Raw genomic sequence first — 72,089 nt, 5'->3', positions numbered from 1 at the left:
CCAGGTGGCGGTACACACTGATGACACACCAGGTGGCGGTACACACTGATGACACACCAGGTGGCGGTACACACTGATGACATAAGAACATAACATATGAATGGAGGAAACTGCAGCGGGCCTATCGGCCCATACTGGGCAGTCCCTCTTACACCCAACCCCTATCGTTCATATATCCATCCAGCCTATATTTGAAGCTACCCAGCGTGTTCGAATTAATGATGATGTTTGGTAACTTGTTCCACTCATCCTCTACTCTATTTCCAAACCAGTGTTTACCTATCTCGCGCCTAAATCTAAATTTGACTATATTAAAATCATTGCTACGAGTTCGCTCCTGGTTGGGTAGTTTAAATACCTTTCTTATATCACCTTTCTTTAACCCTGACCTCCATTTATACACCTCGATCATATCGCCCCTAACTCTACGTCTCTCGATGGAGTGCAAATTAAGATGCTTTAATCTGTCTCTGTAATCAAGGTTCCGAATGCCCGGGATTAGTCTTGTCATCGTGTTCTGTATGTTTTCTAAGGATTCTATATCGATTCTGTAGTACGGTGACCAAAACAGAACCGCATAATCCAAGTACGTTTAAGACAGAGATAAGAAAAGCAAAGAGGAATAATGAACTGAAGGTAGCAAGGGAGGTGAAGTCAAACCCCAAGGGATTCTTCCAAATGTATCAAAGTAAAACACGAGGCAAGATTGGACCAATACAGTCAGACACCGGCGAACTAACTAATTATGACTGAGAAATGGGCAATAATCTGAACAAATATTTTTCAAGTTTTCACCACCGAAAATTTAAACATGATACCCGACGCACCGACTATATACAGAGATAGTGAAGAAAATACATTAAGCGAGATAGTAGTGACTAGTAACGACGTCAGTAAACAAATAGACAAACTAAAGCCTATTAAGTCACTAGGTCCAAATGAGATATTTGCCAGAGAATTAAAGGAATGCAAGGAAGAGCTTAGTATGCCCTTAGCAAAATTCTTTAGCATATCAATAATAACAGGTGTAGTACCAGAATCCTGGAGGACAGCGAATGTGATACCGATTTTCAAGAAGTGACATAGATCACTATCCTCTAACTACCGCCCAATCAGTTTAACATCAATTGTAAGCAAATTGCTGGAAGCAATCATTTCAAACTATGCGAAATCACCTGGAGAAGCGCAAGTTGATCAATGATTCCCAACATGGCTTCACAAGTGGGCGTTCATGTTTGACAAATCTATTAACATTCTTTTCAACTGTTTTCGAATCAGTGGATGGCGAACACGTTTATGATGTGGTATACCTCGACTTTAGCAAAGCCTTCGATAGAGTCCCCCACGAAAGACTAATACGAAAAGTGGAGGATCGTGCAATTGTAGGGGATATTCTCAAATGGATTAGGGCGTGGTTACAGGACAGGAAACAGCGAGTAAGCATTAACGGCACCAAATCCGACTTGGGTAACGTCATTAGTGGAGTACCCCAAAGCTCAGTACTTGGATCATTACTATTTATTATATACATAAACGACATAGATATAGGCGTAGACAGCAACATAAGTGAATTTGTTGAGGACACTAAAATAGGGCGCGTAATTAAAATCTGACGAGGACTCCGCAAAACTACAGGAAGATCTAAAAAAAAAAAATCGCAAGGTCTGAAAAATGGCAGATGAAGTTTGATGTGGACAAATGTAAAGTACTTAGTCAAGGAGATGTAAACAGAGAAACCAGATATCAGATGAACAATGTTGTTATAGAGAAATCCGACTGTGAGAAAGACTCTGGAGAAATAATGATAAGTAGGAATCTTAAACCAAGACAACAATGTGTAATTGCTCGAAACAGGCGAACAAAATACTTAGATTCATATAAAGGAGTGTTAGTTACAAGACTAGCGAGGTTATCCTAAAACTATATCTTGCTCTTGTGAGACCTCGCTCGGATTACGCAGTTCAGTTCTGGTCACCGTACTACAGAATGGATATTGAATCCCTAGAAAGCATTCAGAGGAGAATGACAAGACTAATCCCGGGCATTAGGAAGCTGAGTACGCATTGTTGTCTTGGATGACACACTAGGTGGTGGTACACACTGATGAATAAATTAGCTGAGCTACAGAAAGCGGTGAGGCTGAGTGATGAGGAATGTGGCCAACGGAAAAACGTTGTATGGTCTATGTTGTGTGGCCCTCGCTCATGCATTCATGTGGGGTAATGTGGCCAACCCTCAGGTGGGGTAATGTGGCCAACACTCATGTGGGGATAATGTGGCCAACAGCCATGTGGGGTTAATGTGGCCAACACTCATGTGGGGGTAATTAAACATTTAATAGGGCCTTTGGAACAGATAGTAGTTGGAAAGTGACAGAATTTGGTTAGAGTTTAAGAGAATTTAATTTTTGAGATTTTATTTTGAAAGACGGGATGAAGTGCCGATATAGTTTAGGTAATACAGTGAAGCTTCTATTTAACGGATTATATCAAGGGTCCGTTAGATATGAAACCTCCATCTAACGAACTATAAAGATGTGAAAGTCTGTTATATCGAGGTTCTGTTAGATGTGAAACCCCCATTTAACATATTAACATAAAGAGAAGGGTCCGTTTTATGGAGGTTTAAACTGTAGATTACGGATATAAATAATTCCCTGTAGTTCAGTGTTATATTTACCAAGTTACCTAAAGAGTGTAGGATTTTAATCTATAGCTCGAGGTAATTCACTCAACACCAAGGAACTATAGTTGTACATAGGGTATAGCTCCGGTGATCAGGGCGACAATACGATATCTCACCCATGACTTTCTTTTATCAATAAGCACAGTAACAAGTGGATCCCATTCACCTGCTGGCCCTGTAGTGGCAGTTGGATATAACACGATAAATATTAGGTATTTTATGATTTGGTGTAGAAAGAGGTCTGGGATGAACAACTGAAACTCAACACACAAAACCCCAGGTGATTTAATCAACAAGAGGAAAGACGCGAGAGGACGTTGGGTACAAGTTATTGACGTCGGACAAGAGTTGAATAATGAAAAGAAAACAAGAATTTTTGAGAAAGAAACAGATGTACAGTGAAAGGACAACATCTACTAACTGGCTATCATTAGTGACGGACGGACACTCAAATACAGCCCACAATATCTTGGGAAATGTAGCCAATCCCAGAAAAGGTGTTGAGGCAGCAAAAGATGCTACGGAAAGGAGAGATATTTACCCAGGAAGACACCAGGTTTACGAAGAGAAATCACAGACCTCTTCAGTGTAGGGAGAGTGAGGAAAAAGTCCTTTATCAGCCGCTGAGGGAGGGGTCTCACTCCTGCCTGAGAGAGACAGGTGTGTATTCCTATCAGCAGCTGAGAGAAGGGGAAACACATACTCTCTCAACGAGCTGAGAGGAGAGGTCCTCCCTTACAGGATGGCAATAGATGCAGGAGCACCAGGACATAGCGGGCAGTACCCAGGTCGACGTGTGTTTACATAAAATGATTTAAGGCGTGCGAGGGGTAGTGTCCTGCCCTGGCTGTTGGACCTCCCGTATGAGCTCAGGTGCAGGTGATGGCCGTCTTCCCTCGAGGGGTTACTAGGTCAAACTGGCTCTTGGTCCTATCAGGCCCCAACCTAAACTAAACTAACTCAACCATTAGGACTGGGACCCGGTTTTAAAAGGCCCCAGTTCTAATATGTTGTAAACTATCCAATCCTAGAGCCTGGTGCAAATCGGCCCTAATCCTAATGGACTCTAATCCTAATAAAATCCATTTGACCTGCAACCCACTCGAGGTCTGTGACCTGGGCGAGATTCGTCCATCACAAACCACTAGCAAGGAGGATCTAGTTACTAACAAATAGGAGGTGATAAACTGTGGTCAACAGGCAGCTACTAGCAAAAAGGGTAGGTTTACTCGCTTGCAACACCGAGTATATAATTAGAGAAAAACAAATGTGGAAGTTATTCCCGTCAAAGAGAATCCATTTACTTAGAAATACGATCCGCTCAGGAAAACACACACTTGAGATAACTTGCTGGACACGTACAGGAATTAACTCCGGGAGTCTAACTATGCGGCATGAAACACTGGTTATCATTAAGATACATAACAACTCGTAATTGCATTTTCGTTTCTTGGGAGCTGTTACGATCCCCACCGATGGAGTGTCTTCTATTGACATCACTCAACTGGAGATATTAAACCAAAGAGTGAAGGCTTCTCTGCTCATCACCCACACTACAGAAATATTCAAGAGGTCATGACAGTCTCCATCTTAAACTCGGCAATTGATTATCCGTGAACGTTCTTTGTAAACAAGGTCCAACACGCTCAGAGGTATATCACAGCAGGTGGCTCTGGAGTGAGGAGGGGGGGGGGGGCCGGAGAAGGGGTATCGGGTACTGTGTTAAATGGTTATCGTGAGTGAAATATTGCTTGTTGTTAGATACAAGAGTCTTAACAGCTGAGGTCACTTAACGTATATGGTGGAGGAGCACGAATGACTCTTAAACGAGTTATTTTTCTCTCTGTGGTAATCTAGGTCACTGGCACCAGCTCCTGTACCTACACTTGATGACGATCTTTGATTGTTTTCTCAGCAGTTGTGTTTGTTGCAGTGTTTCTGAGGACGTGAGGATATCAAAGTGCTACACAGAAACACTCAGATTATTAAGATATTATCGTTAACGTGAATCTATGACAGCTTTCTCAAGACACGAATGTTCCTTGTTGACAAATATCTATACCTCTTCCTGTACAACAAAAACGTAACAAGAAACAAAATAACTTTCCTCTCTTTAAAAAGTCTCGTTCTAGAAAATGCCTTCTCGCCCTCATCATCTTTTGTTTATAAAAATAATTTCGACATTCCTTGAAGTCACTTATGAGTCAGTATTTTCTCTAAATTAGCTCAACGAGGCGTCCCACCCTCACTCTCTTGTTGACACAGTTCACACCAGGAATGTTCATGATTTACGGTAATCTTTTACGAAAACAGCGTATCAGAGCACCCGGGAGGTTCGTAGGACGCGGTGCCGTGTTTTGTGTCCAGGATATGAGCAGCGAATTACTGAGTCAAGTGTGTAAGCAGCGACTTTTGAATTAGAGTTTGTGAGTAGCAAATTTTCACGTCGAATGTGTGAGCAGTGTGAGCGACGGATTTCTGGGGTGGCGTGAGTGAGGTTGGAGGTATTTGAGTGGGGGTTCTCGGGCAGCCTCATGTGTGTACAATGTTTGTTTACTTTGGGTTGGGCCACAGAGCCATTGAGTGTGTTAAATCAATGCACCTCCCGCCCAGTGACACTAAGATATCTCTCTCTCTCTCTCTCTCTCTCTCTCTCTCTCTCTCTCTCTCTGTTTCTCTCTGCTTCCTGTTACTTCTTCCCTTCCTATTATTTCTTATTGTTGTTATTTTTTCTTCTTTTTGTTCGTCCTTCTTCTACTAAAGTTTAAATACACACACACACACACACACACACACACACACACACACACACACACACACACACACACACACACACACACACACACACACACACACACACACACACACACACACAGAGGTAGCAGTAAATGTCAAGGGATTAACTCAGTCGTGGGAACGCTGCGGCGAGCGAGCTTGGCGGCGATCCTGGTCGCCTCCACACCTCCACTCTCCCGGTGATTGGTCAAATGGCCCCACTTCTCAAGTGTCACGATCTAATCTAACCTAATCTAACCTAATCTAACCTAACTGTACCGTACAGTACTATACTATACTATAAACACACCGCCATAATCAAACTCAATACCTACGTGTTTTCAACTTTCCAATATATATTTTTTTTATTCTCAATTTCTAGGACAAGTGTTGTTAGTATCGCTCACCCAGGAAGAATAGAAAGATAAAGAGAACCTCTCACAATAGTTTCTTAACATAATGAGACTGTCTAGTATGTCTCTCGCCTCAGAGGAAGGAACCAGTAAGAGTTTTGCTGCACGTGCTGGGGACCATGAGCCTCCACCCTTCAGCGTAAACTAACAGCAACATATCAAGAGTCTATAGCCATGAACAGTGTCATCAAATCAGCCACGGGAAATCAAGTTCGTGTTTCTTGACAGTGTACAGGAAGACAGTGTACAGGAAGACAGTGTACAGGAAGTACTTCAACTGCTAAACCAAATCACTACCAAACAATCTAAGCCAGACGCCTGATCTGTGTGCCATGACTGGGAAGGGACACAAATATTGCCCATTTCTGTTATAATTTCAAGTTGAATTCCCCATAAGACGTCCCACAAAAGACAGTTGTAACATCTAAAGAGGAGTTGGTAGCCGAGGTGCGGTGTGTCATCCTAAACACTCTGGAACGTGATGCAGGAGAGAGCAAGTTTACACACAACGATATTAGACTTTACCGGAGGAGTCACTTAGTCCAAGAACCTCTCCTATCATAGTAACAGAACCTCATGCTGACTGGGTGGTAACCTTTCATCTTGTCCTATGTAAAAAAAAAAGTTCAACAAAGATTACATCACCTCAGAACAACACAACATACCCAATGACGCCAACACCAGCTATGCAGACCCGGCGGGGAAAAGAGTGAATGTAAAAAAAAAAAAAAAATAAATATATAAATAAAAGTTAAAGAGAAGACGTATATGGAAGGGATGGTGAATATATATATACGACGATAAGGAGGGGTGGAAAATTGCATAGTCATTAGGTAAGACAAGAGGATGGAGAGAGAGAGAGAGAGAGAGAGAGAGAGAGAGAGAGAGAGAGAGAGAGAGAGAGAGGAGGGCAGTGTACAGTATAGCAGCGGGTGTGGGCTAACACAAGAGTATCGTTCATGGTGGTAGTGGCTGCCTGCAAGACGATCCCACTGTTTGTTTACACTACATTATTGCACCTGGGGGACGCGAAAGCAAGCGCCAAGCATGATCTTAAATCCTCAGCTTATCCTAAGATATTTTCTCTGCTGAAGAATTATCAATGACCACAAACGATCGAGCCGAGATGGATGATAGATTTTCCTCCACGAGCAGTTAACAAGTCCGTCCTCATCACCAGTGTGTTACACGGTCATCATCGTCCTCTGAGCGGCCGAGTAAAGAGGTTTTTATGACAGATTCGTCCCGACCATTTGAGGGTTCGGTTACGTTTTATTAAGGTTCTTCTTCAGATGACCTGTGCGGGCGTGGTACTGGAGGCAGGAGGGCGTGGTGTTGGGGGGAGGAGGGCGTGGTGTTGGGGGCAGGAGGGTGTGGTGTTGGGGGCAGGAGGGCGATGTTGGGGGAGAGAAGGGCGTGGGTGTTGGGGGCAGGAGGGCGTGGTGTTGGGGGCAGGAGGGCGTGGTGTTGGGGGCAGTGGAGGGCGGTGTTGGGGGGCTGGAGGGCGTGGTGTTGGGGCAGGAGGGCGTGGTGTTGGGGGCAGGAGGGCGTGGTGTTGGGGGCAGGAGGGCGTGGTGTTGGGGGCAGGAGGGCGTGGTGTTGGGGGCAGGAGGGCGTGGTGCTGGGGGACGGAGAACGTGGTGCTGGCAGCGTGGGGCAGCATGGACATGGGGTGCACAATAAACTAGCCACTATCATACCACAAGATGGACATGGGGTGCACAATAAACTAGCCACTATCATACCACAAGATGGACATGGGGTGCACAGTAAACTAGTCCCAATAAAGTCGAAGGAATGTTTTTGTAACAAAGAAAAGGTACATTAATAATATTTGAAAAATTGTATTACTAATGAATTAATTTGGTAAGGATGAAAATTTTTAAAGCAATCAAACCTAACCTTCCCTCATCTAAGCTAAGCTAACCTAACCTAACCTACTCTAATGTAACCTGCCCTGACCTACCCTAACCTAACCTACCCTAACCCCCGTGTCCAGATCAAGGTCACCAGTCTTGTATCAGTTCTTTCTCCAGTCTGTCCGAGATTAAAGAAACACCAGTTGACTGGATGAAGTATGTAGAGTGATATTATATGGCAGGTGAAGTTAATTAGCTGGTGGAGAGAGAGAGAGAGAGAGAGAGAACAATGCCTGGAAACAAGGCTAACGAGGTACTTTGGTTCAAATCAAGGAGTGTTAGTTATAAAACCAACGAGGTTATCCTTAAACTATATCTTGGGTATGTGAGATCGAACTTGGATTATTATCGATTCCTTAGAAAGCAATCAGAGGAGGATGACAAGACTAATCCTGGCCATTAGGAACCTTGATTACAGAGACAGATTAAAGCATCTGAATTTACACTCCCTCGAAAGACGTAGAGTGAGGGGCGATATGATCGAGGTGCATAAATGGAAGTCAGGGCTAAACAAAGGTGACATAACAAAGGTACTCAAACTATCCAACCAGGAACGAACTCGTAGCAATGGTTTTAAACAAGACAAATTTAGATTTAGGCGCGCGATAGGTAAACATTGGTTTGGAAATAGAGTGAAACAAGTTATCGAGCATTACCATTAACTCAAACACGCTGCAGTTTCTTCCATTCTTATGTTCTTATTAGAGGAAAAAATATATGAGAGAGAGATATAACAATAAAAAAAGATAGATAATGGAGAGAAAATTGACAGAAAGAAAGTTGAAAGATAGAGAAAGAAAACAAGAAAGCAAGCTGACAAAATACACCCCATCGATAAGTTTTCTCACTCTGCCAGTCAACCACCCAGAACCCACAAATCCATTACCCCGAAGTTGTTTAAATCCTGATCTTTAGTTTTGTCACCAGCGACATGTTACGTCAGGTCACTTTTAGTTCTTGTGCGATGACACTGACTTTCGTAATCACAAGACACTGTTACACTGCAAGATTCACTGTACTAAGATCATGATGTGTGTGTGTGTGTGTGGGGGGGGGGGTATATTTTTGTAACATACCTGTATTGTACCTGTATATCTTACTATCATTATTTTTTTTATCGTTACTGCTGTTATCGTTACTGTTGTTATCGTTACTGTTGTTATCGTTACTGTTGTTATCGTTGCTGCTGTTATTGTTACTGTTGTTATCGTTACTGTTGTTATCGTTACTGTTTTTATCGTTACTGTTATTATCGTTACTGTTATTATCGTTGCTGCTGTTATCGTTACTGTTGTTGTCGTTACTGTTGTTATCGTTACTGCTGTTGATGTCATTATTAACCTTCCTAGTAGAAGCACAAGAATTAGTAGTAGTAGTAGTAGTAGTAGTAGTAAGTTATTTATTTTTAAGGTAATAAAATGGCGGCGTAGTAGTAATAGTAGTATCACTATTACTATTATCATTATCACCATTATTAACATCATTACATTATACATCTTCCTCCGCGTGGTATCTATTGGTCATGAGGGATGGTCAGCTGTGAGGAAGATCTGATCATTAGCTAGGAGACGGAGGATGGTAGGGCACGACCCCCCGCTTCTTGCTTGTTTATACTCTGCGGCCGGCACCTGCTGCACCACAACTACCACCCTTGTGACACTCTGCTCGCTCCCTCCCTCCCTCTCCCCAGCTGTGCGTCTTATTCAGTGCGTCTTCAACAGTGCGTTAATGCGTCGTGAGCGTCGCATCTTAAAAGGGTGTGTCTTGATGGGTGTGCGATATGAGCCAACGTTGCGTCTTGATGCGTGTCTCGTGAAGGATTCGTTAAGGCTAAGTGCGTCTTCAAGGGTGTGACATGCTAGGTGCGACTTCAAGGGTGTGACATGCTAGGTGCATCATCAAGGGTGTGTCATATTAGGTGCGTCTTCAAGGGTGTGACATGCTAGGTGCGACTTCAAGGGTGTGACATGCTAGGTGCATCATCAAGGGTGTGTCATGCTAGGTGCATCATCAAGGGTGTGTCGTGCTAGGTGCGTCTTCAAGGTGTGTGTCATGCTAGGTGCATCATCAAGGGTGTGTCATACCCGGTGCGTTTTCAAGGGTGTGTCATGTTAGGTGCATTTTCAAGGGAGCGCCATGCTAGGTGCACCTACAAGGGCATGTCAATGTGTCATGCTAGGTGCGTCTACAAGGGTGTGTCAATGTGTCATGCGTCTTCAAGGGTGCGTCATACTCGGTGCGTCTTCCTGCTGAGTGCGTCTTGATCAGTGCATCATACTCGGTGCGTCTTAATGATGAGTGCGTCTTGATCAGTGCGTCTGGCTCCACGATGTGTCATTATCCCTTGAGCCGCGGGACACACAGGTAGCAGCCAGGTCTCTCATACAGTTGACTGGTTGATGTGATGTGACTCCTCATACTCTCTGTGTCTTTACTTATCCTTCTCGTGGTCTTACTGTGCCTTGTATCTCAACGTGGGCGCCATCTATGTGTCACCACCTGTGTGTCGCCATCTATGTGTCACCACCTGTGTGTCGCCATCTGTGTGTCGTCATCTGTATGTCGTTATATATGTGTCACTGTCATCTGTGTGTCATCCACCTCGCCACGTGTGTCGCCATCGTGTGTCGCCATGTGTCACCACCTGTGTGTCGCCATCTATGTGTCACCACCTGTGTGTCGCCATCTGTGTGTCGTCATCTGTATGTCGTTATATATGTGTCACTGTTTCATCATCTATGCGTCGCCATATATGTGTCACCATTAGTGTATGTTCACCATCTATGTGCCGCCAGATATGTGTTACCATAAACGCGTCGCCATGGGTTTCACCATCAATGTATCACCAACATTATGTGTCAGTGTGATGTTGACGGTAATAGTAGAAGTTAATCTTACTTTAGATACATTCTTACATGTACAATTAAGAGCTCCCAGTACTATAGGAAGATCCCCCGGTTGTCTATAAGCCGAACTCCTTGTTGGTAATACTCACCTGACCAGCTACACATCCTCACTACCTGGGACTCCATGTTACACGCATCTTGTTGCCAGAGATCCGAACAATTTGAGAATATTCGTTTTTGTGATCCCAACGCCGTGTTCCTCCAAGCTCTCTACCATGTTTAACTTATCGGTTATACCTGGTTCACTGGTCTAGGTCGTTGTGTTACCCAGGATACTGATCATGATGTTGTATTCGCAGATCAGCTCACAAAAATCAGGTACAACACAGACAGACAGACAGACAGACAGACAGACAGGCAGACAGAAAGACAGACAGATAGAAAATAAAATCAAACACAATTTTTAGGATCTGATCAAAAACATGAAGTCAACTTTAATCTGGCTACCAATAAGGAACCTCAGGTGATATCAAAGACTGGGTGTGAAGGAGGTAGTATACGAAGGACACACACACACACACACACACACACACACACACACACACACACACATACACACACAAGCAGTAGAAAACATAACGAGTAACATTGTCGGTGAAGGGAAGATAAACAACTATAGTTTAACTCTGAGCGGGACAAATGGGTTCCGGCGGCCATAATGAATGATCATAATACTGTACTCAAGATTCCCGGTACTGTACTCAAGGTTCCCGGTACTGTACTCAAGGTTCCCGGTACTGTACTCAATATTCCCGGTACTGTACTCAATATTCCTGGTACTGTACTCAAGGTTCCTGGTACTGTACTCAAGGTTCCCGGTACTGTACTCAAGATTCCCAGTACTGTACTCAAGGTTCCCGGTACTGTACAAGGTTCCCGGTACTGTACTCAATATTCCCGGTACTGTACTCAATATTCCTGGTACTGTACTCAAGGTTCCTGGTACTGTACTCAAGGTTCCCGGTACTGTACTCAAGATTCCCAGTACTGTACTCAAGGTTCCCGGTACTGTACTCAAGGTTCCTGGTACTGTACTCAAGGTTCCTGGTACTGTACTCAAGGTTCCTGGTACTGTACTCAAGGTTCCTGGTACTGTACTCAATATTCCTAGTACTGTACTCAAGGTTCCTGGTACTGTACTCAATATTCCTGGTTTTCTTACTCAATATTCCTGAGGCGCATACTCCAAGGTTCCTGTTACTGTACTCAAGATTCCCCGGTACTGTACTCAAGTTTAGTACTGTACTCAAGGTTCCTGGTACTGTACTCGGGTTCTAATTGCTGTACTCAAGGTTCCCGGTACTGTACTCAAGGCTCCCGATACTGTACTCACGGTTCCCTGTACTGTACTCGCGGTTCAAGAGAGCCAATGTCGAACAGGGGGAGTTGTTTGTGGGGCGGCTCTTGGTCGGAGTGTGGGGTGGCTCAGGCCAGAGTGTGGTGGCTCCTGGTCAGTGTGGGGCGGCTCTGGTCAGTGTGGGGCGGCTCCTGGTCAGTGTGGGGCAGCTCCTGAGAGTCGGTGTGGGGCGGCTTCTGGTCAATGGGGTGGCTCAGGCCAGAGTACGGTGGCTCCTGGTCAGTGTGGGGCGGCTCCTGGTCAGTGTGGGGCGGCTCCTGGTCAGTGTGGGGCGGCTCCTGGTCAGTGTGGGGCGGCTCCTGTTCAGTGTGGGGCGGCTCCTGGTCATTGTGTTTGGACAAAGGAGAATAAATCGTGGTGAAGTTTACCTCCGAGATTATTATAAGGTATTGGCCAGTAGGGTTAAGACCGAGATAAGAAAAGCAAAGAGGAATAATGAACTGAAAGTAGCAAGACAGGCGACGTTAAACCCCAAGGGATTCTATCAAATGTATCAAACTAAAAAACTAGAGAAGTTTGGATGTAGGGGGGTGCCCAGTAAATAATAATAATAATAATAATAATAATAATAATAATAATAATAATAATAATAATAATAATAATAATAATAATAATAATAATAATAATAATAATAATAATGAAAATAAATAATAATAATAATAATAATAATAATAATAATAATAATAATAATAATAATAATAATAATAATAATAATAATAATAATAATAATAATAATAATAATACAGAAATACGAAATGAAAAAAAGATCAGGAGTGAGAAACAATTGAGACCCTGCAATTGTGTGTAAATGAAGCAGAAAGTTAGATCAGCAACCTGGGACTTGGTCACATATGGCAGCAGGGTCTACCATTAGACAACACATTATACTTCCAATATCTTCCCAGGCGGTAGTACCTCCCTGTTTGGTAGCAGCCTACTACACCAGGAGGGATGAGCAATAATCTAAACAGATATTTTTCAACAGTTTTCACCGCCGAGAATTTAAACATGATACCCGACGCACCGACTATATACAGAGATAGTGAAGAAAATAAAATAAGCGAGATAGTAATGACTAGTAACGACGTCAGTAAACAAATAGACAAGCTAAAGCCTAATAAGTCACTAGGTCCCGATGAGATATTTGCCAGAGAATTAAATTAATGGAAGGAAAAGCTTAGTATGCCCTTAGCAACATTCTTTACCATGTCATTAAAAACAGGTGTAGTACCAGAATCCTGGAGGACAGCGAATGCGATACCGATTTTCAAGAAGGGAGATAGATCACTATCCTCTAACTACATAAATTATAGGCAAATTACTGAAAGCAATCATTTCAAACTCTATTCGAAATCACCTCGAGATGCACAAGTTGATCAATGATTCCCAACATGGCTTCACAAGTGGGCGTTCATGTCTGACAAATCTATAAACATTCTTTTCAACTGGTTCCAAATCAGTGGATGAAGGACACGATTATGATGTGATATACCTCGGCTATATCAAAGCCTTCGACAGAGTCCCCCACGAAAGACTAATACGAAAAGTGGAGGCTCGTGGAACTGGAGGAGATATTCTAAAATGGATGAGGGCGTGGTTACAGGACAGGAAACAGCGAATAAACATTAACGGCACTAAATCCGATTGGGGTAACATCACTCGTGAAGTACCCCAAGGCTCAGTATTTGGACCATTGCTATTTGTTATATACATAAACAACACAGATATGGGAGTAGTCAGCAACATAAGTAAATTTGCTGACGACACTAAAATAGGGCGTGTAATTAAATCTGACGAGGACTCCGCAAAGCTACAGGAATATCTAACCAAATTTTTCGCATGGTCTGAAAATGGCAGATGAAATTTAATGTGGACAAATGTAAAGTACTTAGTCAAGGAGATGTAAACAGAGAAACCAGATATCAGATGAACAATGTTGTTATAGAGAAATCTGACTGTGAGAAAGACTCTGGAGAAATAATGATAAGTAGGAATCTTAAACCAAGGCAACAATGTGTATTTACTCGTAACAAGGCTAACAAAGTACTTGGGTTCATACAAAGAAGTGTTAGTTACAAGACTGGCGAAGTTATCCTAAAACTATATCTTGCGCTTGTGAAACCTCACTTGGATTTTGCGGTTCAGTTCTGGTCACCGTACTACAGAGGAGGATGACAAGACTAATCCTGGGCACTGAGAACCTTGAGTGCAGAGACAGATTAAAGCATCTTAATTTACACTCCCTCGAGAAACGTAGAGTGAGGGGCGATATGATCGAGGTGTTATAAATGGAAGTCAGGGTTAAATAAAGGTGATATAACAACGGTACTCAAATTGTCCAACCAGGAGTGAACTCATAGCAATGGCTTAAATTAGACAAATTTAGATTTAGGCGCGAGATAGGTAAACATTGGTTTGGAAATAGAGTAGTGGGTAAGTGGAACAAGTTACCAAACATCATCATTAACTCGAACACTCTGGAAAGCTTCAAACATAGGTTGGGTGGATATATGAGCGATAGGGGTTGGGCGTAAACGGGACTGCATAGTATGGGCCGATAGGCCCGCTGCAGTTTCCTCCATTCATATGTCCTTATGTGTGGGGCAGCTTCTGGTCAGTGTGAGAAGGCTGCTAGACAGTGTGGGGAGGTTACTATTCAGTGTGGGGCGGCTGCTATTTAGTGTGGAACGGCTGCTACTTAATGTGGGGCGGCTGTTAGTTAGTGTGGGGCTGCTGCTAGTTGGTATGGGGCGGCTGCTACTTAATGTGGGGCGGCTGCTAGTTAGTGTGGGGCGGCTGCTACTTAATGTGGGGCGGCTGCTAGTTAGTGTGGGGTTGCAGCTGGCAAGTGTGGGAGGGGGAGTCCTCGCATCCTGTCAGAGGCTAGTATAGGGCCGGAGTCACGCAGAAACCACTTGTATAAACTCTGATATCAGCTGGGAACTATTTCTTCAACTTCTTTGTGAATGAGATCATTTGGATTGACAGCCTGTGTTGTGTTAAGTGAGGGGGTAACAATATACCTTGATCATTCATTTGCACGCGTGGACAACAGCCTGGTGTGGTGGAGCCAAACGGTCGTACTTTACTAATCTCGTAGGATCTTCTCGTCAGCTTAAACCACCACATAATTATATTTCAGGTTTGGTTAAAATGTTGATGAATAATGACCTTAATATGCGAACACAGACACACAAATTACATCATCTAAAGATCAATCACATTCTGGATAAAGATGTCAAGTGTCCCCAAGTGTTCTGGCCTAACCTGTAGTCTTTACTCATACTGAATATTAATATATATTGTATCTTATAACCTGTGGTCGTTTAGTAAGAGACACACAAGAGAAAAGTCTCGGTTTTGTTTACCACGATACACCCTTCTAGACCCTGACCCCCTCTTAAGTATTTCATATACATAGATACAGTGTTCATACCAACCCCTACTTAACACTCACCATACTTAACACTCCCCATACTTAACACTCACCATACTTAACACTCACCATAGTTACTTAATACTCACCATAGTTACTTAACACTCACCATACTTAACACTCCCCATACTTAACACTCACCATAGTTACTTAACACTCACCATAGTTACTTAACACTTCCCATAGTTACTTAACACTAACCATACTTAACACTCACCATAGTTACTTAATACTCACCATAGTTAACACTCCCCATACTTAACACTCACCATACTTAACACTCACCATACTTAACACTCACCATACTTACTTAAAACAACACCATCCTTCCGACATGTTGTTATAAAGTACAAGAAACAGAGGTCCGTAAACTCACGTATATGATGACACCAACACTGTAGCTTATCATGGTGTCGAGTCACTGTAACCATCACTATATAGGGTGCAGAGATAACTAGCGCTCGTCAGTTTGTTTATGTAGCAGAGTCGAGCTGGGCATGATAATGGCCACTGAAGACCCCGCCATGATGATTTTGACAGGAATTTTTAGCCTATGAGGGTCTGACATGATTATTTGCCATTGAGGGTCTGACATGATTTTTAGACTATGAGGAACTGACACGATTATTAGCCTAGGAGGATCTGACACGATTATTTGCCTTTGAGGTTCTGACACTATTTTTAGCCTATGAAGACCTGACACGATTATTTGCCATTGAAGGTCTGACACGATTTTTAGCCTATGAGGGTCTGACATGATTATTAGCCTATGTGGATCTGACACGATTATTTGCCAATGGGGGTCTGACATGAAGATTTGCAGCAGACGAGGAATTTTGGAGGAGGAGGAGGTGCAGCAGACGGGGTTTATGAAGGAGGAGGAGGTGCAGCAGACGAGGTTTTTGGAGGAGGAGGAGGTGCAGCAGACGAGGTTTTGGAGGAGGAGGAGGCAGCAGACGAGGTTTTGGAGGAGGAGGAGGTGCAGCAGAGGAGGTTTTTGGAGGAAGAGGGGGTGCAGCAGACGAGGTTTTGGAGGAGGAGGAGGAGGAGGAGGAGGAGGAAGTGCAGCAGAGGAGGTTTTTGGAGGAATAGGAGGAGGAGGTGCAGCAGAGGAGGTTTTTGGAGGAAGAGGAGGATCAGCAGACGAAGTTTAATAATACAATAGCAGACAAAGAGAAACATTTAAACACCTTAACACAATCACAGGTTGAGTTACAAGTACTAAGAGATTAAGTGACGCTCACCCTTGTATGCGTCACAGCTACACCTTCAGGCTACCACACAGTCTGCTTCGGTACTCTCACCTGGAGGAGTCAAGTTATCGAAATCAGTCAAGGTTACAATGCCCCAAGTCAGTAGTTGATTTTGATTTTGCCGCTTACAGCGGCTACTTTATTGTGCACCCCACACTCATCCTGTGAGCGGTAGCGCAAAAGGATTACAGAGTAGGGTTTACAAAGGGTCATAATAATTAACCCCCGTTGTCAGGATATTATGGCACTGAATGTTACACAGTATTTTATTTACATTATTTGTTTAGTTCTACACATAAAGGGTAACTTATTCACAAATGCGTGAGTACAGGCGTGTGAGGCAGTATGTCTGGCCTCACACTTTGTTACTCACATTTACGTGAGAAGTACTCAAGCACATTGCGTATTTGGTTCTGTACATGAGAACTGATATAGTTACTAAGTGCAAAAAAGTGGATACAATCTTAATATGTCGGCTATTTTGCCATTAGGGATGAAGTGTTGTGCCATTTCACACACAGTGTGCTTGGACCTGTCCCTAAAAGGTTCTATCTTCACACAGTCGAGGACGTAGTGTTCAAGTGTGTGGCCATATGTATGGCCACACACTTTACATTTAGTTTTGTTTACATCTGCTTGAGGAACATACTGCCAAAGGTACTTAAATCCTAACCTTGATCTAGCGGTTACAACATCTTGTAATCTAGTGATCTTGTTACTTGCTCCATATACATGTTTCACTTGATACATCTCATCATGGTAACCTATGGATCGGCTAGTGCCTGTTTGCACTAGTCTACTTGCGTCAAAATCATCAATAAGTTCTTTCCTAATTACAGTTTTAAGGGTTCTTTTTGACAGACCCAAATTGTATTCAACGGTGTCTTTGTTAGACGCGAGTTTGGCGAGGGCATCAACTCTGTCATGTTTTATGAGGCCTATGTGAGAGGGGATCCACAACAGTTTGACCTTGACACCCCGGTCAATAAGGCACGCATATTTGTGTCTGGCTTCAGAGACAAGAGCGTGACAACCTGAGTCGAGGGTGCCAAGGGCAAGTAGTGAGGATAGAGAGTCAGTGATGATGAGACTGTCAGTAACAGTGGTTTCAATGAATTTAATAGCTGTGAGTATGGCAACTAATTCAGTTTGTAGAGTGGATGCCCAGTTGTTAATTCTAACTCCTTTCTCAATTATACTACCGTCAGGTTGAGTCACAACAATAGCACTTCCAGCCCTCCCACAGGCGGTGTTTAGAGATCCATCAGTGTAGATGGTCTGTGTGATATTATCATCAGTCTGTAGAGTGTGTATGTGTTCAAGAGCTCTCAATTTGGCAGTGTGTTGGAGATAAATGCTTTGTATAATTAATTTTTTAGGAGGATGTGTCGGTCTTGTGATATCGAAGGGAACTGTCCGCCAGGGTGGCAGGAAGCGCTGTTGTGTCTCAACTTTGTACAGGTGGTCTAGTCCAAGCATCTTCATATGTGCAGCTGTAGTTTGGATCCATTTAGACTCAGTAGTCCCATGGTTCATACATTCTAGCAATTTTAAGGAAACAATGTTATCAGGATCACCACGCAGAAGCCTCAGGGCTATCATGAGGTTGACTTCAATTATTCTATCTTTAACACTGGGTAGTCAGTAGTTAGTGACCTGTGGTGGGGAGTTGTGAAGAAATCTATTTGTTATGAGTAATGTGTAGTTATGTATGGCTATATGAGCATATGAGAGATGTTAACAGTAATATATCGTGTAAGTCAGTTTACTGGAACAAACAATACAGCAACGTTAGCTCTCCTTCCCTACACTTTGTGCCAGAGACCAACTATTAGTTTAAGTATACCCGGAGGTGTCGATTGAGAACTGCAGGTGTAGCTGAAGCAGTGCAGCCGTAAATAGGGGTAAATAGTTCGGGTAGATTTTCTTGTCATGGTTGTCGCTGCCCATAAAAACGAATCTCATAAAATAAAAAACTAATATAAAAAAGATCGATTTCTTTACCAAGTTCCAGACATTCTCTGCCAAATTTAAAGTCAATCACACGTCACCAAGTCCAACGAACTACTCATGACAAGTCTAATTTACATAAAGTATAAAGAATAATAGATTAGTTTAGTTTAGGTTAGGGTAGGTTGTCTAGATCCTCTACTTTAATGATCTAATGTACTGCACAAATCAGTTCGAGGTTTGGATTTTTTTTTTTAACAGTAAACTCCCAATTATCTCAGCAGTGTATGAGGTATTGTGTTACTCGGGCATCATACAGTAAGAGTCTCTGAGGTACCGTAGGAAGTAGTGATCATCCACAGAGGTACTGCAGAGGACCGAGAACCTCTCAGGGAGCCAATGATGGTGACCATAACAACGCACTTCTCACCGCTGGCTGTAAAGTGTCCAATCATCGTGGATATTTATGTAAAAAATAACAAAAAAAATCAGCCAAATCGCCTTGAAGATTAATTCAGGCAATTTTAAAAGTAGAAACAGTATTAGCACGACGCATTGAATCCCAATCCTTCTGCACACAAGGAGGAAGAGTGACAGCCACTGCATTCGACCCCTCCACTTCTCCAACTAAAACATTAGGTACTACTTATTTTGTTTCCACTCGGCCGCCGCAGCCCCAGGCAATATAAAGCATCAAGACGCCTTCAGACCGTCACCTTCCCCGTAAGCCTCACACACCCGCTGACGGACGGAGAAGTTGAATGGTGATTGACAGTGAAACAAGAAGGTGTTATATCCCGTCCATCTGTTACAAACATCTTACTACAATTAAAACTCTCTCAGTAAATATACCCCAACACCCAGGAGCTCCGGCAGCCATACCTTGAACTCTCTACGCTAATTAAACAAAGGTAAATAACCGATTAATGACTCGACACAACGAACCAGTAATCCGGTACAGCCAATCACTGATTCAGATGAAACCGATACCTGATTCGGAAAAAATAATCAGTGACCCTCAACAATTACATAAACCTTCAATAATTATCTGAGTTAATTACCGTTCTCTAATTGCCTTAATAACAAACAACTAATTCCCCAAACTGTTAAAAAACAAATTACACTCACTGTCCTCAACTGACCACCCTCCACTGTACGAGCCCTCTATTGCACACGTAGTGGTTGGGTGACGCAAGAGGGTGACGGCGTGGCTTGGGGACGCGGGAGGAGTGTGACGGCGTGGCTGGGTGACGCAGGAGAAGTGTGGGCAGGAGTGTGACGGTGTGGCTGGGTGACGCAGGAGGAGGGTGACGGCATGTGGGTGACGCAGGAGGAGGGTGACGGCATGTGGGTGACGCAGGAGGAGGGTGACGGCATGTGGGTGACGCAGGAGGAGGGTGACGGCATGTGGGTGACGCAGGAGGAGGGTGACGGCATGTGGGTGACGCAGGAGGAGGGTGACGGCATGTGGGTGACGCAGGAGGAGGGTGACGGCGAGGCGTGGCTGGGTGACGCTGGGTGGGGGGTGGTGCGTGAACGACACACTGCTCAGTGGTAACCGGACCCGGGGTGTGGATACCTTAAGGTTTATTTACTCCCGTGAGACCAAGTTTATTTACAGCTCTTATTTTACCCGGTTATATATCTCCTCCTTGTCAATTTGAAGGCTGGTTTAGGAGTTAGGAATTATTTATATGATATGGCTGACGATTATTAGATGGCTAGATTATGAGTTTGTTTTATCAGGGCTGGAGGTTGATGGCACCCTTGAAAACCTCGCAGACGTGGGGTCATTTTTTTTATTTTTTTTAGGTCATAGTTTGTTTGTTCAGCATTGTTCTCCCTGACTTAAAGTGTTAATACAGATATGAATAAGACTATTAATACCTGGAAAATACTATGTCATTCATACTTAGAGATGTATAACACGATATTAATGTTATGTTTGTTGATTGAGAATGCAGTCGAAATGTTGCACAAGTTGTTAAGGAAATGTTGGTCAATAATATGATAAATTACCTTATTTTTATCACTATGTTGTATGTAAATTGTGATCCGTGCAGCTGCTGTGATCCGTGCAGCTGCTGTGATCCGTACAGCAGCTGTGATCCGTGCAGCAGAGGGTAGTTGTAAGGAGATAAGTGTTATCACGGCCTCACACGTCATCCGTATAACTAACATTACTGTACAATCTGTGTAATCTCTTGTGGTTCTTTGTTGTTGAAGACGAAGCCAACCCTAATATCATGTTGTTGTTGTTATTTTTGTTATTATTGATGTTATTTTTGTTGTTATTATTATTGTTGATATTATAATTGTTATGTGTACTATTATTATTATTATTATCATTATCAACGCACACAAGTGACACAAAACAACGAATGAACAGTAAGCAGTAAAACACTTTCTCTTTACCCACAGAGAGATGAAGACCACGGACTACCTGACCGGTCCAGCCGACCATCTACACAGTGAGTACCCTGGTGTCACCTCACACACCTGCTACAGATTAGTTATTTTTTTTTTTCTGGTGTATTTTGTTTTGATAGGTAAGTGTGACCTTGATGTGGTTACTGTAGGAAGGTCAACACAGGGTCAAAGGTCAGAGAGGTCTTACATAGGAAAACAGTATCGTGTTTTATTAAATTTGATAAAAGAGGACACACACACACACACACACACACACACATATGTCCGGGAGGCCCCAAACACATTCGTGACTCATTGGCAGACATTCAAACAATTATGTTAGTTAATTTACTTATTTTTCATATGTGTATAAATCTACGCACACGTCTATTTTTAAGTCACTTTTCTCCCTTATCTAAGTGTGTGTGTGTGTGTGTGTGTAGAGGGGGGGGGATCACCTGCGGGTGGCTGGCCGTGTCAACACAATTATTTAGCACAACAAACTTGCTGCTCGATGAAACTCTCTGGTGGTCAACACTTAGTGAACGATTTATGTGGCCCCTCTTACGGGTACTGTCAGCACTTTCTTACTGGTACTGTCAGCAGGGAGAGTCTGGGGAACACTTCCTCATGGGTACTGTCAGCAAGGGAAAGTCTGGGGGACACTTCCTCATGGGTACTGTCAGCATGGGAGAGTCTGGAGGAGACTTTCTTACGGGTACTGTCAGCACGGGGGAGTCTGGGGGACACGTCCTCATGGGTACTGTCAGCATGGGAGAAGGCTGGGGATACTTCCTCACGTGTACTGTCAGGAGGGAGGAGGCTGGGGATACTTCCTCACGTGTACTGTCAGGAGGGAGGAGGCTGGGGATACTTCCTCACGTGTACTGTCAGCAGGGAGGAGGCTGGGGATAGTGTACTGTGGGGATACTTCCTCACGTGTACTGTCAGGAGGGAGGAGGCTGGGGATACTCCCTCACGTGTACTGTCAGCAGGGAGGAGGCTTGGGATACTCCCTCACGTGTACGGTCAGGAGGGAGGAGGCTTGGGATACTCCCTCACGTGTACTGTCAGCAGGGAGGAGGCTTGGGATACTCCCTCACGTGTACTGTCAGCAGGGAGGAGGCTTGGGATACTCCCTCACGTGTACTGTCAGGAGGGAGGAGGCTTGGGATACTCCCTCACGATTATCTTAATTATCTTGATTTAAAGAGCTCGAGTGCCTTTCAGTACTGACTTGACTAGTGGATATTTCTGACATGTGAGGGAGGTTTTTGTCGTTTGCTGGTCACCTTTGAGTCAATACTAATAACAGAGCGTATATCTCACCATCAAGTATGTGCCTCACCATCAAGTGTTTGACTCACCATCAAGTGTTTGCCTCACCATCAAGTGTTTGCCTCACCATCAAGTGTTTGACTCACCATCAAGTGTTTGCCTCACCATCAAGTGTTTGACTCACCATCAAGTGTTTGACTCACCATCAAGTGTTTGCCTCACCATCAAGTGTTTGCCTCACCATCAAGTGTTTGCCTCACCATCAAGTGTTTGCCTCACCATCAAGTGTTTGCCTCACCATCAAGTGTTTGCCTCACCATCAATCACCATCAAGTGTTTGACTCACCATCAAGTGTTTGACTCACCATCAAGTGTTTGCCTCACCATCAAGTGTTTGCCTCACCATCAAGTGTTTGCCTCACCATCAAGTGTTTGCCTCACCATCAAGTGTTTGCCTCACCATCAAGTGTTTGCCTCACCATCAAGTGTTTGCCTCACCATCAAGTGTTTGTCTCACCATCAAGTGTTTGTCTCACCATCAAGTGTTTGTCTCACCATCAAGTGTTTGCCTCACCATCAAGTGTTTGCCTCACCATCAAGTGTTTGCCTCACCATCAAGTGTTTGCCTCACCATCAAGTATTTGCCTCACCATCAAGTGTTTGCCTCACCATCAAGTGTTTGACTCACCATCAAGTGTTTGACTCACCATCAAGTGTTTGACTCACCATCAAGTGTTTGTCTCACCATCAAGTGTTTGCCTCACCATCAAGTGTTTGCCTCACCATCAAGTGTTTGCCTCACCATCAAGTGTTTGCCTCACCATCAAGTGTTTGACTCACCATCAAGTGTTTTCACCATCAAGTGTTTGCTCCACCATCAAGTAAGTGTTTGTCTTCACCATCAAGGTTTGCCTCTTCACCATCGCGTTCTTCACCATCAAATGTTTGCCTCACCATCAAATGTTTGTCTCCACCATACAAATGTTTGCCTCACCATCAAGGTTTGCCTCACCATCAAATGTTTGCCTCGCCATCAAATGTTTGCCTCACTCATCAAATGTTTACCTCACCATCAAATGTTTGGTTCTCACCATCAAGTGTGTTTGCCTCACCATCAATAAAGTTTTTCCAATTTCACCACCATATGCTTCTGGTTTCAATTCATCAAGTGCGTTTGCCCCACCATCATGTTTGACCTTGACCATCATGTTTGACTCACCATCAAGTTTTTACCACCATCAAGGTTTATTCCCCACCATCAAGTGTTTGATCTTACCATCAAGTGTTTGACTCACCATCAAGTGGTTTGACTCAAATTGATCAAGGTTTGCCTCACCATCATAAGTGTTTGTCTTCACTCACCATATGTTTGTCTCACCATCAAGTGTTTGGTTTCACCATCAAGTTTGCTCACCATCATGTTTGACTCACCATCAAGTGTTTGCCTTCACCATCAAGTGTTTGCCTCACCATCGTAAGGTTTGCCTCACCATCAAGTGTTTGCCTCACCATCAAGGCAAGGTTTGACTCACCATCAAGTGTTTGCCTCACCATCATGTTTGCCCTCACCATCAAGTGTTTGTCTCACCATCATCAAGTGCTTGCCTCTTCACCATCAAGTATTTAGTTCTCACCATCAAGTGTTTGCCTCACCATTAAGTGTTTGTTCACCATCAAGTGTTTGTCTCACCATCAAATGTTTGCCTCGCCATCAAATGTTTGCCTCACCATCAAATGTTTGCCTCACCATCAAGTGTTTGCCTCACCATCAAATGTTTGCCTCACCATCAAAATGTTTGCCTCACCATCAAATGTTTGCCTCACCATTAAGTGTTTGTCTCACCATCAAGTGTTTGCCTCACCATCAAGTGTTTGCCTCACCATCAAGTGTTTGCCTCACCATCAAGTGTTTGCCTCACCATCAAGTGTTTGCCTCACCATCAGGTGTTTGCCTCACCATCAAGTGTTTGCCTCACCATCAGGTGTTTGCCTCACCATCAAGTGTTTGTCTTTCCTTGCAGACTATGGCGGTGGTGAGCATGGAGACGGTATCAAGAGAGAAGAGGAGACTTACCATTATCCTGCCCCCACGCCACACCACAACCACCATTACAGGTAACTACCACCACAACCACCATTATAAGTAACTACCACCACAACCACCATTATAGGTAACTACCACCACAACCACTATTATAGGTAACTACCACCACAACCACCATTATAGGTAACTACCACCACAACCACCATTATAGGTAACTACCACCACAACCACCATTATAGGTAACTAAAAAACCGCAACCACCATTTATAGGTAACTGTCACCATAACTACCATTATAGGTAACTAATAACCCAACCACAATTATAGGTCATTGTTAGATATATTATCTCTCTCTCTCTCCCTCTTTAAAGTCCCAGAGTTCAGTTCGGTTCAAAAAAATTTCGGATAATTGAAATTCGGGTAATTGGTGAAATTAATTTGCTGGGATAGTCATGATGTGTTGTATGTGTGCCCCTTTGTATTGTGTGTGACGTAATGTAACACACTGGTAATATAACACACGCACGCACACGCACGCACGCACGCACACACACACACACGCACGCGCACGCACACGCACACGCACACACTAAAGCAGTAGCTATGATAAGTGAGCTAGATTTAGAGAATGGGTGACGCAGCAGCCCTGGCATTCATAAGTTTAATTTCAATTTCAGTTAGTTTTGTTCGTTCGGCCACCACAAGAGCGTTTATAATTAAGTGTGACGAGGCAGGGAGTGTTCTTGGGCGCGTAAAGGAACTTGTGTAACTCAGTTTATTGTTTTAAATTCTGTACATAAATGTTAGGTGAAATATAATCTGTTAACAGCTCTAAAACATTACACCAGAGAAGTTCGTGGTACAAAAGTTCCATTGAACAAAGTTCTTACAACAGAATTTTATTATTTTTACAACTACCTTGAATACCAATGTAGTTGTCCTTATATAGAGAAGCTGGTCTGTTTTGCCTCACCAGCTGTTAATATTGATAAAATACCGTATGTGGCGATAATTCGTTTAGTTAAGTGATAGTGAGGCTTTAACTGCCACTAGACGTTTAAGTCAACTGATGTCAATTTAATCTCCTTCATATTCATGTATACCAAAGAGCAACTGTATACAATATTCAGGAACACGTAAGTCTTGGTTGAGACACTGACCAGCGCTACAAGTCCAACGTCTTGTAGATTAATCAGCAGCAGAGTATGAAATAGTTTGTCCATCACCTAAATGTTCTTTAAATCAACTTGACGGGAACTTCCATTTACTTGTAGTAGTCTGGGACAGTCATCGTCGTTGTAAGAAACTACTATTGGAGTTTTTTAACATAGCACAAGCTTGTTTTACACTTACAAAGGTCAGTCGTTTTGCGTATTATTACAGCACAGGTACCACATGGTTCTCAGCAGATCAGTAGTTCCATGTTCTTGTGACACCAGAGAGGCCAGCCACGTCTACCTCTAATTAACTTGTCTATCTTTAAATGACCTGATGTTCCTCTTAAATTTCATCTTTGAATAACCCTAAGTGAAGACTGACTAACACACAGATGCCTTTTAAACAATAGTGAGCGTAGTGAGGGTCTGACAGTTCCATAAGTCCAACATTATACCTTAAAGCTCCCCAAAACTTAATCTAATGTCATATCTTCTCGAAAGTGCCTGTCTTACCTACTTATTATCAGATGGTGTTTACCTCTTAACTATAACTCGTATTCTCTGGCTGCCGCTCTTGACATATGCAAAAACATAATTTTTTACTGCAGTTATTTCTTAATTATACCTAATAAACGATACATACAGTATAGCCTGATGAGCACAGCAGTTTATACCAGTTTTAGAGCTTGATTCGCCTTTTAGAAATAATAGCTAAACATATCTTTAAATGTATTCTAATGGTCCTCCCACTTCTTCCTCCACTTCTTGCCGCTGTATCAAGACCTGAGGTGTACACGAAGCCGCTGCTTATGCCCGCAATTGAGGCAGAGCACCACCACGCCCCTATCAAAGCCTACGACCACATCAACTCCACCAGCGCCGCCCACACCTTCGACGCACCCAAAATGTACGACAATAAACTCTACGACGCTTCAAAAGCCTACGACAAACTCTACGCGGGGAAGGAGTACGAGAAGGTGGCGTTAGACCAGATGGAGAGTACGACCTTCGATAGCCACGACGTTAAACCCTACGGCAAAATGTACACTTCAAAACCCCACTTGGAGCCGCAGGTGGACGACGGAGCGTACGAGAAGTGCTACGAGAAGACGTACAAGACTCTGGAAACGTTGGACTCAACATCTTACGAGAGACAATACGAATCGTCGAAGGTAATCGAGCCAGTAGACTCGACCACTTACGAGAAGACGGTGCAGCCTCTGGACACGCCAGCCACCATCACTGAGACGCCAGAGAAGGCCTCCACACACTCTTCCAGCGCAGGGAAAAAGGTGGGTCAAACACACACCAATCTGATGTTGCATAGAATAAACGATACACAAGACTGACACTTTAATGCCTTAACGAGCTGACATAATACAAGACTGACATTATAATCCTGTAACCAGCTGACTTTTTTCTCTCCACAGGACGAGAATAACAAAGACAACAGCGAGTCAGACCCAAACAAGAAGCCTCCCTTCTCCTACGTGGCCCTCATTGCCATGGCCATCAAGGAAAGCCAGGACAGGAAGCTACAGGTAGTGTGTGGTGTGAGGTACAGTGTGTGGTGTGAGGTACAGTGTGTGGTGTGAGGTACAGTGTGTGTGTGGTGTGAGGTACAGTATGTGGTGTGAGGTACAGTGTGTGGTGTGAGGTAAAGTGTGTGGTGTGAGATACAGTGTATGGTGTTTTGTGAAGCATAGTATGTGGTGCTCAGTGTGGCTTGGTGTGTGGCCATGAGTGCGTGGTGTTCAGTCTGGTACACTATGTGGAGGTATAGACAGGTAAGACGAATAAAACCCTGCAGATGACTTGAGAAGCAATAAGCACTAGGTGGGGACAGACAGGTACAGTGACCAGGTGAGGAGGGGGGGGGCCATGCCTCCACTAACTAACACCTGGAAACATGTAGAGAATGTTGGCCTGAAGTATAATGCTGTAGATCCACGTTTGAATTAAGAGACCCACTTTTCATAGTAGATCAAAGTTGTTAAATACGTTTCGATTAAATGATGTAGTGAGAGGGAATATAGAGGTGTGAAGAAATGAACTGTGGAGAGAAAGAGAATGGCGAGAGTAAGGTAACAATAAACAAGAGATAACGTAAGGAGCTAAAGTGGAGTATATGAGTGAATTTCAAGTGTGAGATGACAGCTACGAAGAGATTGGAATTCTGCACTAAAGATAAAGTTGACTTCAGTATCTGATGGCGTCATAAAAAAGTTGATTATGCAATGAAGAGCAACTTGACTGTTTACCTGGCTAATGTATAGCTGAGTATACTTTAGTATATGTCTAATGTATAGTGGCCAGTCAGGTTATCATGTTCAAGTGCTTTTGATGTTTCACTTGATCAGGTCGTGACGGTACTAGAGGAGGTAAGTTACACGTCCTTCCTCCCTTACCAGAACTTAGACCATAAACATATGTAACGTTAAGTATTTTATACATAGAAGCACTTGTATTTATAAAGACCTTCACCTGAATAACATTAAAACTGCCAAGGTAAATGGACTCGATGGCTCTTAGATATAGATTATATTTCAAGTCATCATCAAGGAAACTAAATACGATTTACATCATCGAGTATTTCCTCTGAAAACTGATCCAGATTTTCCTGATTGTTTCCTCCTCCAGCTGAGTGAAATCTACCAATGGATCGCCACCAAGTTCCCGTTCTACGCCCAGCAGAACGCCAAGGAGAAGCAAGGATGGAAGAACTCCATCCGTCACAACCTGAGCCTGAACGAGTGTTTCGTCAAGATCCCACGGGAGGGAGGCGGCGGTGGTGGCAAGGGCAACTACTGGACCTTAGGTAGTACCTCTTACACCGACAGTACCTCTTACACCTACAGTACCTCTTACACCGACAGTACCTCTTACACCGACAGTACCTCCTACAGTCTTACACCAACAATATCTCTTACACACTGCTGCTTATATTGTCATCAGCAACAGGGAGTTAGGTACTGTCTACGAGCATATAGTAAAGGTGTACTGCCTGTTAAAAACTAGTAATTAAGTACTGTCTATTACCTACCATTTCAGGGTTAGTAATTAGTGCTTTGATGACCAGTTTGACTGTGACCATCGACATAGAAGCAGCGGAATGACTCTGGCGATACGAGAGATAGGAATCGGAAAAGACACATAAGACTGACAGCTAGATCGACGGAGAAACAGCTAGACCGACGGAGAGGCAGCTAGACCGACAGAGAGGCAGCTAGATCGACAGAGAGACAGCTACACCGACAGAGAGACAGCTAGATCAACAGAGAGACGGCTAGATCGAGAGAGAGACAGCTACACCGACAGAGAGACAGCTACACCGACAGAGAGACAGCTACACCGACAGAGAGACAGCTACACCGACAGAGACAGTAAAACCGACAAAGAGACAGCGACACCAACGTAGATAGATACACTCAGACCGACGTAGATACATTGACCGAGGGGGAGAGATGCATTCTCGCGGCCAAACCCATACCATTCTTCTTCTCCATACCATACCTCCTCCTCCTCCTCCTCCTCCTCATCCCCCTCCTTCCCCTCCTCCTCGTCTCCCTCCTCCTCCTCGTCCCCCTCCTCCTCCTCCTCGTCCCCCTCCTCCTCCTCCTCGTCCCCCTCCTCCTCCCCACCCTCCTCTTCTTCTCCTCCTCCTCCTCGTCCCCTTCTCCTCCTCGTTCTCCTTCTCCTCCTCGTCCCCTTCTTCTCCTCGTCCCCTTCTTCTCCTCGTCCCCTCCTCCCCTCCCCTCCTCCACCTGCTTTATCATCTTCTTGTTAACGTGAGAGTAATGAGTGTCTGTTAACGACTCCACCCCCTCCCACCCCCAACAGATCCCCAGCACGAGGACATGTTCGAGCACGGGAACTACAAACGTCGGCGCAGGATGAAGCGACCCAACATGTACCGCCAAACCTACACCTATCCGGACTACCTCGGTCTTACCTCCAGGACGTTCTTCTCCGCGTCGCCGTGAGTACTCTGACAACACCACTCTTGTCTTTCCTCTCCTGCTCGCTAGGTTAACGTCTTCTTGGGTTGTGGGTTGTTTTCTTGTGTGTTCCGTGTTTTGTTTTTAATCATTGGACTTCAGTGTTGGTTCTTGTAATGTTTGCCAGTACAGTGGTTTTTAGTTACTTAATTTTGCTTCACGTCACTTGTTTATACTGTGCATCTTGGACCCGCGAGTGTGTTTGGATGTTTTTTTTTTTATGTTTTGTTGTTTATTAGTGTATAAAACGCTCGCCTCGTGTCCTAAGGATGGGTAGCTGGGGCCATAAGCACCTCCAGTTCATCTATCTGTAATTTACAAACTTAGGGCAGCAAAGGCGGTCGAGTGATATCCTGTACAGTACTGTCACTAACTGGCCGCCAGGTATATGAACTCTACTATCACATTGTTCTATGGTTTGCTGTATATAACTTCTCTGTTTGTCCGTCCGTAAGTTTTGTTCTGTACTCTGTGACTAACAAGTGAGGTTCTCCACGTTTAGTTGTCCATCCGATCAGTGCTTTTGTTGTCATGTTCTGCTTCCTGGCCATATCAGATTCTTTTTTTTCAGCTGGGTTTTTCTTCTATGTTCTTTGTGTTGTGTTCACCGGGCCCTGGGTACAGTTTCACCAGGTCCCGGGTACAGTGTTCACCAGGCCCTGGATACAGTGTTCCACCAGGTTTCAGGTGTCCATGTTCACCGGGCCCTCAGATACAGTGTTCACCGTCATGTTCTGCTTCCTGGCCATATCAGATTCTTTTTTTTCAGCTGGGTTTTTCTTCTATGTTCTTTGTGTTGTGTTCACCGGGCCCTGGGTACAGTTTCACCAGGTCCCGGGTACAGTGTTCATCAGGCCTTGGATACAGTGTTCACCAGGCCCTGGGTACAGTGGTCACCAGGCCCTGGTACAGTGTTCACCGGGACCTGGGTACAGTGTTCACCGGGACCTGGGTACAGTGTTCACCAGGCCCTGGGTACAGTGTTCATCAGACCTTGGATACAGTGTTCACCAGGCCTTGGATACCGTGTTCACCAGGCCCTGGATAGTGTTCATCGGGCCCTGGGTACAGTGTTCACCAGGGATGACTCAGAGCGGCGGCCACTCACCAGGATCAACACCGCTGCTCTACACAGAAACAAGAGACCTGGTGAGTAGGCGATTCCGCTGACGACCAACAACAAACTACTCCACACTGTTCCGTAGAGTCGACACTCCTTACTTCTTACCCGGGACCCTAACCCTAAGGAAAGGCTATTGTTTACATGAGTGTGGCTGCTTCATGAAATTGGTATGTTCAGGACGTGACGCAGTGGTCGGCCGGAGCTGCTTGGTCAGCACACCTGAGCTTGTTACCTGCGACACACCACACAGTTCTGTCTTCCTCCGTGTCTATTGTTGTACTGATGCTCTTTTCTTGGCCGTAATGCGTGTTAATATAGTCACTTTTATCCTTGTTTCGTGTTAATTGACTGGCTCTCCTGTTTTAAGTGCCTCATCTCCAAAGATTCTTAAGTATTATTTTATTTTCTCCAGTAAAGTTCTAAAAAATTCAGACATTTGAGGACTTGACTTCTGTTCGTGGGATTCTTGAGTGCATGATGTAAACACGAGAACCAAACTGTACAAATTTCAGGAACATAAACCTTGATAATAACAACATACTGTAACTCTCGGGAGGGAAACAAAGTGAGGTAAAGATTTTAATTGTGGTAGATAAAGATTTTAATTGTGGTAGAACTCCTTTAGTTTATCTATATATTGATTCCAGGTGACTCATTTCCCCTGTACTTGAGGCGTCGATGAAGCTGTTAGAAAATGAACCATCCCGCCGGCCACGAAGAAGTACACAACCTCACGTTATGTCACCGATAACACACTGTTTCGCCTCCACCCCTACACTGTCACTTCACTGGTCACTGTCTCATCTCCACCCCTACACTCGTCACTGTCTCACGTCCACCCCTACACTGGTCACTGTCTCACCTCCACCCCTACACTGGTCACTGTCTCACGTCCACCCCTACACTGTCACTCCACGCTAAGTAGGTCTTCTGGCGGACATTATTCCCCATTCACGAAATATTTATCAGCTAAAATTTATAATATTTCCGCAATAAAAACTACCCAGTCGGTAAGAGAGAATTACACACAAAGCAAAAGAATAACTATCTTTACCACCTGTATGACTTACTGCCCTGAGCATCGTATATTGCCTTGTATTATCTGGTTACTTCAATACCTTACTTATCTTATTGTTTCATTGTTTATATTATATTTAATACTCGTGTTAAGCTATCGTCTCACTATTGCGTCACTCAAACACATCCCTCCGTCACTCACATCCCTCTGTCGCTCACACCCCGACCCCTACCCAAAGTGACTCGGTCTAACCTAACCATGAAAATGAGACCCCATGAAGATTGGGATTTCTTCGACTTGCAGCCCATAGAAATAAGATCCATTAAAGCTGAGACCCATTACGTCTGAGACCCATTACATCTGGGACCTCATCCGTATGGTATGGTTAGATGATCTTGAGGTCTTACGATTGGTGCCTCCTGGGACTGGCACTAACATGACCAACCACTTGATGGTAACGAGCATTTGGTCATTCCTAAGAGTGAGAAAGACATTCGACCCACACACTAATCTATTATGATTCTTTTCAACTGTTTTCAAATCAGTGGACGACGGACACGATTATGATGTGGCTTACCTCGACTTTAGCAAAGCCTTCGACAGTCCCCCACGAAAGACTAATACGTAAAGTGGAGGCTCATGGAACTGGAGGAGATAGTCTAAATTGGATTAGGACGTGGTTACAAGACAGGAAACATATAGTAAGCAGTACTAACACTAAATCCGATGGGGTTAACTGTCACTAGTGGAGTACCCCAAGGCTCAATACCTGGACCATTACTATTTATTATATTCATAAATGACTTAAATAAAGGCGTAGACAGCAACATAAGAAAATTTGCTGACGACACTAAAATAGGGCGTGTAATTAAATATGACGAGGACTCAGTAAAACTACAAGAAGATTTAAAAAGAAAAAAAATCGTAATGTCTGAAAATTAGTAGATGAAATTTAATGTGGACAAATGTAAAGTACTTAGTCTAGAAGATATAAACAGAGAAACCAGGTATCAGATGAACAACGTTGTTATCGAAAAATCCGACTGTGAGAAAGATTTAGGAGGAATAATAAGTAGGAATCTTAAGCCAAGACAGCAATGTGTATTTGCTCGAAACAAGGCTAACAAGGAACTTAGGTTCATACAAAGGAGTGTTAGTTACACGACTAGCGAGGTTATCCTAAAACTATATCTTGTGCTTGTGAAACCTCGCTTGGACTGCGCAGTTCATGCAATTTTGGTCACCGAAGTACAGAATGGATATAGAATTCCTAGAAAGCATTCAGAGGAGGAGGATGACAAGAGTAAACCCGGGCATTGGGAACCTTGATTACAGAGACAGATTAAAGCATCTTAATTTGCACTCCCTCGAGAGACGTAGAGTTAGGGGCGATATGATCGAGGTGTATAAATGGTGATATAATAAAGGTACTCAAACTATCCAACCAGGAGCGAACTCGTAGCGATGGTTTTAAATTAGACAAATTTAGATTTAGGCGCGAGATAGGTAAACACTGGTTTGGAAATAGAGTAGTGGATGAGTGGAACAAGTTACCAAGCATCATCATTAACTCGAACACGCTGGATAGCTTCAAACATAGGCTGGATGGATATATGAGTGATAGGGGTTGGGTGTAAATGGGACTGCTCAGTATGGGCCAATAGGCCCGCTGCAGTTTCCTCCATTCTTATGTTCTTATGACACAAGTTAAGATGGAGGGACGTGGTTGAGGGGGAGAGAGGCGTAAGTCACATCGAGGTGAGAGTGGACGCCGCTCAAGACACAGAAACGTAGTCCAGACGGGTTCAAGAAGAAGAACCTTAATCTCTGAGATGGTCAGAAGATGATGATGACAGCCCCATGCACCAACCTAATACTAACGAAAATATCCCCATAGTTTTAATCCATTGTTTCTAAAACTTGTTGGTCACGTCAGCACTAGTATTAGAGGCGATGGAGAAGTGTTGTGTTAAGCAGCAGAATGTAGCAACACCCGCTAGCTACAGTGTTTGATAAACTCCCACTTAACGTTGACCTTGCCACCCTCCCTCCCTCCCTCCCTCTACTGGTTCTCTGTTGCGAAAACCTGATACGATCAGGAAAACATTTGGTAGGTGAGAGGAAAGATACGGTTTATACCAACTCTCTCTCTCTCTCTCTCTCTCTCTCTCTCTCTCTCTCTCTCTCTCTTGCAATATTCTCTTTAACAATGCGCAACAGTGTTATGGGTAATACTCTGTAATACTGTACTACGTACTTTAAGTAATCGGCCATGATATTCTAGTGCTGTATTTTAAGTCCTAGTCTCTGAGGTATTATTACGACTACATGAAGAATAAGCACCCTCAGCTTATCTCAACTAATTAATAGAAACACCCTATCACTAATTGAAGGTTGGGTTAGGTTAGGTTAGGTTAGGTTATAATCAGAAATATCTTACTATAACAACAGAAGCAATATCGGACAAGCTGCCACATCACCTGAGGCAAATTACTAGTCTCTCTGAAGACCTCTCACTTAACCTCACATGATATGATAAACAACAATAACAACCTCTAGTCTGCTCCGTGAGACAGAAAAATTAATGTACCAACTACACAAATCAGTGAGCAGTGGCAGGCCAAGAGTGCTCACCAGTCACCAAGGTTCGTCTCTGTGATCAATTTGTGATATAATGGACAGTTTGGTGAGCCGTCGGCATTAACTCTCTCAACCTTGTATACACCTGAGGGCCACATACAGGTGAAGCAACGGTGCTGTCTAAGAGATCTTCAGCGTTCTTCAGTATATTAACGCCGTGACAGTACGCTCAGCCCCGGGGAAGTGTTTCAAAACAGTGGTGTCTTATGCATAAACTAACTAAATTATGGTGACGTTCATGCTCACATGTAAGGTGAAGAATTATATATTAAGTGGAACACGTCTGATAATTAGTAAATACTGAGAAATTATTCTGTAACTACATAATTATTTAGCGATATTTATCAAAATTATGCTTTTACTTTTTCTATCAAACTTATATTGAATTATCTGTAACCGGATGAGGGTGTGGTAGCCGAGTGAATTTATTACCCGGGGCATCCCCAGTCCGCCCAGCTGTGAATGGGCAACAAACTTTACATTTTAGCAAGTCAAGAAACGCTGGCCTCTCGTGTACCACCTTATTACAGTATTGAGTGTGCAAATACCCCCACCGCTCCCAACAATGGTGGACGAGAACCAGGTCGGGGGACAGCTATCACTAAGATGCAATACGATCTTTGAAACTCGGGATAAAATAGTTGAGAAAGAATATTATCACTTGAGAGGCTCGTGAGGCACAAACTACACAGAATACATTGATTGATATCTTTAAGGAGTAGAAAAATGTATACCCAAGAAGACAAGGAGTAAGTCAACATAGATGAATCACAAGTCCAGGAGTACCGCTAAGAGAGAGAACACCTGTAGCGGACGATCAGAGTACAGCACACATTATGTAGACTGTGTAGCCCTAAAGGTGGGCACCCACCCTATGTGATCTACATTATCAATATTGGTGAAAATGTAACGAAATAGATCTAAGCGTCGTGACACATCAATCACTAAAGGCAGAGCAATAAGTTGTGAGAAAAGATCAAACGAACTTTAAGAATCATAAGAAAAATGTTCCTTCAACGTCTCCATCTGAGCTACTGTCTACAGGTATGAAGACCCTACCTGCAGGGAGACGCAAAACAGAGCGACGAAAGTTATGACTGAACTAAATCATCTGGATTATCCTTATAGACTGAAGGCCTTAGGACTGACACCTCTCCAGACACGGACATGTCTGTCAGGTCGCCACCAACACTACGAGAACGGGAGGCATATAAGCGAGTGGTTGTAGACCTATGGAACAGTCTACTAGCTCATGCGTCAGGTCGTCACGCCTAGGGGATCCACTTTCACACTTTCACTCGTAAACAAAGGATATGAGGATCACTAAACACTTATATCTCACTTAAGTAACTCACTTATACTTAGTGATTTACTCGACCGTTTATGTTACACTAGCTTCGGTTAGGTTATTTAAGCTGGGTTACGCTAAGTTAGGATGGCTTAGCTGATTTTGGCTTAGGTTAGGTTATTTAAGCTGGGTTACGCTAAGTTAGGATGGCTTAGCTGATTTGGCTTAGGTTAGGTTATTTAAGCTGGCTTACGCTAAGCTAGGATGGCTTAGCTGATGTTGGCTTAGGTTAGGTTATTTAAGCTGGGTTACGCTAAGCTAGGATGGCTTAGCTGATGGTGGCTTCGGTTAGGCAATTTAAACTGGGTTAGGCTAAGTTACGATGGCTTAGGTTATCTGGGGTTAAATTAAGTTGGGTTTGGTGAAGCTGTATTAGTATAACTTACAACATTCCAGGTTTAGGTTAACTAAAGGTACTTAAGGCTAAATTGTGGTCAGTTAGGTTAAGTTTAGCTAGGTTGGATTAGGTCAAGTTAGGCTGAATTAAGTTAGGTTATGTTGGTAAGCATGAATAGAAGACAGATTTATACAATGATAGAGAAAATTGACAGATAGACAGAAAAATGAGAGATAGACAGACAGACAAATGAGAGATAGACAGATAAGAGTTATAAATACACAGATAAGATTTTCTTCTTCCACCTCTACCGCCACACACCACCACCACCTCCACTACTTCTACCACCCCAACCACCGCCACCGCCCCTACCTCTACCACCACCACCTCTACCACCTCCACCATCATCTCCACCACGACCTTCACCACATCTCTCCCAGCGCTAGATGACCTTTGACCTGGGCTTATCTCTATATGACCTTTCTCACCATACTCGACCTACACTTTGTCGTCTTTGTTATCTTTATTATTTGTCTTTAGTATTGTCGTTGTTCCTATCCTTATTCTCCTGTTTACCTCCTCTTCTCTCTACTTCCTTCTTCTTCCTTCTCTTCTAAGGCGTGGGACCTTGGCGTGGCACCCTCCCCCCATCGTGGCACCCACCCCCTGGTATGGCACCCTCCCCCTTGCGTGGCACCCTCCCCTGGTGGCACCTCCTGGCGTGGCACCTTACCCCCTCATGGCACCTTACCCCTGGCACCCTCCTGCTGGCACCTCCCTGGCATGGCGTGGCACCCACCCCCTGGTATGGCACCCCCTGGTATGGCAACCTCCCCTGACACCCCTGACATGGCACCTCCCCTGGTGGCACCCTCCCCTTTGCGTGGCACCTCTCCCGGCGTGGCACCTTACCCCTGACATGGCACCTCCCCTGGTATGGCACCTCCTCCTGGCCCTCGGCGTGGCACCTCCCCTGGTGTGGCACCTCCCCCGGCGTGGCACCCTTCCCCCCCGGCGTGGCACCCTACCCCTGGCGTGGCACCCTTCCCCCCTGCGTGGCACCCTCCCCCTGGCGTGGCATCCTGGTCTCCACCTGAGTGTGGGTGTCAGTGGTAGGGGGGGGCGGCCCAGGGTGACAGTAACACAACTCACTCCCCCTCCATCCCACTCCCTCACCTTCCTACCGTCTCCCACGGTATCAAAAAGAGACATTAGATACCGCAGAAAAAAGCAGAAATAACATAAGTATATATAACATTTATGTTCTTTTCTTCCCGTATGCCTTTCATGGTTCTGACATCTATCTATCTATCTATCTATCTATCTATCACCTTTCCCCCCGTCCTAATCTCGTGTGGTGTGGATTAAGAGGTACTCAGAGCCGTCGGTGGGGCAGGAAGTGACAGCAGAAATCAGTTTGTGTGTTTGTTGTGATGAACTTTTGGGTCTTCATGTCCAGTCCACCTTCATGTTTTCGCACAAATCAACCTCCAATGACATAAAAAAGTAAACAGTAGTTAGTAAAGAACTTTTAGTTATGTTTCCTGCGATAATGAAGTTATTCTTCGCGTAGACTGGAGGATGACTGGGGCGAGGTATTGTTAGTTGTCTTACTGCAGCAGTTTATATCTTCATGAGGTGGTTAAGTGATACTCGACCCACTGTATAGAGGGGAGAGGCTGTGAGGAGTGTGTGGTGTCCCTCCCAACCCCGCCACCAGGCCTCACCTGACACAAGGCATCATGGGGCAGAGGGAGGGCGAGGCAGACAGTTATGGCGCAGGCCGCTCCACCCGGAGTGACGGCGGCCCCGCGTCACCTCCACAATTTCCGCCCTGTCTTACATTAGCGTCGCCAGGACGTCCGCGCCTGAGCTGCAGCTGACCGAGTTATGGCTGGAATACGTCACCTTACTTGTTATTTTTTATGGCTTGTATCTTAATAGCCAAAATAACGTTTTCCTCGACTTTTTTAAGAACGTAAAACTAAATATTCTTGCCACTGTTCCCCTTTAGTTTTTTTTTATGGCAGGGCATTGTTTATCACCGAGGAAACCCGCCTTCCCGTACATTTACTCATCCACTCTCTACTCTACACCTATCACCTGTTTCTACCAGCCATAAAATCTTCAAAGAATTCGTAAGCACACAAGTTCCAGAGAGCTCGTTGATGGAACACGGACTCTGACAAGACGACCAATATTGGAAGAGTAACAGGAATATAACCTAAGTATGCATTTCCGTTTTCTCTACCAGAAGGCACATGCCTAGACCGCTCTAACTATCCTAGAGAATGATTCTGTTAGATTAAGTTAAATCTGATCAGTTTCCCACCCATGTTCGTGGTACTTTTATATAAAAAAATAATTCCCAACTCTGAGGAACAGGTCATGATCAAGGAGGTTTTATGACTAGAGGCGGCACGAGCAGCGATACGCACGGGTCAGACTGAAGGCAGCCGACCCACGCCCCGCCATCTTGATACTGTACTGGCAAAACATCACTACTGGCTGCAGCTACCCAAGCACTAGGTAGCATAAATGTTCCTGACATGCGGTCAGTGATAGGCAAAAACTAACTGTGATTGTATTTATTAATAAAATTAATTGTTGTGTGATTGATATAAACAATGTTATTATAAATACACATAAATCCTTACAATCATATAAGTATTGACCACGTTGTGTTGTAACACGATAATACTCAATGAACAGATTTGAAATACTCTTTTCTGGATGTAGAAACAAATGATTCTTTAACATGGGATAATTTTTCTCTGAACATATTTTCCCAGCTAATTACATCTTCAGCTGGTAAAAATAGGCAGCCTTTGGGTTTTAATTATATCAAAGAATCCATCGGGCTTGCAGTAGAAGCTATTAATACAGTACTGCAAACTTCACAATGCAGAGATTTTATTAATCTAAATACTACAAAGCCAGCAGCCGTGTACGCGACAATGTTGTTTAAGCTCACAGATATATGGACAGCATTAGGTATATAAATATACTCAAAGTCAGCATCTGTTGTAGCGGTTCATATACATCATATTATTCTATATTTCGCTTAAGTTGTGTTGATGGTCTGGGCAGAAGGGGCCTCTACCTCTGCATTAGATACAGTACATAGCTGCTGGAAACTCTTAGTGTGGCCACTTATTATAATGGCAAACAGTTACCACAGAGTACATCCTGTATGTCAACATGCACTAACAATTTATTAAATGGGTTGTTATTACCTCCTCCCATGCTTCTCACTTCGCCAAAAAACAATTCATCGTGATCTTGACTCATCTTGTACATCATCCAAAAAGGACCAAGACATGTAATTAATTGGGCATATAAATTCGGAACGTTCTGAATGTACAGAATAAAACCCAGAATGCCAGTCTTGCCAGGCACCACCAGGGATGTTTTGCCAATACCAACATGGTCGCCGTGTGTGAAGTGACTTTACTGTCCGAGGCTGACGCCATCTCACATGAAACCTCCTTTGTCATGACACTCCCAGGCTAAGCAGGGTGGCGACACTCACAAGTTACTTACATAACACCCAATAACACACTGTTTCACAAGAAATATGAATAAACGCGAGACAAAAAAATAAATAAAAATAGCCTGGTGCTTCCTCCCTCAGTACCTCCAAGAGCTTCCTCCCTCAGTACCTCCAAGAGCTTCCTCCCTCAGTACCTCCAAGAGCTTCCTCCCTCAATACCTCCAAGAGCTTCCTCCCTCTGTACCTCCAAGTGCTTCCTCCATCAGTACCTCCAAGAGCGTCCTCCCTCAGTACCTCCAAGTGCTTCCTCCCTCAGTACCTCCAAGTGCTTCCTCCCTCAGTACCTCCAAGAGCTTCCTCCCTCTGTACCTCCAAGAGCTTCTTCCCTCTGTACCTCCAAGAGCTTCCTCTCTGTGCGTGAAGTGTGTTGATGTCAGACGCGGTTTAACATGATCCTTTTTCGACAAAATTCACTTAGGTAATTAGTTCTCTGTAGAGTTTGTTGATGATTTGTATGGTGTTTCAGTAGAGAGTGGGAATGGTACTATTGACCTCGTACTTACAGTAGATACGCATGACTATAAACCAATCAATTAAAGGTCTGAGGGTTGGCGACCATGGCCCTCCACTTTAAATACCATCGAGTTGTGTTTACCAATCCTCCTAGATCTGGCATCATTCAGGGGGTCGCACCTAATTTCACTCATCCACCCCAGTCCTTCCCTCTGCCTGGCTCCCCTACCCTCAGGTTTCACCACTTAATCTTTCTACCACTGACACTTGGAAACTAAAATTCACCTTCGTATTAAACAACTTGGTGGGTACTTGGTGGTAGTTAATAATTCAAGGCAAAAATCACTGGTTTGTTTACATATAGCACAGGGTTCGTGGTAGTGTGGCAACATGTTTGAGAGTGGACTTATCTGGCAGTTTTAAATTGAAGAAAAGTAAAAAAAAAAAAAATATTAATATTTCATGCAGAATATACAGTAGCCCTTCGAACTTACTGTACACGCACTCTACTGACTACACGCACTCCCCTCACTACACATACACTCGCCTCACTACACACACACTCTCCTCACTACACACACACACACTCGCCTCACTACACACACACTCGCCTCACTACACACACACTCTCCTCACTACACACACACTCTCCTCACTACACACACACTCTCCTCACTACAAACACTCCCCTTCTTTTCTCACTCATATTATCCCCTACCTAAACCCTCCCACTACTTCCCTCCCCACTCCCACTTTCCCGAACTCCCCACTCCTCCACTATACTTCCTCCCCTCCTCAATTCTCTCCTTCCCCTTGTCTCCCTCTCATACTCTCCATCCCTCTACCTCCCCTTCTTTACCTCACCCCACTCCCCTTCCCCCACTCGACCCTCCATTCCCCAACGCCCCCCCTCCCCTACCCCACTCCCTCAGCGATAGCCACAAAGCCGAGCTGGCGACTAATTCCTTAGCTTAACGGGATGTCCCTACAATCCCTGGGACGCGCATCTCGTGTTACGGGACTGTTTGTTGGTGTCTGTTTATTTGTTTGTTTATATGTGTTTGTTTACGTCTGTTTGTGTGTGGGGGGGAGGGGGGGGGGCTTATGTTGATGCCCGGACAACAGCAAGGGAAGTGTAGAGGGGGAAGGGAAGTGTGGGAGGTGAGGGAAGTGTAGGTAGGTGGTAAGGGAGGGGGAAGAGGTCGTGGGAATATGGGGAAATACCAGGGGAAGGAAATAGGTAACACAGGCAGTAGTTAAGTAAGTGGCAAGGAAGAGGGAAATAAGTGACAGAAGGAAAGTGGTAAGCAGGTAGTGGCACAGGAGGGTACATGAGAGGTAGATACCATAAAGGGTACTGGTGGCTGTGGCTATGGCGGCGGTATGGTCAAGAGGAGACTGTTCGTGGTTCACAGTTTTTTTTTCCTTACATTGAGAGCTAATTTCGTCTACTGTTACGCCCTCCCTCCCTCCCTCCTTCCCCTCCCCTCTTAGTCCTTCTTTGGTGTTTGTTGGAGTGTCTCATTCTACGGAACATTTGTATCCAAAGGCTCAGTATGTATCATGGACACCAAAAAATGAGGTGTGTGTGTGTGTGTGTGTGTGTGTGTGTGTGTGTGTGTGTGTGTGTGTGTGTGTGTTTGTTTGTGTCTGTGTGTTTATATCACATACCAGTGAACAACAAAAGCGATAAATTCTTATGAAAGTGAGGGAAATAAAGAGAGAGGAAATAAAATAGAAGAAAAACACAAAAATAAAGAGATAGACAGATACAGACAGACAGACAGATGGATGGAGACAGATAGACAGACAGACATTAATACAGCTCTCTGAATTCTGTTCACTCAACCAGGAAAAGGTTTTTGACTTTTAGTAGTGATGGCAGTACTAGTGGCGGTGGTGGCAGTGGTGGTAGTAATAGTGGTGGTGTTGGTAGTGCTGGCAATACAGGTGTGGTGGTGCAGGTGGGTGTTGGTAACGATCGTGGTAGTAGTGTTGGCAGCGGTGGTGGCAGTGGTGGTGGTGGTGGGGTACACATATAAGGAGGAGGAGGATCGGGTAGGGGGTGTCGTAAACGTTGCCTACGATCTTGTGTTTACACGTTCAGATCCCGAGCGAAACGTCACCCAACATCCACCTGGGAACCTCTCTACCTCACCCACCTGTCCTCTTCCTTACACCTCTCCTCATTCTCTACACCCTCTCCTCGCCCCCACACCTTCCTACCCTCTCCTCACCTTCTCTACACCCTCTCCTTCGTACACCCTGTCCTCACCTTCTTCCTTACACCTCTCACCCTTCCTACCCCTCTCTCACCTACACAGGCCTCTCCTCCCCCCTGTCCACCACCTTCTCTGTCCCCTTACACCCTCTCCTCACCTTCTCTACACCCTGTCCTCACCTCCTTCCACCCTCTCCTCACCTTCTCACCCTCTCTCGCCCCCTTGTCCTCACCTTCCTTACACCTCTCCTCGCCCCCTACACCCTGTCCTCACCTTCCTCACCCTCTCCTCACCCCCTCTCCCCTTCCTCACCTTCCACACACCCCCTCTCCACACCACCTTCCACACCCTCTCTCCCTTCTACACCCTCTCCTCGCTCACCCTGTCCTTCACCTCTCCTGCCCCCTACACCCCTGTCCTCACCTTCCTACACCCCTCTCTCCACCCACCCCTCTCCCTCCTTCCTACACCCCTCTCGTTCCTCACCTTCCCTACACCCTCTCCTCGCCCCCTACACCCTCTCCTCACCTTCTCTACACCCTCTCCTCGCCCCCAACCCAACCTAACTTAACCTAACCCTAAGGTGGAGACCATATAGAGATATATTTGGTTCCCCATTAGGTCTCAGTTCCAAATCTAATGGTTATGTTATGTCGGCATCTTTTGGGAGGCAGAGGACTGGAATCCAATGGTACTAGAGACCATTAGACCTGATGGCAATTAGGACTGGGGGTCTATTAGTAATGGGCCCGTTCTACTAGTCTCCCTGTGAACTGACTTGGTCCCAGGTTCTCAAAGGTTAGTGTGTAGCTCTTCTTCTCTACTGTAGTTATAACACAATTCATTACACTTTCGACTTCATCTTTGTCGATTCATTTGTCTGTGTCCTTACTGCAGTTAGTGACGTGGATACACAACTTCTTCCACTTCCAACTGCTAAATCAGCGCTATCAATGCACCCTCTCGGTGTGGTGTGAACCCCGGGAGTATCGGCTCGTGAATACTTGCGAGGGAGGCCGTAGGAGGACTGGAGCTGGTGTGTGAGTGGTGGTGGGGTGATGTTGGGGTGATGTTGGGGTTGAGGAGGGTCAGAGTGTAGGGGGCTAGAGGGGTGGGGAGAGTTAAGCGGTTACCTGTAGTTACAACGCAGGATATATTAAGCAACGATATAAATATGTAGGACAAAACACAAAGTATGAGTAGAATGTTACCGCTCATCAGGGGGTATTGCCAGTATGTGCTACAGGTCTTAACCATTCATACATTGGTCATGCAGTATTCCTCCATGTCCCTCCCTCCTCCTGCTGAAACCTAAGCATAGGTTTCAGCAGCAGCAGGGAAGAAACGTCCTTTACAAATGAACTTATGTATATAATCACTTGACACAATTATCAACTCAAAGTACAAAAAGTTCTCTTGCCGCTTTAATTCAAGTAATTGCGACAATATTTTTTTCGAGCCTTGAGGAGACATATGAAGAGTGACTGCACTGTGTACAAAAAAGACAGTAACTAGTGTTGGCATACTCAGACCACCTTGGCCGAGCTCAGTCACAAACTGTGATGACAAACATTCCCAAAAATCTATTTCTGGTTGTCCATGTTTATGAACTAGAAATCCTGCAATGTAGACAATTTTATGTTTTAAGTTATCATCCTATTCTATAGTAGAAGGAGATGTCATGAAATGTTAGCTCTTCCAGGAGTTGTAAATTCACTCCTTATGTCATGTGTACTCTCAGGAACAACGTCATGTTTTAACAGCTGAAGCAACTGATGTACTATGGCTGATGCTTGAACATCCCAAAGTAGAAATTTCCTCCACTGTGTTGTCTTGCATGTCCAAAAAAAATTTCAAGGTGGTCTTGTGAAAAAAACAAAACAAGTTAGGATGTAAGTAAAGCCATGGTTTTCTAAAATATATTGTGCTGCTTCTATGTTATACCTTGTTGTGGTAACATGAGCATCTGGCGTTGATTGTGTTAGTTTGGTTCCGTCTACCATGTCCACCAGTCCACCGACAGCTGGAAATAACCTGACACATTTCTTGCAACTCTTTGAAGTTTTCACAGTTGAATGTCCAAGGTTCACGACATTGATCTCGTAAATGAATTGAACTGTAATTACTCTTAACATTCATCACTTTGTACCAATCTGTTACTAATCTGTTGTATCTCACTGTCCCATCCTGATAATCAACAGCGCTTTTCAGACCTTTAAACCCTGAATTTGTTTTTTCATGGAACACTTGACAAACTAAGGGCACACTTTGATGCTGCAAAGGATTAGGAAAGGCTAATGAGCGTGTGAGTTTTCTGAGACGAAGTAGTGTTTTCTGTTCTTCGTCAAATATTCTGTACCATCCTCGGTGAAATATAATTGTTGGCATTCCTCTGACGCAGCAGTTTCTCATTTTTTTTTTTTAGGATGTTAACATAACCATACACAAGGAACACATCTATACCACCCGGTGCTAGTGTTACTTTACCAGGACCACCAAGCTGTCTATATACTCGTACACCTTGATTCATTGGACAGTTCTCACAGACAAACGATACCGGATGCCCACTACTAGCTTGAAGAACATAAATAGCTTCGTGTAACATTTCCTTCAGCTGAATAGCTTTCAACCCCGATACAGGATGAATTCGTACGATGTATCGTGGTCCTCCATAATGATAAACAAATAACAAAAGCTGATGTTGTTATATATTCTGGTTTGTGTGATGCATGGCCAACTATATGCTCCCCAGTAAATCTGAGGGTCTGCTTAAGCTTAACTCCATCAAAAAAAATGTTAGCGAGCCGACTGGTGCACGATCAACTCCTCCCGCTATGTTCCTCGCGTGGGCGGGAAAGGTCGTTTAAGGCGTCATTGTGGCGAGGTTATGGGTGATTGTGTGGAAAAGTAGGCGTGTTTGTTTGTGAATACGTGCGTGGATGTGGGTGTTTGTGTGTTTGTCTCAGAGGCAATTTCTTCCCTGATGATGAATTTAAGCAATGGAACCAAGTTTCAAACCCCCGAAATCGTTCGTTTCCAGTCCTTATTTAAAAGCGAGCGGACCCGAGTTCGATCCCAGGGCAGGGTGAAACTATGGGCAAGTTTCTTTACGCCATTTGCCTCTGTCTACCCAGCAGTAATTGGGAACCTGAATGTTAATTGATTTGCAGATTGTATTCCGGGGTAATGGTTAGCCAGTGCAGTTGGCGAGCTGTCCAGTCTTCTCGGACTATTCCGTGACACTGTGTCATGCAGCTCGTTAACTTAGGATGTGGTTGTTGTGTTTGCGACAGTTTCTACACCTTAACAAATTCACGCCTAGGTGGCCCTTGGGCCGGCCATCCTCGATTTCGAAGGGCTTCCATTATATATTCGCAGGACACTACTCGGTCTCTCGACCGAATATTAGCTGTTTACTTACAAATTCATGTGGGAATGTTCACGTGGTACACCTTCACCTACCCCACACTCCACCACCTCTTCCACATACACCACACAGCTGCATCTCCATCTCCCTTCCGTATATAAGAACATAAGAATGGAGGAAACTGCAACGGGCCCATTGGCCCACACTGGACACCCAACCCCTATCGCTCATATATCCGTCCAGCCTATGTTTGAAGCTACCCGGCGTGTTCGAGTTAATGATGATGTTTGGTAACTTGTTCCACTCATCCATTACTCTATTTCCAAACACGTGTTTACTTATTTCGCTCCTAAATCTAAATTTGTCCAATTTAAAACCAATGCTACGAGTTCGCTCCTGGATGGATAATTTAAGTACCTGTGTTATATCACCTTTGTTTAACCTGACCTCCATTTATACACCTCCATCTTATCGCCCCTCACTCTATGTCTCTCAAGGGAGTACAAATTCGGATGCTTTAACCTGTCTCTATACTCAGTGTTCCTAATGCCCAGGCCGGGATCAGTCTTGTCATCCTCCTCTGAATGCTTTCTAGGGATTCGATATCCATTTTGTAGTACGGTGACCAGAAATGAACTGCGGTAATCCAAGTGAGGTGTCACAAGCGCAAGGCACAAACCTCCTCCTCCTCCATACAGTGTACGTTGCAGTTCTACACCTCCTCCTCCTCCCACACCGTATTGTTCACAATAAAAAATAATTATATTTACATACATTTCACAACACTCATACCCCCTACACACACACAAGTACAATCTCGTTCAAGATTCTTCGAACACTGCTGGAGACAGCTGGCAACTCAAGTCCGTTTCTTTACTATAATAAAGCCCAACCATTAATTAAGCAACAGGAAACTAAATAACCAATCACCGATCACGTTTACATTCATTCTTAATTTTCATACGCACTTTAGTAAACAAACGGCCTTGCGTTGCCAGCTGTCTCCAGCAGTGTTCGAAAAATCTTGAACTAGATTACAACCCCCACACACACATGCAAACACATGTACACCCCCCACACACACCTACTCACACACACACACAAACATACTCACACAAAATACCCCCTATAAATACATCTAACAGTATACCCCTCAAGCAGATATGAACAAAATCAAATGTAAAGTGGTTGATCAAACATATTGCCACACACTCAAACACTACGTCCTTGACTGTGTGAAGAAAGAACCTTTTAGGGACAGGTCCAAGCACAGTGTGTGTGAAATGGCACAACACGTTATCTCTAATGGCAAGATAGCCGACATGTTAAGATTGTATCCACTTTTTTGCACTTAGTAGCTATATCATTTCCCATGTATAGAACCAAACACACCATGTGCTTGAATATCTCTCACGGAAATGTGAATAACAAAGTGTGCGGCCAGACATACTGCCTCACACTCCTGTACTCAAGCAGTTGAGAATAAGTTACCCTTTATGTATGGAACTAAACAAACAATGGATTTGAAATATTCTGTACCATTCAATGCCATAATATCCTGACCACGGGGGTTAGTTACACACACCCTTTGTGACGTCTACTCTGTAACCCTCTAGCGCTACCGCTCACAGGATGAGTATGGAGTGCACAATACACTAGCCGCTGTACGTGGTAATATTCAAAAAATTCAATTCACACACACACACACACGCACACACACACACACACACACCTACACCTACACTCACACACACACACACACACCTACACACACACACACACACACACAACACGACAGGGGCAGTGGCCACAAATAGCAGCGGGCACGTGTGCCGTAGCCGCTCTTGGTCTGGCTGGTGGCTTGTGTGCCCATAACGTCAGGGAGGGAGGGAAGGAAGGAGGGTGGCACGGAAGGGTGGCAGTGAGGAAGAGGAAGGAGGCAGGAAGGGAAGGAGGCAGGGAGGGAGGGCAGGGGGAGGCGAGGGAGGGGGGGGGCAGGAAGGGAAGGAGGAGCAGAGGAGGAGGGGGACAGGGAAGGTAAGGAGGCAAGGAGGGAGGGCAGGAAGGGAAGGAGGAGGCAGGAAGGAGGAAAAGAAATGAGGGAGAAAGAGAGCAGAGACAGAGAAGGGGGCAGGGGAGGGGAGGGTGGCTTGGAGGACAATTTGTTGTAATGCCTACTGGACCCTGGACTATCACCCCCTTAATTTATCATGTTTGCTTCAGTCTCCATTTGTATGTGTGTGTTTTGTTTCAGTTTACTCCCCCCCCTCAATATGAGTTTGTTGTTGAGGCGGTGTTTTGTTTGGTTCCTGAGCAGAGTATTGGACTTGTGTTTGTTTTTGTGTGTCGTGATGCGAGGGTGTATCTGAGTGTCGCACGACGCACCTTTATTGACGTAATTAGTCTCGACAGCGGTAGCTCTGTGGTGTCCGAGTATTTGTCAGCAGTGTGGCAAGACATGATGACTGACTGGCCAGCCAGAGCCGTGAGAAGATGCTAATCGTTTTCGCTTCTTACAAACAAGTTTACATTCCCTGGGAAACCTTAGTTTGTAAATACTTTTTGAGGTTAGTTTACAAACAGAGGCCGAGTACAACAACACCATGATCTGTTGTTGATAAACCCGCAGGGGGGTCCCCTCCGGGTTCCCCCCCCCCCCCTTGTGTGTCGAGGCGGTGCTCACCGGGTCACCAACACTATCCTCTGGGCAGCTAGATAAAGCAAATGTAAATAGGATTTTTATTGATGACTGCCACCATTATGGTGGGCAAGGTGAGGCAGTAAATAGTGACGTTTATCGCGCGTGGTACAGTGGTCTGGAGGTAACCAGCCCTCAGTAAGTATGGTCATCCCGTGGTCGTGTTGCTCTCACACCAAACAGTTTTAAAACCCACTTCTTCAAAGAGGCCAACATTTTATCTCCGTCTAAATCGTTGAGAAGATCCTGTGGCATCCAATTGTCGCATTGAACCCCTTCCAACCCGCAAGCGAGCGTCCAACATGCCACCAGTAATCAGAAGGGAACGTTAAGAATTAACCAATCAGAACTGGCTGTAGGTGAATGCCGGCCAATCATCGCACGGGAAACTTTCAAACAAACCAATGTAGTGTGGGTTGACGAGCAGGGCAGGTGCGGGCGGTGGCAGGCGGCTCTGGTCGCTATATGTAACAGTCGATGAGGAATATATTTTATGTCTCCTGCATAAAATACGCCCGACAGTTGCAGCGTGGGAGGTGTGAGGCCGCGACGCTCCCCCTCGTAAAACACTCACTCCTGCCTCTTTTTCCCGCCCGTGGAAATCACCAGTAAAATACATCTCCATGTTGGTGCCTCGCCTCGTTTAACACGTCTGTTTTCTCCGTCATGACTCTCTCCTGTGAGACTAATTATCAGCTACAATATTATCTCAAAATACGATATTTAAGAAGAGGAGTGAGGCGCCAGTGTGTTTCTTGGCCGGGAGCCACTCAGGTACACCCAGGCTAAGTGGAAACTCCAATTAACATGTCTTATTTCTCCCTTGATTATAGCGGGTCAGCACTTCTCCCCTCGCCTCTTACTTTTACTCACCATTTCTACCTCCCTCTTTAATTTACTCTATATCTAAATCTCTTTTCACCTCCCCTCCCCCTTTCTCGCTCTCTACCTCCTCTCTCCCCGTCTCCTCCTCCTCTGAGTGGTGTACTTGATCAATGTACACGTCGCCGACTTCTACATTTGAGGAAAGTTCGGGGTTTTTTTTTTCCCCCACTGTTCTTACCACCAGGCCAGTGAGCGAGGTATATGCCGTCTCATCCCAGGGAAAAAGCGTTACCTAAGATACTCTAGAAAACTTGAGTTAAAGAAACGCTACGTGACAGGTGATCCCTTATGATATATTATGTCTCTTTTTAAGCGTGGGTGAAAAGCTAAGACTACAGAAACACACGTAATAAGTCTGTCATGGGTGTATAATTATCAATATGACAGCCTTAACTAGTCACTTAGGAGGTTCACAGTTAACAACCTACTTTTTTTGGAACCGTGTGTGTGTGGGGGGTACAGAAGATCTAGGAGTTTGTATCCTTAACCCAATGATAAATGTTTGTTTTTACATTGTTCAGAGGTCACCTTATAGCTGTATAGTTAACATTGACTCGAGTGATTTCTGGATGCATAGACAGTCACAAGTTAGTACTAAGGTCTCCTGTACACACACACACACACACACACACACACACACACACACACCTTAACCCCAGGCTGCCAATATCACACAGGTACTGAACAAATCGACGGCTTAGAGTGCACCTGCCATTACCTGCTTGCGGTTCACTTTTGAAATCTAACTAAATAAAAATGACCGCAGTGTAATATCTCAAGTGCCAACAGTGACTTAAGTACCGGGTGACACGTACAGTACTTCACGATCTTGATTTTGTCCGATTGTAGTTGATTTTATTTTTCTTCTTCCTGGGGCCACCTCTCTCTCTCTCTCTCTCTCTCTCTCTCTCTCTCTCTAGTTGGTTCATTCAGGATCCTTCACGCTGTCACATGAGAGTTTGGGGATCCTTTGAAGCGATTCTCTCATACGCGCGTTAAAAAAGAATTCAATCTCACCCACCTGTGCACTTGTACCCACGCCAACACCTGACCAGTTCATGTCCACAGCTGAAAACACACACACACACACACACACACACACACACAAAGGGAAACACGGCAAAATTTATACACGTTCACATACGCGCACAGAATTGTTTACCCATTCACAGAAACAGACACATCCAAACACACACATCTTTACACAGACATAAAAATGACGGTCATAGTCCTCCTCCTTCTCTGTCACCTCCTCCTCCACCTCCTCCTCCTGGGGTCCAGACTAACGTGTGTTGTATCTTACAGGAGCGGCACCTGGGGGCTGAGCCAGATGCAGGGAGGACAGATCGGGGGCTACACCCAGAACCCCCGCGGCCATACACCCCATTCCTACACCTACCCCCAGATGAACCAGGTAAGACACACACACACACACACGAGTCATCATAAACACCTGGCATGAGAGAATGTCACCGAGGCTAACAACACCTGCTGCAACATGTTACTAACAACACCTGCGGCAACATGTTACTAACAACACCTGCGGCAACATGTTACTAGCAACACCTGCGGTAACATGTTACTAACAACACCTGCGGCAACATGTCACTAACAACACCTGCGGCAACATATCACTAACAACATCTACGGTAACAAATCACTAACAACACCTACGGCAACATGTTACTAGCAACACCTGCGGTAACATGTTACTAACAACACCTGCGGTAACATGTTACTAACACCACCTACGGCAACAGGTTACTAACAACACCTACGGCAACATGTCACTAACATCACCTGCGGTAACATGTCATTAACAACACCTGCGGTAACATGTCACTAACAACACCTGCGGTAACATGTCACTAACAACACCTGCAGTAACATGTCACTAACAACACCTGCGGTAACATGTCACTAACAACACCTGCGGTAACATGTCACTAACAACACCTGCGGTAACATGTCACTAACAACACCTGCGGTAACATGTCAACACCTCACTAACAACACCTGCGGTAACATGTAACAACACCTGCGGTAACAACACCTGTCACTAACAACATGCGGCAACGATAACAACATCTGCGGTAGCATGTCACTAACAACATCTGCGGTAACATGTCACTAACAAAACCTGCGGCAACATATTACTAACAACACCTGTAACGTCACTAACAACACCTGCGGCAACGTCACTAACAACACCTGCGGTAACATGTCACTTACAACATCTGCGGTAACATGTCACTAACAACATCTGCGGTAACATGTCACTTACAACACCTGCGGCAACATGTCACTAACAACACCTGCGGCAACATGTCACTAACAACACCTGCGGTAACATGTCACTAACAACACCTGCGGCAACATGTCACTAACAACACCTGCGGTAACATGTCACTAACAACACCTGCGGTAACATGTCACTAACAACACCTGCAGTAACATGTCACTAACAACACCTGCGGTAACACGTCACTAACAACACCTGCGGTAACATGTCACTAACAACACCTGCGGTAACATGTCACTAACAACACCTCCGGTAACATGTCACTAACAACACCTGCGGTAACAAATCACTATCAACATCTTCGATAGGGCTAATGAGCAACTTATAGGGGATGATATATGCAGGGCGTCCAGACATAGCAAAGTCTGTATCTGGGCGACCTTAACTTTAGTAAAATAGATTGGACCGACCTTTCGGGTAACTCAGAATCAGAGAATTTTCTTAAAACAGTTCAGGACTGTTTCCTAAGTCAACATATAGCCGGGGAAATAGTATACTAGATTTAGTTTTGTCAACAGAGTTAACCTCATTAGTCCTGTCGACGTGGGGAACGAACTAGCTAACAGTGATCACAAAGAAGTGAAATTCAAAGTAGAACTAAATGTCAGTTGCCAATAGGCCTGCTGCAGTTTCCTTCATTCTTATGTTTTTTGTTCTTATTTAAAAAGGGCAAACTTTGATAGGTTGAAAGGGCAGCTGAGAGAAGGGTATTACGTTTGGGGGTGAATTACATGACATCACGAGAGGGTATAAATAACATGACTTATGTACCCACAGAGGGTGACCTCACTTTACCAGGTAACCTGACAACAATAACCTCATAAAATATGACCACTGAGGTTGGCCTGGCCACGAGATATGTTGACGAGTTCCATGACAATTTAAATAATGAGCTACTTAACGCACAAAGGCAGAACATACCATACAGAACATAAGAACACAAGAACATAAGAATGGAGGAAACTGCAGCGGGTCTATTGGCCCATACTGGGCAGTCCCGTTTACACCCAACCCCTATTGCTCATATAAGCATCCAACCTATGTTTGAAGCTATTCAGCGTATTCGAGTTAATGATGATATTTGGTAACTTGTTCCATTCATCCACTACTCTGTTTTCAAACCAGTGTTTACCTATTTCACGCCTAAATATAAATTTGTCTTATTTGAAACCATTGCTACGAGTTCGCTCCTGGTTGGATAGTTTGAGTACCTTTGTAATGTCCCCTTTGTTTAGCAATGACTTCCACTTATACACCTCTATCAGGTCGCCCCTCGCTCTACTGTACATCTCTCGAGGGAGTGCAAATTAAGATGCTTTAACCTGTCTCTATACTCAAGGTTCCTAATGCCCGGGATTAGTCTTGTCATTCTCCTCTGAATTCTTTCCAATGATTCTATATCCATCCTGTAATACGGTGACCAGAACTGAACTGCGTAATCCAGGTGTGGTCTCACAAGCGCAAGATACAGTTTTAGGATGACCTCGCTAGTCTTGTAACTAACACTCCTTTGTATGAACCCAAGTACTTTATTAGCCTTGTTACGAGCAAAAACACATTGTTTACTTGGCTTAAGGTTCCTACTTATCATTACTCCTAAATTTCTCTCGCAGTCGGATTTCTCAATGGCATCGTTGTTCATCTGGTATCTGGTTTCCCTGTTTACATCTCCTATACTGAGTACTTTACATTTGTCCACGTTGAATTTAAAACTCAGATCAAATAACAATGACCCCAAATGTATAAATAATTATTTAAAGAACGTTATTGACGTTTACCTCAGAGATTATTATAGAGTATTGACCAATAGGGTTAAGACCGAAATAAGAAAAGCAAAGAGGAATAATGAACTGAAGGTAACAAGAGAGGCGAAGTCAAACCCCAAGGGATTCTTCCAAATGTATCAAACTAAAACACGAGACAAGACTGGAACAATGCAGTCAGGTACCAGCAAGCTAACTGGTAACGAAGGAGGAATGAAAAATAATCTGAACAGATGTTTTTCATAAATTTTCACCACCGAAAATTTAAACATGACACCCGAGGCACCGACTATATACAAAGAGAGTGAGGAATATAGATTAAGCCAGATAATAGCCAATAGCAACGATGTTAGTAAACAAACAGATATTTTCCATCCAGAGTATTAAAGGAAAGTAAAGAAGAACTCAGTATACCCGTAGCAAACTTTTTTATCATGTCATTAAAAACCGGTGTAGTACCAGAATCGTTGAGTATAGCGAAAGTGATACCGATTTTCAAGAAGGGAGATAGATCAATATCCTCAAACTACCATCCAGTTAGTTTTACCTCAATTGTAGGCAAATTACTCTAAGCAATAATTTTAAATCAGTGGATGACAGACACGATTATGATGTGGTTTACCTCGACTTTAGCAAAGCCTTCGACAGAGTCGTCCCATGAAAGACTAATACGAAAAGTGGAGGTTCGTGGAATTGGAAAAGATATTCTAAATTGGATTAGGGCGTGGTTACAGGACAGGAAACAGATAATAAGCATTATTGGCACTAAATCCGATTAGGGTAACGTCACTAGTGGAGTACCCCAAAGCTCAGGACTTGGACCATCACTATTTATTATAGTCATAAACGTCATAGATATAGGCGTAGTCAGCAACATACGTAAATTTGCTGACGACACTAAAATAGGGCGTGTATTTAAATTTGAAGAGGACTCCGCAAAACTACAGGAAGATGTGAACAAATTTTTCACATGGTCTGAAAAACGGCAGATGAAATTAATGTGTACAAATACAAAATACTTAGCCTAGGAGATGTAAACAGAGAAACCAGGTATCAGATGAACAACGTTGATATAGAGAAATCCGAATGTGATAAAGATTTAGGGGGAATGCTAAGTAGGAATCTTAAACCAAGACAGCAATGTGTATTTGCTCGAAACAAGGCTAACAAAGTACTTGGGTTAATTCAAAGGAGTGTAAATTACAAGACTAGCGAGGTTATCCTAAAATTACTCTTGCGATTGTGAGACCTCACTTGGATTATGCGGTTCTGTTTTAGTCACAGTACTACAGGAGGATGACAAGACTAATCCCGGGTATTAGGAACCTTGAGTATAGAGACATTAAAGCATCTGAATTTGCACTCCCTCGAGAGACGTAAGAGTGAGGGGCGATATGATCGAGGTATGTAAATGAAAGTCAGGTTTAAACAAAGGTGAAATAACAAAGGTACTTAAACTATCCAACCAGGAGGGAACTCGTAGCATCGGTTTTAAAATAAGCAAATTTAGATTTAGACGTGAGATAGGTAAATATTGGTTTGGAAATAGAGTAGTGGATGAGTGGAACAAGTTACCAAACATCATTTTTAACTCGAACACGCTGGTCAGCTTCAAATATAGGCCGGACGGACATATGAGCGATAAGGGTTGGGTGTAAATGGGACTGCCCAGTATGGGCCAATAGGCCCGTTGCAGTTTCCTCCATTCTTATGTTCTTATCAACACCTGCAGCAACTTTTCACTAACACTACTTCTATTTTGCAGCTGCAGGGACAGATGCAGCTGAGTGGAGGTTACCAGCAGCTGAGCGGGTCTCTAGGGCCAGCGGCACTCGGTACAGCACCATTGCCGTCAGGTGAGTACCGCGTCACCCATCTGCCCTCAGGTGGGTACTGCGTCACCCATCTGCCCTCAGGTGTGTGCCACGTCACCCATCTGCCCTCAGGTGAGTACCGTGTCACCCATCTGCCCTCAGGTGTGTACCACGTCACCCATCTGCCCTCAGGTGAGTACCGTGTCAGCCATCTACCCTCAGGTGAGTACCCCGTCACCCATCTGCTCTCAGGTTAGTACCACGTCACCAATCTGCCCTCTGGTGTGTTTCACGTCACCCACCTGCCCTCAGGTGAGTACCACGTCACCAATAATAATAATAATAATGATTAACGGTTTATTGAAAAAGTTCTGCAGCCCGAAGGCTGAAAATATACATTGAGCAATAGGGGTTGGGTGTAAATGGGACTGCCCAGTATGGATCAATAGGCCCGCTGCAGTTTCCTCCATTCTTATTTTCTTATGTGACATAAATGACTTATTACATACATTGGTGGTTTAACAAAAGCCTTCATTTGAGAACGGTAAAGGAACATACAGTGAACATTCAGATTAATGTTTACAGTGGAGGTCACGTAGATCATGTGCGCTGAGGTGTTAAACAGCAGACAGTAGTGTAGTAACTCACTCACAGGTGGTTTTATGAGGAACCTCGTAGTAGTTACCTCACAGATGGTGTTATGAGGGGCTTGACATGGTGTAGTAATTCCCTCACAGATGGCGTTAGGAGGGGCCTGATGTGGTGTAGTAATTCCCTCACAGATGGCGTTATGAGGGGCCTGATGTGGTGTAGTAATTCCCTCATGGGTGTGTTATGAGGGGCATCATGTGGTGTAATTCCCTCACAGATGGTGTTATGAGGGACCTGATGTGGTGTAGTAATTCCCTCACAGAAGGTGTTATGAGGGGCCTCACATGGTGTAGTAATTCCCTCACAAATGGTGTTATGAGGGACCTGGCGTGGTGTAGTAATTCCCTCACAGATGGTGTTATGAGGGGCCTGATGTGGTGTAGTAATTCCCTCACTGATGGTGTTATGAGGGACCTGGCGTGGTGTAGTAATTCCATCGCAGATGGTGTTATGAGGGGCCTCACGTGGTATAGTAATTCCCTCACAGATAGTATTATGAGGAACCTCACATGATGCTGTAGCAACTCATTCATTACGTGGTGTCATAGCATCATGGGGACGCCACGTTGTCTGATGTCCCAGGCCTCCCTATAGTGGACGGATTAACACATAGCTGGTGTTGTTGAGTCTCAGGGGCAGTTATCACTGGGTACCTGGGACCTCACTGTGTGAAGGTTAGCTTGGGTACGACTCATCTGTTACTGATGAGTTGTTTTTCACTGACTTAAGCACTGTTCACCACTATTCAACACTGGTTCCATTCCTTTCCTAAATGAAATAGTAACTTCTGGCGAGAACTTGTTGATATTCCGGTGGGGAGGAGGGTTCGGGAGAGGGAAATGGTATGGGCCAACATAACAGTTGACCTGTTTTAGCTGTGGTATGATATCAAACTATCTCACTTGTTAACACTTGCCTGAACGAGAGTAGGTTAGTCGCTGGTACCTTTGATGCAGCTGAGTGAGATATCAGGTAACCTCACGGCATGTCACCTTTGATACAGTCCTAGATTGGTTGAGAGTTGAAATCGTCACAGCTGTCCTGGGTTGTACTTGTAATTATTTTAACTAGTAAGTTAAACAAGACACACAGGTACTGTTCTCTTCACTTGTTGTTCCTTGGTTTAATGTAAACACACGTGGTGATTTTCTAGTTATATTGGGTTGTAATGTCTCTCGACACTATTTTAAGGCATCGTGCCGGGCTGTGAGCTGGTGAGAACTGTGCTGTACTCTCTTGAGTCTGGTGCCTGGTGGTTGGAGATAAACCACACTTCAACACGGACATTATCTAAACCAGGGGTGTCGAACATGCGGCCCGACACACTCTTACATGCGGCCCGCGGCCCATTTGCTGCTCCAGCCGCACCTTGAGGAGCTAAAACTAAATAGTGAGTGTATCCCTCAGCTGAATAAACTAGTCCGCTGTTTCCTAGAACAATATACTCAATCAACATCACCAATGAGCTCCAGTGTGATTCTGTGTTGAGGAACAAATTTTCGAGTGTTGTTGATGGCACATTTTATCAATATTTTGGACCAAATTATCCCAGGATTAAATGTTTTGTCTCAAAGATTATGTCAATGTTCGGAAGTACATCTGTCTGTGAACAACTCTTTTCTGTGATGAACTTGAACAAGTCTCGGCTTCGGTCTCAACTTACTGGTGTGCACCTTAATTCAATACTGAAGGTTGCTACAGCTCAGTCGTTAGTGCCAAACTTTGATGCACTGGTCCATACCAAGAGGTGCCAATTATGAGGAAGCAGCAGTAGCAAACAATAAGATTGATCAAGGTAAGTAAACACTTGATTTGTTTGTTTTTAAGGGTTTTGCACGAGGGCAGACTAAATCCACCTTTCTTATTTTGTCGTACTACTCACCTATGAGGTGATTGCGAAGTGCTCATAATTATGTTACTTGGCCCGCATACTGTGTACTCATATTAAATCTGGCCCGCCTTGGCAAATGAGTTTGACACCCCTGATCTAAACAGCCTACCACACACTGAGGGTTAATTCTGTAGATTTATGGGCTGTACGCCCGAGAAGGTGTGACAGAACAAATGCTTATGTAGCTGTATGCTCAATAGTCTGGGTGATAGAATATATATAATGAATATACGACCTTAGCCCATATTTATATAATATTAATGTGATAGAGGCTAATACAGGCCTGGCTTCTGCCAGAGCAGCGCCAAGTACGTCATGACCCTTCGGTGGTCAAGGATGAAATGTCGAATCTGCTCTCTGGTGTGTTCCACGTCACCCATCTGCCCTCTGGTGGTCACCGCGTCATCCAGGATAGCCAGCTGAGTGCTGATGGCCTCGGAGTGATGGTCACGTGGTTAGTGGCCATTATTAGTTTTACACTGGTCATATGATTAGTGGTATTAACTGGCCATGTTGTACAAGGTGTGATTAGTACTTAACTAGACTTCGTAAATGTAAACTCTACGTCGTATTCAGGAGCTCCTTAGTGTTGGTCTTCCCAGTACTTGGCCAGTTTTTTCTTGAAGATCAAAACGTTTGGAGAAGCTCAGGGAAGCGGTTCCAATTGACAACAATATAGTGAAAAACATTTTGAACATGTGGATAAACTTTTGTCTCACAGTTGACAGGTACCAGACGTGCTTTCAAACACACCTGCTCTCAGACACACCTGCACTCAGATACACCTGCTCTCAGACACACCTGCACTCAGATACACCTGCTCTCACACACACCTGCACTCAGATACACCTGCTCTCACACACACCTGCTCTCAGACCACCTGTTCTCAAACAAACTTGCTCTCAGGCATATCTCAGCTATAAAAAAATATACGATAATTCATTTCCTGTAACCATGTGTTAAGAGAAGTCAGTTATGGTAGAATCTCAAATGAAACTCTATGTCCTTTTAGTCGTTTTATCACACCAGTTATTTGCATTATTATGTCACCGATTGTGTAAAATCTTCGGCCTTCCTGTGATTAAGACGATCACTAATGAGCTAAATTCCCCGGCAGGAGCTCTGGGATCAGGTCTCCCCAGCCACCTAAGCGGGGGACTTCTGGGGGGTTCCTCGCCCTCTATATCTTCCCCCGGCACCACCCCCGGTTCCCTGGGGTCAGCTCCTCCCCTGTGGACATCTGGTTCGGGGTCCAGCTTGGCCTCGGGGCTTGGGGCGAGCAGCTTCCTGGGGTCAGGTGGCAGTCTAGGGTCGCCCTCCACGGCGCCCCTTCAGCCCTCCTTCGGTAAGTCACTACTGGGAACTCTCACTGATCATCACTACTGAGGACAGGACTGCCACGCCTCCATCATCACTGCTATAATTTTATACTTCTTGTCCTTCCTACTGTGGTAGATATTCGTTCGTCCTCATGTGTTCCATCAATGTTGCTTCAGGGTTGAACATTTACAGGTTATCATGGCGCTATGTACTGGTGGCCGTGAGTGTGTGATTGTCTAAATGTTAATCATGTATTTGTGGGACTTAAAACTCAATGCATAATGCACTAATATTCACTTGGGTTGAGGAGGTTAGGTTAGTTGAAACCCTTTTTGTTTTAAGGTTCACTTCAACGGGTTCACAGTTCGGTATGAGACTACGTAATTTTTTCCACAGATTCGTTATCAAAGACACACACAGGACCTGGGCAGTACAACACGCACTACTTTCCTCCCTCAGGTGGCGGCGGCGGAGGAGGGTACGGCTCGGGACTAGGGGCTTCAAGACGCCAGGGAGAAACACCCAACACCTCCCAGCTTACCTCCCTCTCCTACTACCCCTACTGGCCAGACTCTAAGCTCTAACAGGTAAGTGCCTCTGCCAACTCTACTAATGGCTAGAATCTAAGCTCGTAAGTGTTATTCTCCCCATATTCACTGCCACATGCAACGGATCACTGCTAATGTGTACTGTGACCGACCTGGCCTTACGTGGCTTCCTGAAGAAAACAATATGAAAACCGCTTATATCTATCTGACGTGCGAAGACTTCCCGTTAGTGAGAAGGGAAAGAATATCCCATAAGCCTGAAGACCCACGAGAAGCAGCGCGTATACAGCACTTTGGATACTGAACATGGATAAACAAGGCGGGAATGTTGGTGGTACTGCATTCGACAGCCTTCATTTCCCCATCAGAAGAGTTAGGTGTTATGGTGACTTACATGACAGCGCTATCTTATCATTACCTAAGCTAACACCCCGACCAAGCCTAACCTAACTTAACCAAGATGGCCAAGAAGGGTCATTGATTGCGTTAAGTGAGACTGGTAGATAAAAAAAATCCTCTCGCTCGTTAAACATTGTATCAGTCAGGTCATGAGATGGATAACATGGTGTTGAGAAAAGCTCACCAGTACCTGTTGTGTTATTGTGTTGTCTTGTTTGCTGTTGTGTTGTGTTGTGTCGTGTTCAACCTGCCCCTGGTTCAGACACACCTCCACCATCCATCCAGGTTAACGATACTACCCTCTCTAATTTTACCCACTTTCAGTATCTCGGCTCCCAGCTGTCCACCACCGCGGACATCGATGAAGAGATTCAGCATCGGATCAGATGTGCATCTCAAGCCTTTGGCAGACTCCGAAACCGTGACTTCAGCTGTAGGGAGCTGAAATTATCTGCAAAGTTACACGTATATCGAGCAGTGGTCCTCCCCACCCTGCTATATGGCAGTGAGACATGGGTCACATACAGGGGGCACCTCAAGGCACTTGAAGACTTACACCGGCGTAGTCTACATTCCATCCTCCGAGTTCGCTGGGAAGACAAGAGAACAAATGCCAGTATTTTCGCTGACACCAACTGTAGGAGCATCGAGGCTACCATTATCCATGAACAACTACGCTGGACTGGCCATGTTACCCGCATGGGCGACAGTAGACTGCCAAAGCAGCTACTTTACAGTCACCTAACGAATAGTAAGCGTAACGCTGGCGGGCGACTGAAAAGGTATAAGGAAAGTCTTAAGACACACCTGAAAAAGTGCCAAATCGACCCCCTCACCTGGGAGACGATCACTCCACACCGTAATGCTTGGAGGAACACCACAGAAGAAGAAGAAGGTGTCAATACTTTCGAGTTAGCCCGACTACATAACGAGGCAGACAAGCGCCAACGCCGGAAAGACGCTGTCGCCGCCCCTCCCGCACTAGATGTAGCCCCCCACATGTGCAACATCTGTGATAAACCCTGCCGGTCCTGTATCGGCCTCTTTAATCACCTCAAAACTCACCAATGAAGGTAACATCCTTAATAACTCATATCATTGTTTCATAGCTGGATGATCGTCATACTTGATTCCGAGTGACAGCAAACTAGTAGTAGTGTGTTGTGTTGTGTTGCAGTGTGTCGTGTTGTGTTGTTTCGTGTCGCGTCGTGTGTCGTGTCGTGTCATGTTGAGGGTAGTTTAGTTGGTAGCCACACTAACGTCGTTCTCCAATTAATAATAAGTCGACATGAATTGAAATCCATCAAAATTGAAAAAAATGGGCAATTTCAAGACTCCGGGAACCAAAAACTGTAGCACGGGAAGTAGTAAGTGAAAAAGGGAAGGAGGAAGCTGTTGTGGTACGTTGCTGGGTCTTTATCGTGGTGCTGTCTCAACGATCTAATCAATATAGATAAATATACATAGGAAGTTTCCATAATTATCCGCATCGTTGTGTGGCGTCAGCGAAGAATGGAAGCGGTAGAGTCGAGGTATATAAGCTGTCAGGACGCTACACAATGACTGCACACGGGATGAGCTATATCAATGTCTGGTGTCTGCGTCAGAGAAATCACCTGACGTGTTGCATGAATATAAACTCAATAGGAGATATTTCAAAGACCATAGATCATTAAAAACAAACTTACTGTCAGGTTTACTGTAGACACAACTAACGTGTAGTAGTGAGCTGGTGGAGTAGGTGACACGCACAGTAGAGTCAGGGCACAACAGTAGAGTCAGGACACAACAGTAGAGTCAGGACACAACAGTAGACTCAGGACACAACAGTAGCATCAGGACAACAGTAGAGTCAGCATACAACAGTAGAGTCAGGACACAACAGTAGAGTTTTTGTAATGGTCTACATATTGTATTAGTAGGTGACTCTACCTGACGAGCACTGTAACCTTTTCCTCGCTGAGTTTAATACAATAGTCCGGTTATGAGCAAAATTCCCTGGACACTATTGACAATACTTGGTAGAGGAAGATAGAGACTATAATGCAAGGTCAATCAGTTGTTGTTGTATTTGCTGTTGTTGTTGTTGTATTTGTTGTTGCTGCATCTTTTTGTAATATAACATTTCTTTGTTGTTATTGTGACAATCTATAATGAAAATCAACGTTCACTGCAGGGTATTAATAATCACATAATATGGTCCATAACATAACACCAAATATTACAGTGTCCAGGCAATTTTGGCAGCACCTGGACATATTCATATACACGATTGAGATGTCATAAATATCGCTCGACATCACTAACACTCAAGAGCATAACCCAGGTGTGATGTTTATAAAGCTTGAAGGAACTCCCGAAGCACCTAGACGAACGCTTCATTGAATGTAATCAACAAATGCAATCTTTATCGGTACTTAAAATGATTTCTACACCATGATCAGATGTGGACGTACGTGTGTGTGTGGGGGGGGGGGGCACACGAAGGAGGTTGAGGTGGTGGTCTTGGCGCACCTTCTGTAATGCTCGCTAAGCTCGTCCAGTAAGGGGTTCAACACTTGAGGAATCTTGTCCTCACTATTTATGATTCAATCGTCTATATTATACTATATTTGCTTATATACCTGACATTGCCAGGGTTTGTTTTTGACGAAGTAAAATTAACCAAAATGGGACCAGCCACATAACCTATGCCCGTCCTTGGCCATAATGAAGGTCTTATGTAAAAAAAAATAGCAGCACCAAATGTCAGTTCTCTGTGTTAAACACTGTTGTCGTTCACGGGAGGGGGGACACATTATGGTGGGGTATCCCCTCAACTTGACGTTCGTGAGCCTTATCGGCTCTATTTACATTAAAGCACCAATTTTCAGTTCAGTATCTTAAAAACCGTGGCCGTGCATTGCAAGGAAACAGAAAAAAATTAAAGTGTTTTTAATCAGGAGGTTCCACTTATGACCGACCACTGCTGCCAATCCCCAGAACATCCACCTTCGCGACATCCTTTGGGGGACATGTGTATCTCCAAGTCACATTTCAGCTTTCTGTCTTCAAGTCTGTAACCATACACAGCGAACAGCCACTCTGCCTTATATAATCAGAACATCATGTGAGTGGCATGTGATGACCACCACGGTAGCAGTACATGAATTGTATCTACGTCTGCAAAAATCAAAACCAATAAACCCGGAGATCTTAAATTAGATAATAAAATATTATATATCTTAGATTTACTCAAGTCAATTCGTTTTCCTATTTATGAGACTGGCTAACTAATCTAAATTCTGACTTTTATAATGCAAATCATGGGGGGCGCCGATGGTAAACGGTACCGCTCTTGCCTCGCAAGAGAGATGTCACGGGTTCGATTCCCGGGCCGATGGAAAAGTTGTTGGAGCTTCCAATAACTTGATGACTTAAAAACCATTGACTCTTCAGGCTTCTACGCCCTTAACTCATGAGACATAAAGGCAAGCATGAACTTAGCATGCTTCCCTGTTGGCCGCTGTAAACGCTTCTGCGCTTCACCTTACACAGGATGTAGGGGGGTGCCCAATAAAAAAAAATGGAAATCATGCTAAAAGCTAAAGTTGTTTTCCTTCTTTTTTCAGATCATGGACGTAAGTTATATCTTGAGGTAGAGGATGAGAGAAGCAGTACACACACGACGAGGATGGTCGCTCACGAAGAGAGGTAAGCTGTACGGCTACCTACCTGTCGACATCTGAGAGAGTGGAGGCGGCGCCTGCCGAGTGGTGAGGGGTTTACCAACTGGTCAGGTGAAGCTGGTGCCCGGGACAATTTCCTGGTCCCTCACACACACTTCCCTCAAGTCTGTGCCAACATACACACTCCTTTATCTACCTGGTAACAAGACTCGCACTCACCAGGTGATCGACCCAAGGATAAGGAGATATTTGGAAAAGTATTTATTTAAACGTGTTCGACAGAGACGACTGCTGCTTTAAACCTCACAAGTGTCATTTGGAGGCTTAATAGCAAGGTTAAGTAATAGTGGGTTTATCCTGTCAACTGAGGTACCGGTACATGGCAGAGTAACGGCCACCTTATATGACCAAATTTTTCTCTCGTACTACAGCCTTCTTCTTCAACCTCCTTCTAACGCAATCTGAAATTTGCCAATACCATCACACAGCACATCAGAGAGATTCAGACTGTGGTACTGAACGACCCTTAATACAGACGAGACACGCATGGGGGTCGTTTCTGGCACATCATTTACATCCTCCCAGCAAGTCTCAGACGGTCGGTGTCATCTACCAGAGGAACTCCAGAAAACTTAAACTAAACGATTGAAGAGACAAACAAAACAGTGCCGTATGTGATTGCACTGTCGTTCAAGGTCCCTTGAATGCTAAAGACGAACAGTGAACTAGTCAACTTGGCATATAACATTTTGGTAGGAGCAGTGAGGGTCACTGTCCACTTTCGCCCACATTTACTCTCCGTGAAGTGCCGTGACCTACAGGCTTCCATGAATGGAGGTCTGGAGGGCACGACAAAGGCAAGTGAATCGATGGTTACTCATTGTAGCAGAAAATAAACAATCCTTGCCACATTAACACAGACATATTTGTGTTCAGTGTTCATATAATCATAAAGTTCACTCGGCGCAAGAACACTTTGTTACCTAGCCATGTTTGGTGATTCAGAATATACTGTATTTAGTAGTTACTATTTCGTTTCTGACGCCATGTAAGAATGTCTTACATCCATTGTTATGAATGTAATTACTGTTGTTGTGTAATGTGTAAATTTGTCTGTTAAAAAATCCTAAACCGTATATTACACTCATACTTTGTTGTCCACGAACTAGTAGCAGAATGTATGATTAAGGTTCCATTCCTTATTAAAATTTAGAAAGTGACAAATACGTCCAGAGAATATACTGTACTGTGTGTTAACAGTTCCACTAACTGTTGTGAAAAGAATATTTTGTGAAGAGATGTTATCACTGTATCACCCATCATCTAAATAAACAAATCAGCAAAAACAATCCAGCAAACTGTGTTGGAACATTCAGCAGCACACACACACACACACATGCCGTCAAGTGAGTGACAGTGTGCCTAGAATCAAGTTCGTAGCTAGTACAGGGTCACACCAGGGCTCCGGTGATGATCCCTGGCCAGGTACAGGGTCACACCAGGGCTCCGGTGATGATCCCTGGCCAGGTACGGGGTCACACCAGGGCTCCGGTGATGATCCCTGGCCAGGTACGGGGTCACACCAGGGCTCCGGTGATGATCCCTGGCCAGGTACAGGGTCACACCAGGGCTCCGGTGATGATCCCTGGCCAGGTTACGGGGGTCACACCAGGGCTCCGGTGATGATCCCTGGCCAGGTATAGGGTCACACCAGGGCTCCGGTGATGATCCCTGGCCAGCCACAGGGTCACACCAAGGCTCGGTGATGATCCTGGCCAGGTTACAGGGGTCACACCAGGGCTCAGTGGTGTTCCTGGCCAGGCACGGGGTCACACCAGGGCTCCGGTGATGATCACTGGCTGAGCACAGGGGTCACACCAGGGCTCCAGTGATGATCACTGGCTAGGCACGGGGTCCAGGGCTCCAGTGATGATCACTGGCTAGGCACAGGGGTCACACCAGGGCTCGTGATGATCCCTGGCCAGCCACAGGGTCACACCAGGCTCCAGTGATGATCACTGGCTAGGCACGGTCACACCAGGGCTCCGGTGATGATCCCTGGCCAGGTGCAGGGGATCACACCAAGGCTCCAGTGATGATCCTGGCCAGGCACGGGGTCACACCAAGGCTCCGGTGATGATCACTGGCTAGGCACGGGGTCACACCAGGGCTCCGGTGGTGTTCCCTGGCCAGGCACGGGGTCACACCAAGGCTCCGGTGATGATCCCTGGCCAGCCACGGGGTCACACCAGGGCTCCGGTGATGATCCCTGGCCAGGCACGGGGTCACACCAGGGCTCCGGTGATGATCCCTGGCCAGGCACGGGGTCACAATTCCACTACGGTCTTTCATACAACCCGTGAGCCACCGTGTCTCGCGGGCACTGACTCCGCTGAGGAATACAAAATGTGTAGTTATTCAGAACAGTGCAATAGTTTAGCCTGTGCATCTCATCTTCCACTGTCTGTCAACTCTATTAATATGGAACTATTTCTTCAGGGACAGACAGAGGTTCAAGACCAGTTGTATATTATTTATATAGCAAAGTTCCCCCTCCCTCCCTCCCTCCCTCCCTTCCTTCCTTAGTCCTCCTCCTCCTCCTACACCTTCTCCTTTCCCTCCTCAGCCTCTCCCACACCGTAAGTAAGTTGTAACAGAACTAAGCGGTATAACATTGGTCTGTGTGTCAATATTTATCCAGTTTGGGACGAAATGAAAAGATAATAAAACAAAATAAAATAAATCAGTTTAAAACATACAATGTATTATTTAGATGAGGATGATGATGAGTGTAACCAGGTCTGACAACTGTATTCGTATGCCTGTATCTACCACGCTACAGTACACATTGAAAGCGATTACATTTAAGCACACTGGACTAAGGGACTACAAAAAGGTACTCTGTGCAGCATTAAGGTGTACAGCACACAGTCTAGCAGCCTGAACCTGACGTGGTGTTCCTAGTTACACACACACACACACACACACACACACAGGTAGAGAAGCTGAGATGGTGATACATATACACGGAGACACGGACAGACATATAAAAACACAGACTGAGAGAGAGAGAGAGAGAGAGAGAGAGAGAGAGAGGGTGTATCTTAGCCAAAATAACAAGTGTACGTAAATAATGAACCTCTACCTAACAACCCCATCCAACAAAACCCTCACCCCTACACCCCCATTCCTACACCCCACCCCTACCCCTACAGCCCACCCCTACAGCCCACCCCTACCCCTACACCCCACCCTACACCCCCACCCCTACACCCCACCCCCTACACCCTCACCCCTACACCCCACCCCTACACCCCTCCACACCCCACCCCCACCCCTACACCTCCCCCCCTACACCCCTACACCCCCACCCCCTACCCCCACCCCCACCCCTACACACCCTCCCTCACCCCTCACCCCACCCCTACACCCCACCCTACCCCACCACACACCCCCCACCCCTACCCCCTTCACCCCACCCCTACACCCCCACCCCTACCCTCTCCCCACACCCTCCCCCACCCCCTACCCCACCACCACCCCACCACTACACCCCCACACTACCCCCACCACACACCCCCCACCACTGCACCCCCACCCTGCACCCCCACCACTGCACCCCCACCCCTACACACCCCCACCCCTACACCCCCACCCCTATCCCTACACCTCTCAAACTGAACGTCAACCGTGCCTTCACAATACAACGCTGGCCGTCCGTGTATCCTCAGTAATAAACCGGGTCTCTCCATAAACCTTTATAGTTCAACCCAATATTTGGATAAGTACTGTACCTGTATCTGTATGTATATATATTCTATGGTAAAGGCATTGCACATAATAAATTCTGTGTTTCATATCCCTGATTCTTCAACATGTCATTGGTTGATTTTTGGTTTTTTACATTGCAAATGACTATGGTAATCTGAGTACTATGCTCCCCCCAAGTGCAGTCCCGGACCTTTCCCGTTCGACACTCGCCCACAAATGTGAACCCCGTGATTGTGAGACTAGGAAATTCAAAGCAACAGTCTGTGATCCACTTATCTGGTAACAATGTGTGTGTGGCGGTGGTAGGGGATTTATTGGTACCTGTAGTTGCCATATATTGTTTCAGACATATGGTGGGTAAATGGTGATGGAGGGGGGTGAATTATGGGCCTTCACTTGTATTAAAGATATTATATGATTAATATGAATGAACAATATTTAAGTAACCACGTGATTGTAGAAAAGAGAAGGCAGATGACAGCTACTCAAGAGAGAGTTTGCAGGTGAAATAGCTCTTCTTATTTGTGGTAAAACAAGGGTAACATGTCGGGAAATGATCTTACCGGAACATCCTCATTAATTGTCACTGTAAAGCATATTTTACAGGTAGGTAGCTTTACGACTTAAATGTTTAACAATCCTAATTATAATGTTCTGCCCTAATGAATATAGATGTCAGGTGTACACTGTGACCGGCCACCATCTGACTGATAAGATCACTTGACATCAAATTACTCGTCACATTGTCTAGCAACGTTGATCCTTTACCGTCGCTGTATACATTTAGCTCTCACTAAATGACTGGTCTAGTAGGGCCACCTATGTCACGTTACACACCTAGCCTCGCCCTGAATCATGCTTCCCCCCAGTCACCCATGGCAACACTTACCCAGGATTACCACTAACTACCACACTTAATGAATTCGGTATTCCAGTATGAACGTCAGCCAGATATTTGACTTTTACAAAAAATGAATGTTTGTCAATAGCATATATAAGCAAATAATGCGGATTGGAATTTTATAATCTCATTGTATACATATTATTTATATGTATTTGTGTGATATTCAAATACATTCCATTTTACCTTGTACCGAGGATTATAATTGTATAAATAGCAGTAATCCGCATTGTGTGTTCATTCCCTTGAAAAAGTCTTGTGGCGAAACGTCAGGAATAAAGCTCTTTCTCTTAGTCGTGTTTCCTTCACTACCTACTACCATTTGTCCACTATGGACAATCTTCACGACCTCTCAGAGCGAGTTGGGTTTCGTGTGTTCACATGGACGACGACTAAGACCTTCTGCTGAGCTGTCTCACTTCTGAGGTGCTAACATTACCCCGGGTGCATTGTTTTTGGCTATTGACATTGTTACGTCACCAATTTCACAAAAACATCATTTTGTAAAACTTTTTTTCTTTTCCCCATTCGTGAAAATATCCCTCCTTTTCATTATCAAATAATTGGCTGTTTACGTTCATATTGGATTACTAAATTCACCATGTGTGGTAGTTAGTGGTAATACAGGGTAAATGCTGTTATGGGTGGCTGGAGGTGTGTGTGAGGGGTGGCTGGAGGGCACACCGCCATCCAACAAAGCTAAAATACATACTATAACATCATCCTATGGGTGGTGAAGGAGCCGGCAAGGCATAAGGGGAGTGAGGATGAGGGGCACAGTTACGTGGGGGTATTGTCCTGGTAGTTTACATGTTTACCTGAGACTGGACTCAATCATAATCACCCTCTTCCATCTCCAGGTGTACATAATATGCTGAAACAACTCATAACAACTGCATGAAGCACAAAACTCAGTTACTCCCACACAACCTGCACCCCCCCCCACCCCCACACACACATTGTTACCAGATAAATGAAACTCTGCTTGTTGCTTCAGATTCCCTAGTCTCACATTGTCGGGGTTCACGCATTTTGTGAGTGACCCTTTTAAGCAAACCCCCTTAAATAAGAACCCTTTAAACAAACCCCCTTAAATAAGACTCCTTTAGCGAGATCCTGGTTAAGAGAGAGGCGGTGGTGATGCTACACATTAGTACTACATAAACTACAAATTACATTACTAATACATGATAATAAACTGTACTGTAGTATTTTACAGAATTAAATCATTCATGTGTACATTTTTTATTAATAAAAAAAAAGTCTGAAGAATCGAATTTTCGCGAAACGGATTCCCTAAGAGGAGAACTGTTCCAGGTGTATACTGAAGGCTAACAGTGTGTATGTAAAAAACTGGAATAATTGTAGAAACAGACAGAGATGTGTACACAAGGCCCAATAAAAGACTAATTACACCAACGAGATCCCATGAAACGGGCTGTATACATTATGTGTTGGCTGTGACGATGGTAATGATGATAAATAAATAAATATAAGGCAAATGAACACAAGGGTAAAGGGGTGTATCAAGTTCACCACCATGTTTCCCTTCGCACCATACACCTCCTCCTCCCCCCCACCCCACACACACCACACACACCTCACACGCACCCACACCTCACACAGCCGCACCTCACACAAACACACACTCACACACCCGCACCTCACACAAACACACACTCACACACCCTCTCATCCCCACAGTAGAATCAACAGCTGCACCAGAAATAGAGTCAACAGCTGCACCAGAACTAGAATCAACAGCTGCACCAGAAGCTGCACCAGAAATTGAATCAACAGCTGCACCAGAAATTGAATCAACAGCTGCACCAGAAGTAGAATCAACAGCTGCACCAGAACTAGAATCAACAGCTGCACCAGAAGTAGAATCAACAGCTGCACCAGAAATAGAATCAACAGCTGCACCAGAAGTAGAATCAACAGCTGCACCAGAAGTAGACTGATGAACGCTGCTTGAAGTTGATACGAGTGTCAAAAGTGCTCAAGAAATGTTGTCCCTAGCTGCACAGTCTGACAACCTCTACACAACACACTCTGAAACACACTAAAGAACACACTCTGTAAACACACTGAGTAACACACACTTTGCAGTTACTTATAAGGGATCCACGTCATCTTATAGTTAAAAATAGTTACCTATCTTTACAATTGGAGAAGCCTACGGGAATCGTTTTCATTTGTTCACTTTTATAGTATTTATCATCGCAGTAGTAGCAGTAGTAGTACGGTAATAGTAATACTAGCCACAAAAGCAACTGTAACATCCACGCCCACAAACAAACCTAACCTAACACACAAACACTTAAATATGAAAATAAAGAAACGAAGGTAACAAACCTACAACCCCTAAAAATAATCCACCAAGCCGTAACAAAACAGAATTACTCACAAACACTTCCTCGCTCTCAGAGTAGATGCTAAAATCACACGGCCACACAAACAACAACACACAAGTCCACTCGTGCACAAACAGTAACATTCCACGAGGGTGTTCTGTTGACAAAGTGGAGGGAGGAGGGAGGAACAAACTTTGTTATTAGCCACAAACCACAACAACAAGCCACAAACACAACTAACTGATTATAGCGTCATAAACAATGATTATCATGACCCGGTATGTACTGTATACGTTACAGGAAATATCATGGTTCCCAGCCCTGATTAGTCTCGACCCAACCTAATTATTTTGATCGGTGGCCATTAACACTGAGAGACCCCATGAGACCTGTCATTACTACGAAAGCTGCTGATCGTGAAGACTAGTCGCCAATCCTGCTGCCTAGTGGAACTGGAGTCTATTAAGATCATTGTCTATTGAAAGAGTGAGGTCTATCGGGACTAGGATCTATTAAGACTACAATCTACTGGGTGAAAGGTCTATCGGGACAGGGTGTCTAACAGCCATTCCTTGTTTTACGTGACCATCCATTTGTAACGTCAATACCTGGTAATCGTCTAGTATGTGTACAGAAAACACCTCCCGGCACACTTACTCACTACACTTACTCTTTACACTTCACTCCCTCTCCCCGCCACCCCTCTCACTCCTCTCTCACCCATCACCTTTCCTGCCTCCTCCTCCCACTCCCCCTTCTCTTTCCCACCTTCCACCGCTGTCTTCCGTTCAAATTTCCCTTTCCTGCCCTCCGTCCATAATCCTCCCTGATCCCCCTCTTAAATCCGCCTCCCCGCCCACTTGACGTCTATATATCTCCTCAGGCGTGGGCGGGTTAGGGTAGGGGTGAGCGTCATTTAAGTGATTGTTTGCGGACGTGTAGTTACAGCGTGGGCGGAGAGGTGGTGGTGGTAGGGAAGGCAATAGGTTAGGAGGAGGGAGAGAGGGAGCGCGCCCCACGTTAAGTGATTGTCGACGGGCGTGTTGTTAAGGGCGTGAGTGGGGTATTCTGAGGGCGTGAATCATACGTGAATGCTATGTTTACCAGACAGACTCACGATGACGTCAGCGTGTGGGCGTGAAATGGATCATGTCGCACACGTTGAACAAAACTGTGTCCAGGAACAAGCTCTTGGTAGTGAGGTCATGCAGATAATAATACTACAACCAACGAATAACATTATTTCTAACTAACCTTAACCTAACCAAACCTGAACTAACATAATCTAGCTAATATAACCTAACCTAACATAACCTTAACTGACCTTACCTTAACTAACCTAACGTTAACTAACTTAACTTAACCAAACTAAACCTTAAGTAACCTAACTTAACCCGCTAGAGGAAAGGCCAGGGCCGATTCAGCTTTTTTTAAGGCTGAGTTTGTGAAGGTCAAGGACGAAAACTTAAGGTTAAGAAGTG

The 72,089-nt window shown here is 44.6% G+C and overlaps 1 protein-coding gene across 1 annotated transcript; it reads left to right on the top strand.

The window, feature by feature from the left end:
* The first annotated feature begins 21,118 nt into the window (after window positions 1-21,118).
* LOC121855727 (forkhead box protein E4-like) lies at window positions 21,119-65,483 on the top strand. Its single transcript, XM_042350822.1, has 11 exons — window positions 21,119-21,165; window positions 24,403-24,496; window positions 26,363-26,873; window positions 27,012-27,122; window positions 28,222-28,399; window positions 29,422-29,560; window positions 50,529-50,637; window positions 55,054-55,144; window positions 58,762-58,989; window positions 59,424-59,551; window positions 63,523-65,483. Exons 1-10 carry the CDS (start codon window positions 21,120-21,122, stop codon window positions 59,546-59,548), a joined length of 1,632 nt encoding a protein of 543 aa, XP_042206756.1. The 5' UTR covers window position 21,119; the 3' UTR covers window positions 59,549-59,551; window positions 63,523-65,483.
* The last annotated feature ends 6,606 nt before the right edge of the window (window positions 65,484-72,089 follow it).

Source organism: Homarus americanus, unplaced genomic scaffold (assembly GCF_018991925.1).
Source record: "Homarus americanus isolate GMGI-L3 unplaced genomic scaffold, GMGI_Hamer_2.0 scaffold21353, whole genome shotgun sequence".
Taxonomy (NCBI): Eukaryota; Metazoa; Arthropoda; class Malacostraca; order Decapoda; family Nephropidae; genus Homarus; species Homarus americanus.
Note: the sequence above shows the minus strand (reverse complement) of the source record. Positions and strands in the feature narration are given on the sequence as shown.

Excerpts from the sequence above, each read along its gene's own strand:
- LOC121855727 (XM_042350822.1), top strand. The coding sequence starts at position 21,120 with ATGAAGACCACGGACTACCTGACCGGTCCAGCCGACCATCTACACA. Across the intron at positions 28,400-29,421 it reads GGGCAACTACTGGACCTTAG|ATCCCCAGCACGAGGACATG; the intron begins GTAGTACCTCTT and ends CACCCCCAACAG. Across the intron at positions 29,561-50,528 it reads ACGTTCTTCTCCGCGTCGCC|GAGCGGCACCTGGGGGCTGA; the intron begins GTGAGTACTCTG and ends TGTATCTTACAG.